Source organism: Eucalyptus grandis, chromosome 2 (assembly GCF_016545825.1).
Source record: "Eucalyptus grandis isolate ANBG69807.140 chromosome 2, ASM1654582v1, whole genome shotgun sequence".
NCBI lineage: Eukaryota > Viridiplantae > Streptophyta > Magnoliopsida > Myrtales > Myrtaceae > Eucalyptus > Eucalyptus grandis.
This window is the reverse complement of record NC_052613.1, coordinates 4,163,942-4,230,588: the sequence shown is the minus strand read 5'-3', so window position 1 is coordinate 4,230,588 and position 66,647 is coordinate 4,163,942. Positions and strand designations below refer to the sequence as shown.

The 66,647-nt window shown below is 39.8% G+C and overlaps 6 protein-coding genes across 10 annotated transcripts; 3 read left to right on the top strand and 3 right to left on the bottom strand.

Annotated features, from left to right (window-relative positions):
• Positions 1-6,282: 6,282 nt before the first annotated feature.
• On the bottom strand, positions 6,283-20,130 carry LOC104442374 (DNA (cytosine-5)-methyltransferase CMT2). The gene is made up of 23 exons (XM_010055788.3): positions 19,470-20,130; positions 17,079-17,107; positions 16,189-16,981; positions 14,743-14,777; positions 14,530-14,632; positions 13,506-13,610; positions 13,300-13,419; positions 12,409-12,499; positions 12,012-12,217; positions 11,880-11,945; positions 11,538-11,786; positions 10,399-10,457; positions 10,262-10,328; positions 9,818-10,147; positions 9,519-9,587; positions 9,321-9,407; positions 9,154-9,241; positions 8,784-8,902; positions 8,605-8,706; positions 7,587-7,630; positions 7,437-7,506; positions 7,261-7,364; positions 6,283-6,823 (listed from the first exon to the last, which is right to left on the bottom strand). The coding sequence occupies exons 1-23, from the start codon at positions 20,025-20,027 to the stop codon at positions 6,613-6,615; spliced, it is 3,705 nt and encodes a 1,234-aa protein (XP_010054090.2). The 5' UTR covers positions 20,028-20,130; the 3' UTR covers positions 6,283-6,612.
• Positions 20,131-21,781: 1,651 nt separating this feature from the next.
• Positions 21,782-26,301, bottom strand: LOC104442375 (50S ribosomal protein HLP, mitochondrial). Of its 4 annotated transcripts, none has more exons than XM_010055794.3 (5): positions 26,026-26,301; positions 25,499-25,634; positions 25,339-25,391; positions 22,860-22,948; positions 21,782-22,661 (listed from the first exon to the last, which is right to left on the bottom strand). In XM_010055794.3, exons 2-5 carry the CDS (start codon positions 25,621-25,623, stop codon positions 22,281-22,283), a joined length of 648 nt encoding a protein of 215 aa, XP_010054096.2. In that variant the 5' UTR covers positions 25,624-25,634; positions 26,026-26,301; the 3' UTR covers positions 21,782-22,280. The 4 variants fall into 4 exon arrangements, with proteins under 4 accessions (XP_010054096.2, XP_010054097.2, XP_010054094.2 ...); XM_010055795.3 differs by having other exon boundaries at positions 22,860-22,945; positions 26,026-26,300; XM_010055792.3 differs by having other exon boundaries at positions 21,782-22,664; positions 26,026-26,299.
• A 4,107-nt stretch (positions 26,302-30,408) lies between these two features.
• LOC104442376 (protein arginine N-methyltransferase 1.5) lies at positions 30,409-40,799 on the top strand. Of its 2 annotated transcripts, none has more exons than XM_010055796.3 (23): positions 30,409-30,702; positions 31,159-31,276; positions 32,395-32,504; positions 32,841-32,930; positions 33,015-33,080; positions 33,338-33,417; positions 33,531-33,606; positions 33,709-33,795; positions 35,389-35,473; positions 35,817-35,908; positions 36,129-36,164; positions 36,246-36,314; positions 37,058-37,126; positions 37,250-37,303; positions 37,384-37,458; positions 37,559-37,651; positions 37,730-37,833; positions 39,207-39,255; positions 39,332-39,418; positions 39,571-39,676; positions 39,971-40,058; positions 40,182-40,275; positions 40,363-40,799. In XM_010055796.3, the coding sequence occupies exons 1-23, from the start codon at positions 30,562-30,564 to the stop codon at positions 40,444-40,446; spliced, it is 1,953 nt and encodes a 650-aa protein (XP_010054098.2). In that variant the 5' UTR covers positions 30,409-30,561; the 3' UTR covers positions 40,447-40,799. The 2 variants fall into 2 exon arrangements, with proteins under 2 accessions (XP_010054098.2, XP_039163599.1); XM_039307665.1 differs by having other exon boundaries at positions 33,706-33,795.
• Positions 40,800-45,345: 4,546 nt separating this feature from the next.
• LOC104442377 (hypothetical protein) lies at positions 45,346-48,204 on the bottom strand. The gene is made up of 4 exons (XM_010055797.3): positions 47,860-48,204; positions 47,520-47,620; positions 47,328-47,412; positions 45,346-45,682 (listed from the first exon to the last, which is right to left on the bottom strand). Exons 1-4 carry the CDS (start codon positions 48,088-48,090, stop codon positions 45,593-45,595), a joined length of 507 nt encoding a protein of 168 aa, XP_010054099.2. The 5' UTR covers positions 48,091-48,204; the 3' UTR covers positions 45,346-45,592.
• Positions 48,205-54,048: 5,844 nt separating this feature from the next.
• Positions 54,049-55,859, top strand: LOC120290205. The gene is made up of 2 exons (XM_039305990.1): positions 54,049-54,286; positions 55,620-55,859. Exons 1-2 carry the CDS (start codon positions 54,119-54,121, stop codon positions 55,665-55,667), a joined length of 216 nt encoding a protein of 71 aa, XP_039161924.1. The 5' UTR covers positions 54,049-54,118; the 3' UTR covers positions 55,668-55,859.
• A 3,354-nt stretch (positions 55,860-59,213) lies between these two features.
• On the top strand, positions 59,214-64,198 carry LOC120290272 (CSC1-like protein At1g32090). The gene is made up of 6 exons (XM_039306138.1): positions 59,214-59,702; positions 60,834-60,986; positions 61,260-61,395; positions 63,676-63,777; positions 63,954-64,073; positions 64,181-64,198. Exons 1-6 carry the CDS (start codon positions 59,389-59,391, stop codon positions 64,196-64,198), a joined length of 843 nt encoding a protein of 280 aa, XP_039162072.1. The 5' UTR covers positions 59,214-59,388.
• The last annotated feature ends 2,449 nt before the right edge of the window (positions 64,199-66,647 follow it).

Below are 66,647 nucleotides of genomic sequence, written 5' to 3'. Positions count from 1 at the left end.
GAGGAATATGCTCGGTACACACAGTCTCAAATCTCACAGCTGTTTCTTCCATCGCTACTTTGGCTCGGACAGTAATGCTACCGCATGTCTTTCGGCTACTTCTCGTCCTTGGATCATTGATTCGGGGGCTTCGATCACATGTCGGGTCTTTCGGTATATTTTCCTCTTTTTCTCCATCTTCGTCCATAGTTACTCTAGCCAATGGGTCACTTACACATGTTAGGGGAATTGGCACAGTTAACCCAAGTCCTTCATTACCTTTGTCCTCAATGCTTTATCTTCCACAACTTCCATTTAACCTAATGTCTGTTAGTAAGTTAACCAAAAACTTTCAGTGTTCGGTAACTTTTTATCCCGATTCTTGTGTCTTCCAGATCCGCTACGAAGGAGATGATTGGTAGAGGACGTGAGGAAGGGGGTTGTATGTACTTGAAGATGCTTCTTCGCTTTGCTTGCACAAGTGTTGCGTCCCCACATCAAATCCATTGTCGTCTTGGTCATCCTTCTCTACGTAGTCTTCAAAAGTTAGATTCTAGTTTTCAATCTCTTTCTAGTCTAGAGTGCGAGTCCTGCCAACTTGGCAAATTACATCGTGTTAGTTATACACCTCGAGTCGTTAAACGATCAGCATCTCCTTTTTTATTAGTTCATTCAGATATTTAGGGTCCATGTCGTGTGGTTTCCAATTCAGGTTTCAGATATTTTGTTACTTTTGTCGATAACTATTCCAGAGTTACTTGGTTATATTTAATGAAAGATCGTTCAGAATTATTTTCTATTTTCCGTGCATTTATATCTGAAATTTATACTCAATTTGGCATACGTGTTAAAGTTCTGCGTTCTGATAATGCTAAGGAGTATTTTTCCACATCCTTTTCTGATTTTATGACTCAACATGGTATGATCCATGAATCTTCCTATCCTAATACTCCACAACAGAATGGTATTGCTGAACGGAAAAATAAGCATTTATTGGAAGTTACTAGATCCATGTTATTTGAGATGAAGGTACCGAAAACCTTTTGGTCTGATGCTGTTCTAACTGCGTGTGATCTCATTAATCGCATGCCTTCTTCTGTTCTGCAAGGTGGTATTCCTTTTTCCACCTTGCTTCCTAGTGAACCACTGTTTGTCTTACCACCCCGTATCTTTGGTTGTGTCTGTTTTGTTCGTGATCATTGACCTGGAGTATCAAAACTTGATCCCAAGGCACTCAAGTGTATGTTTATGAGTTATTCCCGCACTCAAAAGGGATATCGCCGTTATTCTCCATTACTGAGAAAATATTTTATAACAGCTGATGTTTCATTTTTTGAATCCACTCCTTATCATAATGTTCCAATTGATGTGTCTGAATTAGATGAAGACATGTACGTGACCACCATTCGGTCTACTATTCCCAATGTTTCACCAGTATCTACAGAGAAACCACCTCCTCTCCAGGTTTATACACGACGTCATCGTGATGCTACTACTGCTCCCCCTGCTCCTCATGTCACTACTACGTCAACTTTAGCTCCAGATCCGCCATTAGTTGTCTCTCCTCTTGTATCTGATCTTGATCTTCCTATTGCTCATCGCAAAGGTACACGTACTTGTACTCAACATTCTATTGCAAATTTTATTTCTCACTCTTCTGTATCTCCTACTTTTCGAGCCTTTTTAACTACTGTCGAACAATATCCTATCCCCAAGTCTGTCGCTGAGGCGTTACAAAGTTCTGGTTGGAGGACAGCAATGGAAGAAGAATTACAGGCTCTTGAGATTAATCAAACTTGGGACTTAGTACCACTTCCTCTAGGCAAAACTACTATTGGTTGTCGATGGGTGTATGCTGTAAAAGTTAACCCCGATGGTTCTCTTGCTCGTTTAAAAGCAAGACTTGTTGCAAAAGGGTATGCTCAGGTGTATGGAATTGACTATCTAGACACATTTTCTCCTGTTGCCAAACTTACTTCTGTTCGTATTTTGATCTCTCTGGCTGCAACGTATAATTGGCCTTTATTTCAGCTTGATGTTAAGAATGCTTTCTTGAATGGCACTCTTCATGAGGAAGTTTATATGGAGCAACCTCCACGGTTTGTTGCTCAGGGGGAGTCTGGACTAGTTTGTAAATTAAAAAAATCTTTATATGGTTTGAAACAATCTCTACGAGCATGGTTTGGAAGATTTTCTGAGGTTGTATTGTCTTTTGGGCTATCAAGATGTGGGAATGATCATTCTTTCTTTTATAAACAATCAAGGGGAGGCAAACTATTCTTGATTATGTATGTTGATGATATTATCATCACGGGAGATGACTTGGTTGGTATAGCTGAGCTAAAAGCCTATCTTCAGCAACAGTTTCAAACTAAGAACTTAGGAAAATTGAAATATTTCCTAGGAATCGAAGTGGCACAATCACAAAAAGGTGTTGTTCTGTCACAAAATATGTCTTGGATTTGCTCACCAAACAGTATGTTGGGATCAAAGCCTCTTGATTCACCCATGGAACAAGGGGTTAAATTAGTTGCTGATGGAGGAGAAATTCTTAATAATCCTTAGAGATATAGAAGACTGGTAGGTAAGCTGAATTATCTTACAGTTACTCGACCAGACATTGCTTTTCCTGTCGTATAGTAAGCCGCTTTTGTCTTCCCCTCGTACATCTCACTGGGATGCAGTTTATTCGAATATTGAGGTATTTGAAGAAAGCTCCGGAAAAGGAATTCTCTACCAAAACCATGGTCATAACAGAGTTGAAGGTTTTTCTGATGCTGATTGGGCTGGGTCTCCAGATGATAGAAGATCAACTACTGGATATTGTACCTTAGTCGGAGGAAATCTGGCATCATGGAAAAATAAGAAACAAAGTGTTGTTGCTCGCTCTAGTGCTGAGTCAGAATATAGAGCCATGGCACAAGTGACATGTGAATTAGTGTGGATTCGACAGTTATTGACTGAGTTAGGCTTTAAAGATTTAGTACCCATGACTCTCTGGTGCGATAATAAAGCTGCTGTGCATATGGCTTCCAACCCCGTGTTTCATGAAAGAACAAAACACATTGAGGTTGATTGTCATTTTATCCGAGAGAAGTTGCAGAATGGAGTAATTCTTCCCAGTCATGTTCGAACTAGTGAACAACTTGCAGACATCTTTACTAAGTCATTGGGTAATGGGAGGATATAATATATTTATAACAAGCTGGGCATGATTAATATTTATGCTCCAGCTTGAGGGGGAGTGTTAGGAGTAAGAAGGGTAAATTAGTCTTAGGGTAAATTAGTCTTTACCACTTTTAGGGTTTATTTTTTGTGTATATATATTAAACTTTATTGAATAATACAATGCAAGTTTTCCTTACAACTCCCAAGTGTGCTATTAAGGTAGACTTCATAAAGACTTATGATACCATGGATTGGCGGTTTCTTGAGAGTGTTCTCCTTACTTTTTGTTTCCCTAATTTTCTGGTGCGGCTTATCATGACTTGTGTTCGGACACGTCGGTTTTCTATTGCGTTGAACGGGAAGCTTCATGGTTTCTTTTCTAGTGGGCGTGGCCTGCATCAGGGTGATCTCATATCTCCCTATTTATTCACCTTGGTTATGGAGGTGCTTTCTAGGATATTCGAGAAATGCTCGCTACACCCGGATTTTAGATTCTTTTGGAGGTGCAAACCTACTTCCCTCACATTTATTCTTTGCAAATGATGTTTTTCTCTTTTGCGAAGAACACCTACCTTCCGTGAACGCTCCTCAAGGAAGGACTCCAAACCTTCTCTTCTTGGAGTGGATTGCAACCGAATTCAAGAAAAAGCGAGATGTTCCTATCCGGAGGCTCGCCATCCCTAGCGAATCATATCCTACTGGAGCTTGGTTTTCCATAAGGGAACTTGCCAGTCCGTTACCTGAGAGTACCGATTATCACGTTAAGGCTGGAAAAGTCGAATTGTGTTGCTCTTGTCAGATGCATCACAGCAAGGGTGCAATCGCAGACCCATCGTTTTCTGTCTTTTGCTAGGTGTCTACAACTGATCAGGTCAGTTCTTCATGCTATTCAAGCCTATTGAGCGAGTGTCTTTATTCTTCATGTGCCAGTTCTGGACCAGATTGAGCATATTCTCAAACAATTCCTTTGAAGAGGTCCCGAGTTGGGCAAAAGGGGTGCCAAAGTCTCTTGAGAGGATGTGTGCCTCCCTAAAGTGGAGAGCAGGCTTGGTATCCGGAGACTGCGCGAGTGCAACAAGGCGACCATGCTCAAACATATCTGGAATTTGTTTTCAGATAAGGAATCATTATAATGCAAGTGGGTTCACTCGACTTTTTTTAAAAATGAGGAATTTCTGGATCGTAAAGAAGCCGACTATTTGCACTTGGGCATGGAAGAAGCTTCTTCAACTCAGGACAGAAATCCAGCTCAACATTTTTTGGAGGATAAGGGATGGCCTATCAGTGTCACTTTGGTTTGACAACTGGCACCTAGGAGACTTTAAACTTATATTTCTCATATTCGCTCATCTACAGTTCCGGTCTCTCTCGACAAGCCATGGTGGCAAATCTCTTCTCTGACGATGGACAGGCTATCAGATCAGTGTTGAAGTCTTGGGATTCGCCTCTCCCCTCCTTGCCTGGGAGCCAGGATCGTTTCTGTTGGCCTGAGGACTCATCGGGCGTGTTCATAGTCGACTCGGCTTGGGAGGCTTTAAGGCGGAAGAAGGCTCGTGTCAATTGGCATCGCTTCATCTGGAACAATGTCATTCTGCCTTAGTATCAATTACATCTTTGGCTCATCACCAAACGTAAGCTTCCTACTCAATCTCTTCTTTTGTCATATGGTAGGATTAATGCTACTTCCTACCTCTTTTGCAATGACATACCTGAGACTCTATAGATATCTCTTTTTTTAGTGTCGCTTTACAGCTAGTTTGGCTTTCTTTTGGGCGGCCAGGTGCAACCTTCCCTGGCAAAACAAATCTTGGGAGGAGAAAATCCACTGGGCCATAACTTTGCTTCCGAGCAAGGAAACAAATCTTGGGAGGAGAAAATCCACTAGGCCATAACTTTGCTTCCGAGCAAGGAGTTTTATAAGTGTGTTGCCCGATTTTCTTTTGGTGCACTTTGCCATATCATTTGGAAGAACGGGAACAATATTCTCTTTAGGGAGGAGACGCTTTCTGTTCCGGCCATGAAGAAGCACCTCCTTCAAGTCGTCAAGGATAAGACTGTCACCTTCAGGAATGTGGAAGACCCCATTAGAAACAGAAGGCTGCAACGCTCTTGGGATTTAGACCCCATTATCTTCTCAAGATCTTCAACCGCCTGTCTAAGCTATTGGTCTTTGCTGGTTGCCTTTGACTGGCGGTTGTTTTTTGCCGCCTGGGGCTCTCTTTTTCGGTGTTTTGTTGTAGCCGTTTGGTCTTTTCTTGCGGCTTCCTTCTACTCATAATGAGCCTATTCATCTCGAGTGCAAGTTTTTCGAAGCCGTTTCACTTGTACAGTTTGGCCTTTCCTCAATATTCCTTACTTATACCCAAAAAAAAAAAAAAACTATCAATCAATATGCATGACAAAAAACACACGGCACGGATGAAGACCATAATCGTAATTTTGAGCAATTAGATTTCTCAACACAAACTCTGCACGGGGAAGAGGAGCACATCTTGTTTGAACTTACAGCATGCCTCTTCAATTCCAAATCAAATAAATGAAACCTTCGAACTTTTCCTCTTTCTGATAACCTTCCTTTTCACCTTTTCATCATCTTATAATTTCACAAAAAGGCAACATTAGCTCGACACTTGGTAAAAATACATTTCTATCATATATTTCATTAGATTCTGTCAACGAGCAAGCCACTTAAAAGACACCCATAAAAATATTGTAATTTCCAAATGCCAGCATAGAAAATCAACACATTTCCTCATGATGTAAACTTAACAATATCTCGCTAAAATACCTTACTTCAATTGGTCGGAAAATTATTTTGCATCCATATTCCCTCAGCATTTTCACAACTTGTATTAAATCTCCCAAAGTCAATGCCCCACTAATTTCCTTCAACTAGAGAACACGAGCGTTGATCTTAATATTTACAACCACGTGTAAACGTGTTACAGGACCAGCTTCCCACAGATGTAATTAAAGCTTTCAAATGTATTGAAAACGATCCCCCTAAAATTCCATGTGAAATCAAAGAAAGTTCACACTTTGAAACCTTCACTTTCCTCTGCATTCATAATGCATCATCGCACTTCGACGTGCAAACAAGTTCCAAATATAATATGCCAAAGAAAAAAAAATATCAGAACATCCTTTTAAATCTCATATAACACCACCATATCACTACCTTTTTCCACAATAATCAAGAACTTACAAATAGTCAGACAGAACCTAGACGTGAGCAAAATAAGTAGATTATAGTTTAACTGCAAATCTCTATTTATCAATTTTCTTAAGAGTGTGTGCATGGCGTGAGACAAAATAGAAGGTCATATCTTCCCATCCATCATCAAAAGAAAACCACCACCCCGGTTCATGATAAATCTTAAAGAGTTGCAGTCAGGCAGTTGCATCCTAAAATATTAAATAACGGAAGCCGGTGTCAAAGAATCATTACACAAATGACAAACTGGCTCAACAAGGACTTCCTGGCTGATGTTGTGAAGCTTTGAGATCAACAGGAGGATTTAATGCTTTCGTCAATTCAAGATAAGTAGAAGTAGAGAACCTCGGCGGAACGATCATATTTGGTTGATCCCCACTTAGTTTGTGACATGCCACCCCCAAGGCATAGCCCAAGGCCCGCGCCACAGTAATGGGAACTGCGTTTCCTATCTGGCGGTACCTTCACATAGTATAAAATAATTAAATAAATAGATGAGCTTAAAAAAATTACTTAGGCACGTGCCAGACTGTACATACACTGCGCATATCATGATTTAACACGAGTGCATTAAGCAGTGGCAAGATCAATTTATCCAGAACAAAGATACATGTGATTAAATCAATATAAATTGCGAAATCAGATGATGACGCTAAAGGGCGTAACAACGTTGCAGGGAGAGAGAGAGAGAGAGAGAGAGAGCAATGTTCTTTTCTCAAAACATGAGTACGCTGTTTCCTCAAATTCTGTGAATGGGCACGGAGTTTTCTATTTCACAGTTTGTTTATCTATCACATATGCAATCTTACACTGCTGAGTTTCTCAAATTTCTTCATCAGGTGGCCCATGTTTTACAAAGCATTTCCAATCTCAAGATGAACACGTTTCGAGTACCAAACCTCTCTTTTACTGTCCCGCTGAACCTATAGTAGTCTGGAAATCCTTGCAACCTTGCACATTCTCTTATTGTGAGGACTCGATCTTGCTCAGGATGCAATGCTGCCTGTACAAGTCTGAAGTCAGTATATTACTCGCAAATGTTGTATCATGACATATAGGATGTGTCAAACCAAACCTGGCTCTGATAATAGGGGAAGGTTAGCACCGTAGGCACCGTTTCATCCCACCATAGCCTCGCAAATGGTCTGCAGCTTGCCTCTGGTTAGAAAGGACATGATTTGATATGACAGTGCAAAACAGAGATATCGAGCATGAAAGGTTTCACCTTTTTGACTTTCCTTGTTCAAAGGTGAAGACGTAATCTGGAACCTGTAAGTACATAGAGAGAACGAATCATCATTGTCCATATCAGAGATTACTGGAGTTCCATATAATAAATGGCTTAGCATGTCGTACTGTTTAACCAAAACTTCTTATTCAACTTCAGAACCCTTCATACTATTCGGGTGAGTTTTGTCTTGGTTAACGTGCATTTCTCCATATGTCATCTCAATCTCTACACAATCATTTTCCTCATCACATAATTAACAGAGTATATCAGAAACTGGTTCAGTCACCACCATTTTGAGAAAAAGCACATAAATTATTCTAGGAGGACCCTATGATGGCCCGTGTCTGCATCTATTAGAATATTGTTTGAGATTATGGGATCAATTCTGTGATCGCCAGACACATGAAATGAAATTAAAGACAAAAATGCATTACTTAAGATACAATAGCAAAAGTAACAACAGAGGCAAAAGATTCCAAGTTGAAGATTTGATGAAGTGTATGAACAATCACAAAGACCATAAATTATTGCCTCTACTGTGTTGATACTGTAGGGTTAAAGAATAAAGTAGATATCCATCAAAGTTGTTTACTTTGTCAACAGCATATACCACTTGAGAGAATTTGTTCTATGTTATTTGAGCACGGCAAGCATGGCTTTTACATTGCAACGTTAGTGGATTGCGCATTAGTCTTTCATTGAATGACACATTCAACTCGGGAGCCACATGACAACGAGATTATTTTGGCAGGATAATGTCAAAAGGCCATCAACTATGAGATGCAAAAGGGAACAAAATCACAGATTCAGTTGCCTGCATAGCATTTTTCTCTCCACAACGAAGCCTCAAAAAGAAAAGACCAAAAGGCCTGTGTGACCTCATTGTGGTTATGTGACAAAATCGAGTGCAATTTGGATGAGAACTAAGCTGACAAGCAGTTGTAGGGAAGGGGGAAAAGAGCGAGTGCTAGAATAGATTCTATGCTAAGATTTCTGGGGATGAAATACTTACCAGGGGCTCCCCAGATGGCAGCAGTTGCTCCTTTGTTTTATCACGCCGTACTGCATTATCGGCTCCTACAATTACACCGGGAAGGTCTCTGAAGTTCGCTCCCTGCATATGAGAAACGTAAGGAGAAAATCAACAGTTTCACTTGTGACCTACTTAAAGTATAATTCACATCCATCTACCTTCCTTTTTGGAATTTGGCAGATTCGTAAATAATTAACTCCTGATATTGGGAGTGGCCGATGGTCATATAGTAACCTCCTCATTCTTGTGCATTCATCTGACAGAGATCCCGTCATCTCTGAAAATAGTAGAAAGAAATATAACAGTCAACATTTAGTATCATCATCCCTGGAATCTAAGTCCATGAGCTTGCAAGAGATTAGAAACTGAGTGCAAGTAGGAATGACACATGTTAACTAATAACTACCCTAAGTTTAGCAGACAAAAAAGCACCAATTTTTCTCACTTCAAATCTGCATAACCTAGTGACTTTTGCATCAGGATTAATAAAATCATTTTTAACTCTTCATCTAAAGGACATCAAAGTACCGTATTTCGTTGATCTAATATACTTCTGGAAATCTGTCTCTGGTAACTTCTTGTATGGCATTTCCTCACGGGTTTCAAGGCTTGGAACCTGGAAGAGCCACCTAATTTCAAAATGTGGGACATTGTGAAAGCAGATAACCACTATGACTACAATGCAGTAAGTTTACATCTGGAAGATCAGAGATAGCATCGCCAAGAACAGCCGCTTTTGCAAGGTCAGCAGTACGATCTTCATCAAAAGCCACCAAATTGCGCTGTAAAATGAAATTGAGTTCCTTTAAACAGTTTGAAATTGTTTAGAAAATTAAACTGATGAAATAGACGAACGGAAGTAAAATTGCTTTCTCTGAGCAAAATTTCAGTACCTCAAACTCTGGGGGAGGCCAGTATCTCACAATGACATCATGCGTAGGGAGAGGAAACTGAGGTAGGTTCTGTTGGCGAAAAAGGGAAGGCCAAACATTAGCGAGCACAGCAGAATTTCAACTTCAACATTAGTGAGCAAAGCAGAATTTCCACTCCCAAGATGAAGGTGTAACTCAATAATTTTAATGAGGGTTGCTTTCATTCTTGTATCGCTGGAGTTGACTTCTATAGTTAAACCTTTTATACAATTGTAAATAAGACAGCTTCCATATTGCAGCGATATACGAAATTTAATCACCTCTCTTGGATGAGCTCCCCAAAGGAAAACACGCAAGCGGAACTGAGGGACACCATAACAGCCAGCTGCCATTACTCCTAACCTTGCTTGGTATCTCATATGTACCAATCGACTTAATGCATACCTTGCAAGTGAAGCCTTGTCTAATCTCAAGATGTCGGTTACATTTTCCATCAATACAAACTTAGGTTTTAGGAACTGCACTATGTCCATGAAGACAACAATCTGACGATTCCTTGTATCATCCAATGGAGCCTCAACATTCCTATATCGATTGTAGCCACTGATTCCTTGGCATGGGGGGCCCCCACATATGATATCAGCATCACCCTGAATCCACCACGAAGATATAGACATGGATGATCAATACTGCAAATATTACTATCACACAGGGCTTTCAATCCTAGACAATAGGATTAGGACAAACATTTATCTGACACTTACAGGCAGTGGCAAGATTTTGGACTTGAAACCCTTTCTGACAAAATTTTGCATCGCCTCTCCACAGTTTCTGAGAAGTAGATCTGAGATATCAAAAGCACATATTGAATATGAAGTTGAGGTTGTCGAATATGGAGTACCTTAGTCCTTCAATTGGTTCCCATGTATCTTCCTTCGAACTGTAACCTTTCCAATGCACCTGAGGATAGATTAGTGAAATATTTTGCATAAGCTGCAGGCAAGGAATACTGAATATGAAAAAAAAAAAAAAAAAACAATTGGAGTACACATGAATGAACTATTGGAAGCAGAAGTTCATCATGTGGTCACCTTGGATAACCATATAAAGCTTTTTTTTCGCTCACTGATAACCATTTAAAGCTGGTCAAGCATTAATATCACATTTCTCATCTCTTTTAAAATCCCGGGCCTCCTTGGTTCCGTATAGCTTCCCAATTACCCGTTTTCTATATACATTGCTGTCATTAACATTGAGATTTGAGGAATAGCCACCCCTGTTTTCAGGGCAAGTACTAAAGGCCACTTCCCAAGTCCTTTGACTGAAATAACATGAAGAAGTTTTATCATAGTGTTCACCTTTAATTTTATTTTTTATTTTTTTTGGTCGAAAGTGTTCACCTTTTATGTAAGTGGGAACAAAATTACGAAGAGAGATGAAAAATAGAACTAGTAAAAAATATACCTAAACAAATGGTTAAAACACACCAAAAAGTTCTAAAGTTTAGAAGTGGAAACAGAAAAAATCTTTCCAAGTTGTCAGCAAACTTAACAGTTTCCTGACTGTATTCACAGAAATGCAACCTTAAAGTATAAGGGACCTGGTTAAATCAAATGATGTAGTACAAATGACTGAGGAAAGAGGTGAAATCAATGTCCTCTAGATGTTTGCACATGGAAAGATTCAAAAATGGAAGTTGCAAATAATTTGACACTGCAAACTTTAGGGACATGTAAAATCACCGAACTCCTAGATAATTTGTTGATGGCTTTCTTTGAGATCAATGTGATGTTTTTAGCCTTTGCTCTTGAATCTCTAGAGGCTAATACTCATTTTGATTAATAGCTTTACATATTGCAGTATTGCAACAACATGAGAAACAATAGCTGTAGATAAAATTTATAAACATGGCAACGAGGAAACTTGTCAACATGAATACAGATGGGACAGCTAATTTAATGTGTATACATAAGAGAAAAGAGATGATCCTGCATTGTAAAACAAAAGCAATGAGCAATGATGATGAAAGTAGATGGGAACCTTAAAATGTAGTCCAGGCTTGCCTATCTCATTGGGATCACCATAACAGATATCAACAAGGCTAGAAACTTCATGTTCATCTTTTGGTGTATCAGCAACATCTGCAGGACTTCCACGACTACGGGTGACTCTACAATTGTTTTTTCTCAATCCGTGCAGACCCTCGACACTTTTTACAGCAAATTGTTTACATAGCTTTTCCCATTCCTTTAATAGTTTAAGGAATTCCTCAGCACCTTCATTCCTAATCTGTATGAAGACCATGTGTTAGTATAAAAGCTGTAGAGCTATGTGGATAAGTGGAGCCCAAGCCATCAAATTCGTCATATGAAGTGTGTTTACCTTGGTCTCAGGATGATTTAACTTGAAGCTCTCGCATGCAGACTTGTCACAATCAAGGGCCCATCTCTACAGCAAGCAGCTGAGTCAGTATAAATTAAAGGCTTTACAAACTTGCTTATTTAATGAAAGTACCGTCACAAGATCAGTGCGAGAAAGTTTGGCACCAAGATGTAGTCCAGTTGACATCCCTCCACACCCAGAATAAAGATCTAAGAGTGTTAATTCTTCTTTCTGAGTTCCGCTTCTCAGCATATTCTCTGATGTTGTTCCAATGTCAGAGGAGGCTGAACCGTTGAGGGAATTACATGATGGAGAATCATTGCCATTAGTCAGACCATCTGATGGTGAGACACAAAGTTAGATACAGAAATGTAATCTGGATCTCACCCGAACTCATAAAGTGGCATTCAGAAAATTGAGTTCTACAAGTCTCTCACTCTAAAAATAGAAAGTTCAAAACCCATAGAAGCTCAGAACCAATCATGAAAAGACTTTAAATTACCCTTGACATCAGAATATACACACTCACCAGAAATCAAAGTGCGAAATGTTGAATACTCCAAGGAATACTCCATGTCATAATAGAAGTCAGACCGTATGTGAGTTGATTTTACACCAACCTGCCATAATTTAGACAGACCAATAATTTCAGAAGGGGAGCATCAAAGAAGAATTCATTATGTAGACAGAGAGATAAAGAGGTGCCAATCAAGCACAACAGAACTCTCACATGATAAAAATGGCATAGGATTATACCACTATGTTAATTTAGCATGAAAATCCATTGTCTCATTCATCACAAGCTAGAAATAAAGCAAAATGTGGAAAACTCCGGTTTCCTTTGGGCCAGAACGGAAGGATTGCTGCAGCATAAAATGAGATGAAACAGGGAGATTGAGCCTCGGGCAGCGTAAGACAACCGATTCGCTCTTTACACACTTCAAGGATTTGTTGTTTATTTTCTAAACTTCAGCCTTCCTTCCACCAGGCAATGTCACATTCATATGATGCCACTGACCATACACGACAAGGCAACACGACAAGCCTTCCTTCCACCAGGCAGCTGCCTCGTACTCTACTAAGGCAACAACAGGGAAAAGATAATGGAAGGACTTCCAGTGCAGCATATGACAATATGTTGAGCATTGAGATATTAGGAACAAAAGGCCTCAAATTGTTGAATTAATGGTTTTTTCATACATCTTTCCCTGATGCAAAAAAATCATGTGAAATTTTTGTTGTGGTTATATTTTTCCTTTCTTTTCTCTCCTCTGCTTTGTTTTCTGCCACTTCTCCTCCATTGTCTTTCGAGAAATTTCTCTTGTTTATGATCCTTTAGTTCAGTATGTGTGCTTGTTATCTGGGCAGAGAAAAGAATCATCAACTGTTACGTAAATTTTAAAGCACTATTGAAGTATACCTTAGGATTTAACCTTGCAACCTTCACTTTTGAAAGAATACAATCCACAGGATTGTCATTCTCCACAGCAGAATAAAATAGCCGCTTCTTGTCATGAAAAGAGGATTGATTTTGCATGACCTGAGAAACAGTCAGCAAGAAGTACCAAAAATATTAAAATAGATGAAACTCTATATACCAATTTGTCCAAATGAAAAGACACTAACCGTATCTTCAGCTCTATAGAACCACCGAACCCTGATATAATCTTCTTCATCAGTCGTTCTGAAGAACTCTAAGATCCTCCCCACGTGTTTCTTCCCTTTGTCACCCTGTAACAATTTTCATGAATGACTTATTGAAACTTCCAAGCTGGAAATATCAGGTTTAAGTGCATCTCCCAGCTGAGAAAGGTTCGAGATCTTTGTTCCACATTGCAGAAAGGAAAACATTTGTTAAGACAAAAGATATTCTTCCTGTGAAGCAAATGTTATAGCCAATCCTTCAAAGTTAACACATCCATAAATTACTAGCAGAAAAGGACATTGGCCAATCTGCATTGGACACCCATGATAAAATGAACTTTTGAAACTCAAACATTGGAAGACCACAACAACTCTGGAAGTCATTTTAGTGGCATACAACACCCCTAATCTCGATACTTTTGAGATTTATGCATCACCAAGGGATATAGAGCATCAGGAGGAAGGAAAAGGAGTGTTATAAATTTTCTTAATGGCGAAAGCATCTTTCTTAATTGAAATTCTTCAATTACAGGAACTTTGGGGCTGACGTATTTAAAATTGAAAGAGAATGCATCATTAACATTTATGACATGCATAGTATCAGTATGACAGAGCTTTGGATTCCAAGACAATCAATTGCATGAGAGAATAAGAGAAACTTTGTCCACAAGTAAATATGCCTAAGTCAAATGGCAGTGCAAAATCGTATCATCCTTATTAAACAACGAAATGATGCTTAGGGAAAATCAGCTGCAGTATTAAGCAAAAGTAGAAATCAAAAGGATCGTTTCAATATTTTTTATACTAGGACAACAACATACAAAACAAGGATGAGTTTTCAGTTTTTCAAAGTCAAAGCTGGTAGCCGGATGACTTGCTTAATCTTGCAAAAGATTAACTTTCAGATGTTATTTTTTTTTTTTTTAATTTGACAAAAGACAGCTTACGTGAATTATATGAAAGACTGACATTGATTTGCAGATTTAACTGACGTAAAAAGCTTTACCCTTAAATATGCACAGTCTCCAATTTCAAAAATGCAGCCGTTAACTTCAGCTTGTCTATAATGGCATTTCACATTTGTAATGATCTCATCTTCATCATCAGACCTATGCCAAACCATAAACAACATAAACAAGAAGGATACAATAATGAGCACAAACAAATCATGAAGAGATACCTAAAACAACAATATAAGAGACTGCATGGTATAACTTACTCCAGCGATTTCTTTCCACCCTCCAATGTTTGACTCTAAAAAACTCAATGGACATCAAGATCAGTAAGAACGTCTTCAGTGTTATGGAAGACAGATTGCAAATAACCATACAGAAAAGTATCAATAATCTAGCAATTAAATGGCACGAGAAAATCATTTAACTTAGCGTGTCACCATGGAATGATCAAGAAAAAGGTGCATTCTGTTAGAAAAGCTAATGGTAGTTTTCAGTAAGGAGCAAGCCACATCTGATCTATGTCAGCAGAAAACAGGCATGCAAATATTGTGGATTCCTAATGATGTAAAGCATGGCAGTTCCATAATCCGATGGCCAGGCAAGTCCAAACAAGGAAGCCAAAAAACTGGAAACATTGCACAAGTTTCAAAATCTCTTTTCCTAAAAAGTAGAATTGCAAATGAACTTCCTCAATGTTATTGTTGTCCTTTGTTGACCAACTTAAGATCAGAGAAAATTGAGAGCACAGAAAGTGACCGATCTCATTAAACGTTTCTACATTCTTCAATTCAAATCCTTTTACAAAGACGTTTCCATGCTTCCATTATGCTTTACTCGAACTGCATAATAGGTGCCTCCTTCAATTCACCATCTTATGCTATGACCATATGCAATAGTATTTAATTAAGCAGTAACAGATGCTTTATCCCCAGGGGTAGTAGCATTCATTCCATTTTATGGACCTATTTGTTAGTCATCATGCCTTACAGCTTAATTTGCTAAAACATTATCTTCCAGATGAGCTAAATTATAATCCACCCAACCCCTAGAAAGAAACCAATAGGGTGTCTGGAAAAGCATATTGATTGAACCATGAGATTGCTGCCAAGAGATAGGAAGCATCTGGAAAATTGAACGAGGGTGTCCAGTACAATTGAGCTGAGTGATAGACATTCATAGCAACTGTTACATTCATCAGTATTCAGTCCAAGAATGTGATGACAATTTAGTCAACGAACTTGATGGGAAAGACATGGATACAAGCTTAGAATATGTTGACAAAAAAGCACTATTCTAGCAATTGATTCTTTGATTTCTTGGTTTTCCTTTAGTATGTCATTCACTACACTGCATTAAACTAACTTAAAGATGATCCAACATGTCACTTGAAGATAGGTATCATTTAGGTAAAGATCCTTGAGAAACTAAGGGACACTACCCAAACTTGTATCTGGAGTGTTATGCAGTTATAAAGATAACACAAAATTTGTCATGAATAACAGTTATGTTGAAAAAGCAACAAGAATTTTTCTTAGGAAGATAAAATAAGTAATCAGTTAAAGAGTCAAATGATAAAAATTTCTAACATTTACAACGATAACAGTGTCCACACAAAGCGCTTTCTTGCTTCACCTAAGGCTAGAAAAGAGCATCAACCTTGTGGAGGAGGGTATAAAGCAAAAATTTAATGAAACAGATTAAGCAATCACCTTCATATCATAACGCCACTTCCACCATTTTTTAGCTTCATTCTCAGGAATTGCATCTCCAACAAAGAAAGTAGCTTTTGGTTTGTTTGATTTAATCACTAAAGAAGTAGAAAATTTAGCTTCTGAAAGAGTTTGCTCGCTTGCTGCCTCAAGTAATGTAGTTGGAGAACAAAAAGATCCATCATGTTCAGATTTCTTAGGCAGGGCATAATCTGCTGGAGATTGCTTCAAGTAACTCTCATCCAGTCCTCTCATATCTGGGTTTGTTAAAGAGGACATATAATCCTTGAAAGGCTCTTTCTCTGATTTACCACTAGAGACATCCTTGACTTCAACATTGTTGCCAATGGGAAGTGATGGGAGTTTTCCAGGGCCCCATGATTGCTTACCATTCATAACGGACTTGTTAAAGTTTCTCAAGGAATTCTTACTGTTGTCATCTGGAGTTGCTAAGACAAATCTTGGAGACCTTCTTAACAGCAGGTTGTCCATATTTCTGGGATCCTGGGGCATTATATGCATGCGTGATTTTTCCTCACCCTTATGCCAGGGGAGGGATAATCGCTGGACTTTACTAATTATAACCTTCGATTTTAAATTACAACACTTTGATAACAGGGATTTAAGACCATCCTTTGGAGAGGACAGCAAGTTTTTGAAATGAATACTTCGCCCTCCTAATTCTGGATAATGCATTAGCGGCATTGGTGCATTCGAAGACAATCTTGGAGATCGTCGAAAAATTCTAACGTCTGAAGAGTCCACATTGATAAACAGTTTTCCCATGTCATCACTGCAAGAAGGAGTAGAACATAATATAGATTAATAGAGAACTATCTATCAACAGAGCAGAAAAAATCAGTCGGAAGATGTCTCTGGATATTGCTTACAACGAGCTCTGACCAGCAGATCCTTGACACTGTAAAGTTCCACAACATACACCCAAACACATAGGAAATAAATTAGAAAATCAGTGACGAGGGTGGACTATAAGCAAAAAGAAAAAGTATAAAAAGAAAAAGTATCTACAGAAGATGGATATAACGACATATCAAAAAATCTCTCTCTCTCTCTCTCTCTCTCTCTCTCTCAAGAACACTTGCGGGAGAAGCATTAGACATTTTCATGCAACTTCAGGCTCTTGCAGAACTGCTGAAAAATTATTAGAATCAGTAAAAAGTCAGATAATGGTTGCAAGTGGTTTTCTTCTGTTTAACATGCCATTGGTTGTTTTGAGTATATTCATTAGTGGTTAAGGAGCAGAGAATTGTGTGTGGGTTTTGATTATACAAAGCAGTAAGCACTAACTACAGACAATCTCATTTTTTGGGCACCTGCTCAGACTTTGCCTCACGTTTTTTTTTATTCAGTTTAGTGAGGCAGGCTTAGGGTTCACCTGCCCAAGGAAGGCTGCGTCATTCCAACATGAAAGTATAGTAGATATCTTCTGAGATACCATGTCAAGAAAAAATAGAGCTCTTGATTTTCTAATAGCTTATAAGGGCATATTTCTCAACTCATCCAAGACACTGTTTAGAACATTAATTCAGATTCCCTGCCTAACCACCACAATGGTATAAGAAGACAACCAGACAAAAAAGGTTACATAGACAATCCAGGCAAAAAAGAACAGAATGCAGGTTGCAGTTTTGCTATAAAATGCCACTAGTAAGAGTTCTCACTTTGTAACCTTGTATCCAGAAAAAATCAGCACCCCTGTAAATAATCAGATAGAGTGTCCTTTGGTAAGGTTATCACTGAAAGATACTAACAATTTTGGCCAGTGGCTGAAAGCTATCCACTCTGGCCTTCAGCCCCCAAAGTTCAAAGGATTGAAATTTTTTTCCTTAAATTATCATTTTAATATTTGTTGATTCCTCAGCCTCAATTCAGGCAGAGCTTGATTCCCTTAAATTAATGTTTTAAAATCACATCAATAAAACATAAAACCAATAATACAGCAAGAAATACTCTTTTTTCTATTTAACAACAAAAAACACAGAGAAAGATACAAAGTTATGCAGAAGTCTGCATCTCCTACGTCACACAAGAAAAAACATAACATCAAGTATAGTTTTGATATTTGGATCTAAATATGTGTTAAGAAGGGTACTCACCAAGGTAAATTATGTTAAATACATGCATCATTCAACAATTAATGATTTACCATCAAATTAAAGTTGGATAGCACCGATAATACAGCAAGAAACACTCTTTTGTCCATTGAACAATTAAAAAAATCGAAAAAGATATGAAGTTGCAGGCGACAAAAAGATACGACCTCTAAATTTGCCAGTTATGAAACCAATAAGTAGAAAATCAAGGAAATGATGTTATAGATTCAAGATTTTCTTTCAATAACATTTCAAATCAATGAAAGAACTTAGTACCAATTATGCAGCAAGAAATGCTCTTTCTTATATTGAACAACAAAAAAATTGAAAAAGATACAAAGCTGCAGGCAATAAAAAGATACAAACTCTAAATTTGCTAGTTATGAAATCAAGGAAATATATATTCAAGATTTTGTTTCAATAACATTTCAAATCAAGGAAAGAAGCATGCAGATTTATATTGTACCAAAAAAAAAAAAAAAAAAAAATTTAAAGTCACCCCTGTTTACTTTATCAAAGGTTGACCTCTGCCTTGACAAATTGCATACTTCATCAGATGCATGAGTCCCACTTCTTTTTGCTCATGGAAACCCTGTTTCCACAAACATTGTCTAGGCACCAGGTGCAGAACAGGAGAGATTACTAAATTCAAGGGTCGTTCCATCAAATTTTATTGAAGTATAGAGGAAGACCATAAGCTTTCTCTTTTTTCTTTTCTTTTTCTTTTTTTTTATACCCATTCATTACCTCTAGTTATTTAATTCCTCGACCATATTTTAGCTAAAATTTGTTCATATTACATGTTTATGCTATATATCACCGGGTTAGTTAACAGAACCTGATGGCCTGACAAGCTATATAAACGCTGCCCCCCAAGGAAATGGACCGAGTTTGCCTAGAGCAAAGTTAAAGGAACGGCTGACACAGTGACACCAAAATGAGTATTGTTAAGATGAATTGATTCCGATACCACCAGGCCAAAAGGAATCTTTAGCTACTAAAATATAAGTCGAAGATTTTGCCATGACAAACTTTGACTAGATCATGCCCACTCTTGAGTGCTCTCATCCAACGTCGTGATCAACTAAGTTTCGGGATAAAAGCAGCAACCATTCCGTTCACAAGGTTGTCTCATCTTCAAACGAACACAGCTACCATGTAACATACCTTAGCCGAAATCAGAGCGGCATTTCTCTTCCGACTCCCATCATTCGTGCGCGCCGAACTCGAGCTTCTCAAAGGCATTTCGGCGGAATCCGGCGCACGGCGCTTCCTCGCACCACTCCCCGCCACCCGGGGACCAGATTCGCTCGACGGATCGCCCAATGCAGGCGAAACGGTAGCCACATTGTCGCTCTCCGCACCGGTCACGGCAGAACCAAGCCTCGGAGACCTCCTCAAGCATCTAGCCAAGCACGAACCGGTCGCCAACCTCGTACCGCTCTTTTCCGCACCTTGCATGCCCGAACCCAGCCTCGGGGACCTCCTCAGGCTCAATGCCGCCACGACATGCTTCGCCAAGCGAGAACTGAGCTCACGGCGAGATCGCGGCCCCGATCGCGGGGGTCCCGGAAGCGGAGAGAACCGCGGCGACCGCCGGAGAGGCGGGCGGAGGACCAGCGGAGGCGCGGGATGGCCGAGGGGAGGAGAATGCAGGCGCGCCCGGGGGGAGGGAGAGCCGGCGGTGGAGCCGCGCTTGGAGGTCCGCGGCGGCGGCGGCCGCATGGCTGATCGCGGCGGAGGAGGAGGAGACGACGATCAAAATCGGAGAGAGAGAGCTCGAGCTCTAGCTCAGTCCCGAGGCGAATGTCGTGCCCACTTCGCCAGAGTTTTTTTAATTTGCATTGACAGGAGCTGAAGCGTAATGTAAATGAACAGTCCTTGTACGGTCATCGTAAACTGAGCTCGGTCGATCCAAGCCGTTGGATTACGCTGGCGTCTCTTTGGGCCCACGTAGTTTCGCGGTTCAGATCAGGCTGAGCTCATGTGTGCTTGGAGCAGGCGATCTCAGGGGAAATAGAGTTGTTGGCTGGGTCCACCAAAGAGCGGAGGGCGTCAAAGCTTCATGGCATGATCTCACCATGAGATTCTCACCAGCTTTTCTTGCTAGCATCTTTAGACGCTGCCGTTATTCAGCTAATCGCGAATTTCGTGTTAGCTTTTTGCTTTTCATCATTTATCACTTTTACCTCTTTTGGTTCACCAGCATTTATTCCTTGAGAACACAACTATTCGATTTGATTCTAAACAAATCAACTAGATAATAGGGATGTGCAAAAGAACCGACTCACCCGAACTGCCCAGAACTGATGATTTTTAAGGGAATCGGACCGGTTCCCAGTTCCAATTTATAAGAACCGGATACGAGTCCGGTTCCCGGTTCTATGGGTGGATTCGCCCACCTGTCCACCCGAACCGGACCAATTATATTATAATAGTATATTAATTTTTAATATTAAAAAAATCGAAATTAGAAAATCTAAAATTTAGGGCTCCAATCACTATCTTGTCTCAATTCACTACTCTCTAACTCCATCTCGTCTCTCTTTAGTTCAAAATCTTCTCGAGCTCCCTCTTTCTCTCCAATTTACTCTACTCATCTCCCTTCGAGTCCTACTCCAAACTCGACGAAAGTGAGTTGATTCTCTTTTCCCCCCTCGAACGTGAACTCTCTCTCCACGTCGTCGCCATCCTCATCGCCACCTCCGCATTCACTATCAGTATCGTCCTCTTCGTTGTTGGGCTTATCTCGCTTCTATCTCCCCTCTTCCTCCTCCCCCTCCTCAAGCCTCCCCCCATCGTCCTCATTTTCAGAGATAAGGGCAAACTCCAAGTCTAAGAATGGCTCATCGTTCCCATTGTCCTCCTCATTGTCAGTCTCAGGGGAGGAGTGGGAGACGGCAAAGGCGGTGGTGAAGATGGTGGTGGTGGTTGGGACAAAAGCGGCGCAAGAGTCAGAACCGCCGCCGTTGCGGCGCTAGTACTTGAAGAGAATAAAGCCAACATGATCGGAAGAGCCACAATAAGTAAATGCAAGGAGGGCAAAAAAGGGAAGGCGCGAGGGTTGGACCGATTCTATGGATTCACCCTGGAACCAAACCGGACTGGTAGTCCAGTTCCCGGGTGGATCCATGCAACTAACAGACGATTCCCGATTCCAATTTTTCGGAACCGGTTCTTAGCTGATTGGGAACCGCCCACCTGGACCATACACACCCTTGCTAGATAAGATATAAAATGCCAACTTTATTCAGCTCAATTTTTTTGTAATTTAACGAGATGAGACTGTTTTGCTTTTGCCAAAGACGGAAAAGGATTATACTTGAATAAGGTATTTGGTTTCTAAATGATTAGTCTCCTTCGCTATCATAATCCAGTATTTGAAAGTTAACTTCTCTTCTTTTTAAGCCACGAAAACTATATGAACACCGATGTATAATTCTCATCGTAGCTACCCATTTCAACTTCAATACGAGAAATGACTGAGAAAACCATACGAAATGTGAAAATCGCTACACATAGTTACGTGTTACATCTGAAAAATTTCAACTTCAGAACTATGATGATTCCACGTCTCATATTTCTCTGGTTAAAAACTTTGCGATGACATGCGGAGAATCTCTCATCAATGACAATTATCATCACCACACTAGTTTCGTCAACTGCTTAGCACTGCACATCTTCACGTGGGTGGTTTTCCTCCATGGTCCGAAACCGGATAATTCTTTTGAAAGTACTCATTGTTCGGCTGAGAAAAGTTGGCATAAAGGGGAAACAAAAGCAAGATTCCACAGTGAGAGAGAGAGAGAGAGAGAGGGAGAGAGGGAGTTTCTCTCACTTCATCAATGAAGATCACTTCAGATGCAAGAACAGGTAGATGGAGCTCAAGAGGGGACAAAACCACTCCCATGCGAAACGCATATCCAGACATCATTGCACCGTTCAGAAACCTCACCCCACATATGAATTATGATTTCTTCATGCGATATGTTCCGCCAAAGTCAGAATCTTTACGCTCTTCTTCCTCAGCTCATGCGGAACCGGCCCGAACACTCTCGTCCCCACGGGGTCCTTGTCCTTGCTTTTGTTCACGATGAGGACGCAGGCATTGTCATCGAACTTGATCTCGCTGCCATCACAGCGGCCCCGCGGCATGGCAGCACGCACGACTATGGCGCTGAATTTGTCCCCTTTCTTCGCTTTCCCATTGGGAAGGGCCTCCTTTATAGACACCTTGATTGTATCTCCCAGCCTCGCCCCTTTCTTTCCCGCCTTCAAAGCTTGGATGCACATTGCCTTCTTCGCCCCTGAATTGTCCACCACTTTGAGAATAGTCCCCATCTGAATGAAAGTCCTTCGCTGCTGCGGAATTAAGAAGATATTTATTTAATAGGTGTTCAAAAAAAAATTACAATATGATTAGGTAAAAGTTTCTAAATTTTAGTACTTCCAAGTCTGCTAACTTTTCGAAGCCACCGTCAAGAAACTTTCTTTTTATCTTTCCTGTTCTTGAAAACTGCCAACGAATGAGTTGTAAAGAATTTCTAAGGCACTAACCTGAGACAAGAAATTGCCGTACGCCAAATTGTGCAAAATGTTCCACGAAGAAGAGCTACCCGTAAAAACACCCTGTCTCATATAACCTGCTAGTTTTGTAATACAGTAACAATGGAAACTGAATAAATAATTTGGAAGTATTGAGATAATACCCTCACTGTCATGAAGGGCAGTCCAGATAAGACATGCAATGCACTCCGAAAAAATACATGTATAGGAGGAGAACAATAACAAGCAATTAATCCAACATCAGGTATCAAGAGAAGGGCAACACTGTAGCTCCAAAAAGTGGATCGTGCTTCCTAATGTCTTTGAAACGAGTGGACAGCGAGTTCAACAACGAAGGCTCAAGTTCCATGTGTTTACCCGCAATGACAATGGCTCATGGTTCTCAGAGACAAAGGTCAAGGTGCAAAAAACAAACCTAGATGTGTAGGGGCAGTTGCTAATTTCTATGATAAAATTTCATACACAAGTAATTTTATCAAGTAAAACGTTCCATGCAATTATAGTACAGTGTTGAGCTACTGTTTGACAGGTTGAGAAGCGTCATTTCCGAAAGGGCTATAACGATTTTTGCTTTACACAGATAATTTTGAGTAACTTTCAAGCATTGATTCAGTGCGGATGCTGCAAGGATTCAGAAGGAAAGTGCAGAAGATTAGATAAGTGCAGATTGCCAATACAAGCAGGTAGCACATATAAGTAGTTCACGTACAGATAAATTACAGAAGAAATCCTAAACATTTGCACATAATGCTAGCCTTTTAGTTAGTGCAATGCAACCCTTGATTGTCTTAAAAATTTGTCCCAGCTCTTTGAGTTATCAGTCCAATAAAATCACACATCTACACGACCATCAGTACCCTGACGATAGGAAGCAACTAAATTGCTATTTTTTGAAAAACAACACTGCACAAGGGAAACAGGGACTTGATAGAATTCTGCACAAAAGATTTAAGACTTAGTGCAACTCCTTCATGGAGGGATTTGATAGGGTTGTAATCTATGTGGTTACAGATCATCTGAAGAAAGTACAGTTAATATAAGACAACCTCGACATTCACAAATAACACCTATGGATAAGTTGAAAACCAATAATAGGAAAATATGGCTAAGGCATAGGAAAATATTGCTATGGCATGGAAGATAGAACCTTCAACTTGCTATTTTCACAAGAGAGATTCAACCATTGTTTTAAACCAGAAATCATGCTTAAAATGATTCCACAGCCCAAGAGAATGGAGCAACTGAAACATCTTAAAACCACATCTTCATCACTCCAGATGTCAAGTATTATAAGATCACAGAAATGTGTCAACAACAGAATCCAACTGAAAAGGCCAGGAGCTGCTAATATCAGCAATTTTTCAATGAGAAGCAGCAAAAATTGTTAGCCATTGTTGGGGCAAATGGTTAAATCTTCATATTTACAAATTGCATAGAGCGGCAAATTTGAGAGTTTCATTTCTTAAAACAGAAGCCAAAAATCCATCTCTCATGCAGCAAAATTGCCTCAATCAAGCATCCCAAAACATTTTCACCATAGACACAAAAGAAGTATCAGAAAACGTTCAAATTTGATGAAGGTTCTATAGCAATATAGATCATATGTCCATGCTTCCCAAAAAAAACATCATTGTTCATGCCAAGACTTCGAAAAGCCCAAAAACTGAATTGATAGACAGGCCAAAAAACATATTAATATGAATCACAGAGAAGAAACCAATATGTACCTTATAGTGTTCATACAATGAAAAATCGATTTCTCTAGTATTCTTTTTTTTTTCCTGACCATTCCCTTTTATTCTCTCATTAGGAAGAAAAGATCATCTTGTCGAAAGAAACCACGGTAGAGTACATACAAATTAATAACTGAACAAACTCTATGCTCTATCCATCAGTAGAAACAACATTCTAGTTCCAAGATTATGCAACAATGAAGGCATATGCATAAATTGTTGATACTAGGACCTCCATCTCACTCACCAAAGCAACACACTCTCTCAGCAGTCACACCTGCATTCGTTCTACTTCTACGACACCTTGTAGACTTCCAGATTTGAGTATATGCCGATCCATTCATTGGGTCCCTTTTACCCCAAGAGTAATACTCCCCTAATCAAGACAAGTGACTGTGTGCCTGACCTAGCTCTAGTCAAAACCCTTTGTGAAACAGCCATGAGATTGATATTTACACCCTAAAGACCGAATTAACCATATTTACCCAATAAGTGGTCTTGAAACCTCAGCGAGCTAGCTAGGAATTAATTATGAAGTTCCATATTGTGTCACATAAATAACTCCTAACGACTGCCTTGGTGAGAATCAAAAGCTAACCAAGTCATCAAAATTACGAGAAGAACATCAGAGCCTTTGAGCCTTGTATGTAATTGAAAAACTAAGAAGTTCTCATAACAAGTGGTCTAAAGTAAAGAAAGCAATGGAGTTATTGTCATTAGAGAGAAACAGTTGATACCCTGGATCGGTGTTGGCAAGCGGTTGCTGCCCAATTGTCCCACCGTGCTGCCACTAAAACAACCACAACCCCAGGACCAAATTCAGTTTCAGGAGGTAAAAAACATAAAATTAAGCCTTCCGTAGCATTTAGAGGCAAAACGCGAAATGCGAGGAATAACCTGTTGATCGTGAAAAATGAGCGGTGAGGCTGGACAAAGTGGGCATCATCGCGGGGCCACGCGTTTCGCGAGGACCCAATCAACGACCTCAAAGATCGGAGTAGTGAACCAGAACGACCAGCCATTTCTCCGCGACCTGTGATCACTTTCTTCAATCAGGGTTTTGAAGGGGTTTTGCATTCGGAAAGACAGGAGAGGACAGCAAAAACAACAACAAAGAATCGTAAAAACAAGAGATTCAGCATTCCTTTCATATAATGAGTCCACAGATTGCTGCAGCCGATAATAATAATTACAATGCTTTAGTATCAATTAGAATCAGTCGATCGCCAAAAGAATTAAAATGAAAACAGAGCAGGGACATAGTTAAACTCCAAAAAAGAAGCAGAAAGTTCGAAACGATTGCAGTGGCGCAAGCAGCAAAACCAGACCCATCAAGCAAAAGAACTCGACCCGAGTGAAGTTCTTTTCTTTCTTTCGCTTCGCATCGAAACAGAGAGACTCGAGCTCAGGGGACAGAAGAGTACCTCAGATGAATACTTCGAAGGAACCCTAAGAATCAACGACTTCGGACTCGAAATGCAGCTGAGGCTCCCAGAAGCAGTCACCAGCAGACGCAGAGAGAAAGAGAGAGAGAGACTGGGTATGCGTGCGGGCGTCTCCGGTGTTTACCGTCGCAGACGGCGGCAAAACCAGTGGAAAGAAGACGACCCGACCGGTGGCGCGTTAGGGTAATTGTCTCCCCAAGGAAAATAAACGAAACGCCCGTTTTTTCTCTTTTTCCTTCACTGCGAAAATGAAACTCTAATATCCACGTCTACATTTATTAGGAACTAACTATAGAGCACTCGTTGATAAAAATTTAAAGGACTTCTTTTAAATATGCTTTGTTATCTGTACTGATTATGAATGATACGAGAGCAATCGGTATGTTGAGAATAGTAAACTAGGTTGTCTAGTACTACTGGCCATAGATTAACAAAATCTTCAAAAGAAATATGCCTGAGGAGGAGTAATTAGGATTTAAATGAAATGTACATTAGGACAGAATTTCAATGGTTGTGAAATGAAAGAGCTTCGCATTTAATTTTCGAAAGTGAACTATTTAAAAAAATTTGGACTCTATTGACTATTTTATTACATGATCAACATAAATGTAATATTACGTGCCAAATCTAAGGATTACCTTCAATGACTAATGAGTTGGATACAAAAAGCTCTATTTTACTTTTTATTAAGGGAAAATGATGTGATGGTTTATGAACTTTAATTCAATATATTATGTGATTCTTGAACTTTTAATTTATTCGATATAATCCATTTACTTCAGTCCAATCTATAATGTGGTTCGTAAACTTTTAATTTATTTAATATGATTCATGGAATTCTAAACTAAATTATACAAAGGGCTATCATACGTGCTTTTATACTCGACAAAGAAGACCCATGCACTTAATCAATTTGATTTGCATTCAAATTGAGGTCTCACGCATTTTACAAGCTTGGGAATTCGCCAAAAAGTAGTCCGGAGAAGATTATAACGACTTTATCATTTTTGTGAAGATAGATCGAATAGGCCAATAGATTATATAGGGCCTATTTGTTAACTTGTCAAGCAGTGTTTATTTCTATTCTTTTGTTCCCAAAAGTAGTTTTGAAACAGAATTGTGTTTGATAAAAATTTTATTTCCTATAATAGATTTAGAGTAGAATAAAAAAAAAAGTTGATTCTTGTTCTAAAGAACAATTTTAGAATCAAGCACCTATTTTTTCTTTTTCTTTTCTTTTTCTTTTTTTTTTTTGGGCAAAGGTAAGTATTGTATAGACTTTGCCAAACGGATTTATTTTCTCTTGTTCTTCTTCTTCATATACTGCCATCGCCATCAGTCCCCAACAACCAATTCGGCGAGCTCGTTGAAGACAAGCATAGCCACCAGTGAGGCTCGCCTAGCCCTGCCGAGGCTTAGCCGAGCCTCGCCCAACTACTGGCCTCGCCGAGGGCTAGTAATACTCTGGTGAGGTCGCCGACCCTCGTCTGGCCAATCGCCAGTCATCCTAAGGCTAGCAATCGGCAACTTGAAGAAAAAGAAGAAGAGAAAGAAAGGAAAAAAAAAAAAAGAAGAAAAAAAAGTAATAAAATTATTTGAAAATTAAAAAAAAATCGGAGTATAAATTTTGAGCGCAATACCAAATGCAATTTTATTTTGGGAATTGAAATTTTTAACGATTACTAAGGCTGCGCATGACAACACTTCTTAACTAGAGAAGAGTTTTTTTTTTTTTCAGAAATAGTTTTTTTCTATTTCTATTCGAGAGAACAATTTATGAGTAAAAGAACCCATTTGATAACTACACAAAATTTATACTTTTAGAATAGAAAAAGAATAGAAATGCGTTTGGTAATGCAACAATTCTTTTTTGTATTTATTCATTTTTATTCTTGTTCACAGATTGCCGACCGCCAACCGCTGCCCACTGCCGTCATTGCACGTCCGTCGACCGCCAATTGCCACCGCACAGCCCATCGACCACCGACGACCACCGGGCTGTGGTGGTCGGCGCGACGGCGGGCGATTGGAGGTGGTTGTAGCAAGAGAAATAAAAAAAAAAAAAAAAAAAATAAAATTGACTTATTTCTAGAAGTTGTTCTTGAAAATAAGAAGTAACTTTTTTGCTTCTCATTTCTACTCCAAATCTATTTATGGGCTAACTTTCTATTCTAGGGAATAGAAAAACAACTTGACGTTACCAAACGGATTTCTGTTCTTTTTTTGTTCCGAGGAACAAAAGAACATAAATTTAGAGAAATAAAAATGTTACCATGCGCCGCCTAAACCGCTTAAAATACTTAGAAATTGTTCTCAAGAATAGAATAAAAATAATTATTTCTAATCGAAATTATTCCCGTGAATGCATTACCAAATGCACCATAAAAGTACAGGAGTCTATTTCTTACTATCCCATTCTTTGTTCACATAGTTTTCTTTAATCACGTACGAAGTAGGTCAGGTGGCTAAGGGCGCGTTTGGTAACGATTCTGTTCCTGAGCCGATTTTGACTAGAAATGATTATTTTTTATTCTCTTCCTGAACCGATTATGAGTAAAAAGTGCATTTGGTAACCTGTTCAAAATTTTTATTCTAGAATAGAATTGTGTTTGATATCGTATTAATTGATTATGTTCCAAATTAATTTCTTTTAATTTTTAAATAATTTTTTTACTTTTATTTTTTCCTTTTTTTCTTTTTTTCCCTTTTTTCCTATTCTTCTTCTTCTTCATGGCCGGTCACTGACCGGCGACCGGCTAGACGAGGGCCGGCGACGCTCTAGTTGGCCTTCGGACCAAGCATCGCCGGGTACCGGGCGAGGCTCACCCGCCCCGCCGAGGCCGAGCCTCGCCGGTGGCGAGCCGAGCCTCGCCCGGCCTCGGCGAGCCGGCCTCGCCACCGCGAGGCCGGGCGAGGTCGAGCCTCACCCGGCCATCGGTGAGCTCGCCCGGCCACGCGAAGGCTCGCCCGGCCCGCCGGTGGCCGGGCTTGCCTCCAACGAGCTCATCGGACCTCACTTTGGCTCGGCGAGCCTCCGGCACCTCGCCGGACCTCGCTCTGCTTGGCGAGCCTCCGGCGACCGGCGGCGGGCGGATGGCAACGGGATGACAAAAGGGAAGAGCGAGGGTGATTCTTTTTCGATTCTCGGACGAGAGAATCAAATTTTTTTATTCTCAAATCTTATCCAAAATTGTTCCCGGAAAAAAAAAATTTTACCAAACGCAATTCTCGTCCCAAACTGATTATGGGAACAAAAAATCAGAATCTAGCACTGTTTGGCACGTTGCCAAACAAGCCCTAAGCAAAGCGGTCCAATGACTCCTTTTGACCATGAGAAAGCTTATGTTGGACACTTTGGAGAATGGAGGTCTATTTGAAAAGGTGAGAGATGGTCATGAAGATGGGCGGAAATTAAGAACTTTCATTGTCATTCCACCGTAGCAAACTCTCCAAGTTTCACTTATGCAAAGCTTTGTTTTCTAGTCATAATTCTTTTTTTCTTTTTTCTTTTTTGGGTTGAGTTCTTCTGTTTGGGGTAGAATGAGAGTTACAGTATTGTAAGAGTTGATTATGTTGGTAAAATCATCTATTGAGCTTTGTATGGAAACAAAATTCTCTATAAAGTGTAAAATATAGAGAATTTCTATTGGATTCTAGTCTTTGTTTTATGGTTGTTAAAGCTAGAAGAATGGAGCAGACGAAGTGGATGGCCAAACTATTATAAATCCTCTTTCAAATCTTCCATCCTGTTTAACTCCCTTGTTATTAATTTGGTAGAAAAATTGTTACTTCATAATTGTTTTCCTCTAAAGCACCACACTATATATACACATCTTTTGTGGGACAATTCTAATTTTCTTAAAACAACCAATTCACCATCTCTCAAACATTTCAAAAATTAATACCGTGATTGAAGGAATTGCCAATTTTTTCTTTTTCAATTTTTTATTAGAATGATAATCTTTTGCACTTCTTATACTATTTACTTCTGTTTTTTTTAGTTCAATCTCTAATATATCCATCGTCTTTTGGTGATTGCATTATCATTAGCAATAGGATGATTTACATGTAACCTTTTTCAGAGACTTTAATATCTCAATTTTTTTGTCCAAAGGGTCAGTGTCATCTTTCACCTACATGAATTTATAAATTTCCACCTCCCATTCGATGTACAACTAGATTTATTTGGCAAGCATAATCGTTACCACTTATCTAGGCGTTGAAAATGGTGCCCAATTAAAAGTGAATATCTTTTGGATAGTTCGAGAACCTAATATTATTTTTATTTTCTTAATTTTTGGGTCAGCGCCAAACCCTCTTTGTTATCGCTTTTCTGGGTTTAACCGTTTGAATCTAAAACCCTACCAATTTCCTCCTCCATCAACACAAAAGCCGAGCAGAAACTTTTGCCTCCCTCCCCCTCTCTCTCTCTCTCTCTCTCCAGGGCATTTTCTCCAACTTCGCTCGTCGCGGGGAGCTCGAAGCGTCTGCTCCTACGATCGCCGGAGCTCAGGCATGCCGCTCGGAGAGAGAAGCCCCGGCGACAAGGGCGAGTCCCGGTACTGTGGAGTGGAGACCGAGTTCGACGAGGATGTCCCCCGCCTCCTCTCTGCCAACATCTCCCGCGGCGGCTTCGACTTTGTCGTCTCTCCTCTGGTTCGTCGACCCCTACGTCATCTTTCAATCGCCGAAATGATCCGCTCGGCTTTTATGTGGCGCGGTCGCTTCGACGACCGTGTCCCTGCGAATCGATTCTGCTTCCAATAGCTTCTTTAGTGGCTACTACTGAATTGTTCGTCAGTGGCTGGCCTCGTTTTGGCTTGATAAATTTGTTGGGACTTTGTGTCTGGTTCTTTAAGAGCTAGGTACTGGCTTCAGACTCATATGCATTTTGAGGTGCATTTGCAGTCGGTGCGCATGACGTGGTTTAATCGGTGACAATTGGTGGTGCTGCATGATCACTTGTCTGGAGACAACTCATTAGGAATAGCTGTTTAGGCTACTACGGACTACATTATAAAATGTGAACGCGAGGATTTACAAGAGAGATTTGCTTATGCTAGGATGGATATTTTGTAACCGTTTTGCGTGGTGTTTTTACTCATGCTGCAGATGAATCCAACTTATAGGCCGAGCTTACTAGAAAAAGATGGAAATGGATCGAGTGTCCTGCCGGTTGCTGGGTCAGACTTAATTTTGAACCCTTCCCAGTGGAGCAGTCATGTTGTGGGTATGGGGCCTTTCTCTTTGTCATTTTTTTAAGTTCTGATTTTCTTTTAAGTTTGTTTGACATTCACACCAGAATCATTTTACATCGGCATACACAAGGTTATGTTCATCTCTTCACGGGAAGAACAAGAATGGCACCACCAAAATGACAAAAAAAAAGAACAGTTCTCGTTAGTCAGGACTTGGCCAAATGGCTTTTACGATCAAATCCCATAATGTATAGCATATAATTACTCATCAAAGGTCGTTATCATATCCTCCCGCGTAATTTAATTCAGCCATTCTTATCTCCAATAGGTTTGCATACTTTTAGGTTTTGTCTGTGCTCAAATCCTTCCCATCAATCTGTCAGATAATCTTCGTCTCAACTTGTGTAAATGAGTCTTCTAAGTGGTTTGAAGCTCCTACTGCATATATATGTATAAATTCGTGTGCATATACCTAGGTATGTATGTTCTGAAATACAAGTAAACATGATTTGGAATTACTGGTACCAAAGCTTTGATACCAAACCAGCTTTGAATGTGCTTCGACTTTTCTTCTGTTTATATACTTTACCTGCATCAATATGTGGAAGTTCTTCAAAATGTGGATTACTTTTGTTTCTTCCAGTAGAAGCTACTTAGTTGGTACTAAGATATTGACACATGTCAATTCCTTAAATAGAAAAAGACATTAGCGTAATGTTTTTAAATATATTAGTCAGACTGCTGGAATCATCTCCTCTAACAATAGAAGAGATCACAAAAAATTAAGAAAAGAAACTTTCTCAAAATGAAGTGCCACTTGAGAGATATGCTAGTCCCTTTGTGTGTGTTGATCTTTTTCTTTTTCTTTTTATATTATATAATTATAAATGGATAAGATGGTCTCTTTAACCGTAAAACACCACCTTCTCATTATTTTGTCAATCAGCATCACTTGTAGGAATTTGAGCATTGACAAAACCATATTTCCTAGTTTAAAAGATATTTCCATTTCAATGTGCTTTGCTTTGACCATCATCTGCTAATTTTCAGTTTTATGCCTTAAAGAACAAATATCATACATCAAGAGAATCTTCTTGGTCTTGTGAACTTGCACCCATGATCTTCTTTTATCGATGATGTTCTTGCTTAGGAAAAATTAGCTCGTGGATTGACCTGGATTCTGAAGACGAGATCCTGCGACTGGATTCTGAAACCACTTTGAAGCAGGAAATAGCATGGGCTTCTCACCTCTCCCTGCAGGTATAGATTGCTGATAGCTTTACTTAGATGCCATAACAAGTAAAATTCGAGAAATCCATTGCTAATGATTGAAGAGGATTTTAGTAGAACTGTTGGCATGTGGTGACTATGAGCCCTAGCACATCACGAAATCTATGTAGCAAAGGCCTGTGATCACTCGAATTGGCAGCAAAAAGCAAAACCAGTCTTGCTATACATCTCACTGTAACCAGCTGTTTGCTCCACTAGAAAATGTAATAATTTGATGCTCTGTTGGCAAAGATAGTCATGGTCAGAGACATGCTTGAGAAAATGCTTTTCTTGTAAGATCCGCTTGGCTTTTATCATCTTGTGCAGGCCTGCCTGCTTCCCACACCTAGGCGAGCATCCTGTGCAAATTATGCTCGGTGCATTAATCAAATTTTGCAGGGTCTGACCAATATGCAGGTGCCTGATCATACATTGCCTTTTTGATCACTCTCTGTCTCTACTATATCTTCTTGTTTCTCATGTTCAGCTTCTTATGAACAGTTGTGGCTTAGAATTCCTTTGTTCAAGGCCGAGGATGACTCCATGGGTACAAGTACTGATGATATGGTCAGTAATTTATGTTACCTCTTGTCCTCTAAGAGTCTCTAGTCCATTCTTCATGATACTTTCTTCCTTGTCCTTGTACTACATAGATTTAGTTCAAGTCTGATGCTGCGATGGAGAACATTCTCCTCAAAAGGAAGAATAAATAATTGAGATATAGTAGAAGAGTAAAAGGAAGAGAACAATCATCCTGTTTACATGTCAAATTTTTGGTTGAAATCTACATCTGCTTAATTGGAGTATTTGACACTTGCCTTTAGACTGATGCTTGGGACCTGTGGAATTCCTTTCGCCTTCTTTGTGAGCATCACAGCCAACTTTCAATTGCTCTTGATGTTTCGTAAGTTAACTAATTCATTCATAAGTTAGCTATGGTGTATTTATTAGTATTTTCTTGTAGTGTGCTTTGGAGCTATATGTTCCCCATATGTAGTGAAAATTTTCTATTTCCAGGAGTACATTGCCTTCAGCAAATTCGCTTGTTCGTTGGTTTGGAGAGCCTGTTAGAGCAGCAATCCTAAACACAGAAGTACTATATCTGGGCCTTGATTTATTATAAAAAGATAGTTAGCACTTTACTTGCTGCTTCTCAGCTGAATCAAAAGTAAATAATGGTTTATTGATGCGGCAGTGCTTTTTAACAAATGCACGAGGTTATCCTTGCCTGTCAAAACGACATCAGAAGCTTATCACTGGGTTTTTCAACCATTCAGTACAGGTACTTCCAAGTTCTGCGATTTCCTGCTCCTATACTCTATGAAAGCTCTTTTCCTCCAGATATTTTAATTTTTCGTATACTCTTTACAAATTATTGTCCATTCATCACTAAATGTGCGGTCCTTCAGTCCTTCAGTTTGGACTTACGTGATGAAATTGGCTTTGCTTTAATGAAATCTTGTCATTAATACATAGTACATGCTCAATTGATGTGGTATATTCGTAACATACAAATAAATCATAAGAGCGAGCATTCTTATTGAGACTAGAACTCATAGGGAAGACAATTAATTTATCGGTGCAATCAGATATGCAGTAATTGTAGACAAAAAGTACTCGGTTTTATTGGAGCAATTCGATGTATTTTAATGTTTAATCGGCTCAACTAGGATATAACAAAGCATTTGGTTGGGCGCTTCTTTGATGTCAAAATTCGTATCTTGGGACTAGCTAAAGTGAGTTAAAAGAAGTAATATTTAGTGACAGCCTAGGGAGATTTTGTCAAGAAATGGAACAACAAGACAAAGTGGTTCTTGATGGAGGAGGCATGTTTATTTTGGTGTTACATGTGTTGGTGGGAGGAATATTTTGTAGCTTTATCTCTTCAACTAAAATATAACTAAGCGTTTGGCTGGGCTCTTCTTTGGTGTCAGATGTGTATCTTGGGACTAGCTAAAGTGAGTTGAAAGAAATAGTATTTAGCAACAGCCTAGGGAGATTTTGTCAAGAAATGGAACAACGAGACAATGTGGTTCTTGATGGAGGAGGCATGTTTATGTTGGTGTTGCATGTGTTGGTGGGGGGAAGATTTTGTAGCTTTATCTCATCAACTAGGATATACAAAGTGTTTGGTTGGACTCTTCTTTGGTGTCAAGGTCTGTATCTTGGGACTAGCTAAAGTGAGTTGAAAGAAATAGTATTTAGTGATGGCCTAGGGAGATTTTGTCAAGAAATGGAACAAGACAAAGTGATTCTTGATGGAGGTGGCATGTTTATGTTGGTGTTACATGTCTTGGTGGGGGGGATTTTTGTAACTTAATCTCTTGTTATAGATATTCATGCGTTGGAGAAGATAACTATGAAATAAGCTTAAAGCCTCTATTTTCCTTTACATTTTTCTGGTTTTACGCATTCTTGGTGATGTCCTGTGACCATTTTGACCAATTATGCTAAGGTTATTGGAGGTGTTGGTGACAATAAGGATTTGGTGATTTCATAGATGTTTGAAAATGATTGTAGATTGTATAAGGAGGTAGTCAACTGTAAGAAAGGAAATGGCATAGAACCAATACTAAGCTGGCTGATGATTGGTGGCAGAAACTTTCAGTCGAATCACTGCTTTCCGGCTTTGGCTAAGTGCATAAACTTCTCATAGCATCTGTTAATCATGCTAATGTTTCCTTTTTACTGTTGTGAAGATGTTCAAGAGATATTTTTGCCCTTAAATCTTACTTATTAGTCTCCGTGAATCAAATACATGCTTTTTGGTGACCATAGTAATTAATCAGAACTAATGTGGGCAGTTGCCTTTTCCATTGCTTTTTATGCATGCCTTATGAAACTTATGTGCTTCTTGCCAAATATGTTTTGTTAGATAGTCATTTCTGGAAAACCATTACATAAAGTTTTGAGGGGAAGCGCAGATCCAGCTACTCTGGATAATGGGGACAATGTTGGCTGTAAGTGTCCTGTTAGAATATTGCTCTGTGCTTTGTATTGGAGTTCTTTTGATGCATTATTTTGTCACGTGGAGCAATATGACTTGGTAGAAGATTTATTTCATAAGCTTGAACATGAATGAACAAAAATATTTCTTTGGCTTTGAAGTTTCTTGAGGTAACTAAGGTTGGCGATTCGTTATTCTAACACTCTCTTTATTTGTTCTTACTAGCATGTCTCATGTCTGAACTTTTTGATGAACAATAAAGGATTTCATTAAGAAACTCTCACAGATCTTTGTGTCTGCACTACATTGTTGATCCTGGCTGTCGTCACTGTTTGACAAAAATGTTCTTAAGCTAGGTGTACAAAACAATTCTTTGAGGCCATACCTGGAGTATGTTGGTTATCTCTATCAGAAGCTGGATCCACTTCCTGAGCAAGAGAGGTTTGAGGTAACCATCAATTCACTGAACAACAAACAAACCCCAACCGCCCCCCCCCCAAAAAAAAAAAAAAAAAAACGTGGCCACGAAAATAAAATAAAAAATAAAAAATGAAGAGAAGGAAGGAGGAACCTCATCTGCCTTCCCTCCAAATGAAAGGGAAGGTTACTTTGAACGTTTTAACATCAGCTGATTCTTTTGCTTTGGCTAACTCATTCTTTTGGTCCAGTTGGGTTACCGGGACTTCCTGCAGTCTCCATTACAAGTAAGTTTTCCATGTTTGTGGACATTGCCTTTTGCCGAAGTAAGTTTAGAATTCCGTTTAATGTATATATTTCTGTTACAGCCTCTTATGGATAATCTGGAGGCTCAAACCTATGAGACATTTGAGAAAGATACAGTAAAGTACACCCAGGTATAGCTCTATCGTACTGGTGACATGGCTCAAAGAAATGATATGTTTGTAGTTTTAAGATGTGGTTCTTTGAGAATTTTTGCCTTATACTTCTGTAATGGTTCTTTGAGAACTTCTGTCCTATGTTTCTGGTCTGTCATTTACTCATAATTTCTCACTCCAATAGTTAAGAAGAGAATGCCTGTATTGCATGTTGAAGTTATATTATCAATGACTTTTGTGAGTTGACCATTTTTACCAAAAGCTATAAGGAAACAAGCAGACAATGTATTTTATCATGTTTCTTAAAAATGCCGTCTCATGTGTGAGCGAGACCTCACACAAGAAAAACAGCAGTAACCACATTGATGAGATAACCTTGGACTAGAACACAATAACCAAAGAAATATAGAGGGAGTTTTAGGATTTGAACTCTTGACCTATGCTATATTACCGATTACCCTAATGACAGTTTCTCATGAAAACATAAGTTACTAGGAAACGGGACAATGATGTATATTAGCATATTACTTAACAGTGTCCATTTCCGTGTCCTTAGTTTGTGCAACTATTATCAGCGTATTTAATATCGGATATAGAGTGTTATGAACATGGATAGTACAAGTGTGGGATTCACATCCACACTCCAGATCTTTTCCCTATGAAATTACACTAGCTTTTTGGATGCATACATTTTCCTCTCTCTGTTTATGATTTGTTTTCCCTTTGTCCTTGATTGTCTGCATTCAAATTTTCTTTTGCAGTATCAAAGGGCGATTAGTCAAGCTTTGATTGACAGAGTTCCTGATGAGAAAGCATCGGTTATAACCACTGTATACTCTCTCACTCTCTCTCTCTCCAGCTTTTGCTGGTATTGCTCCATTTTTTATTTTTTTTGTTCTGCATGTTGTTATGTCTATGATGAGGTCAATTGTTATTCTTTTATATTTGCAAAGGTACTGATGGTCGTAGGAGCAGGACGTGGACCACTAGTAAGGGCATCATTGCAGGTTGTACTGTTGACAATTCTGTTTACTCATATTCCATAGCTGGGCATCTGATATGTAATTTCTTTCCTCTTCATATTTAGGCTGCTGAAGAAACTGGCCGTAAGATAAAAGTCTATGCTGTGGAAAAAAATCCAAATGCAATTGTTACACTACACGTGAGTCAGCTAATTTTTGGTCTCTACCATGAACCGTTATTACAGCAATTCTGCTTATGCTTTTCTTGAACTCTGATATGATAATGTATACTTTTGACAGAGTTTGGTTAAATTAGAAGGGTGGGAAAATTCTGTGACCATAGTTTCCAGTGATATGCGTTCCTGGGATGCTCCTCAGAAGGCTGACATATTGGTAGGTATATCTAGTCAAATGTTATTGATTATTTTAATCTCCCTGTGAGCTAGTGTTTACTGTATTTGCTTATCTTAGGTTAGTGAATTGCTCGGTTCTTTTGGCGACAATGAGCTCTCTCCCGAATGTCTAGATGGAGCCCAGAGATTTTTGAAGGAAGATGGATTGTCAATTCCATCATCGTACGTGTTCTTTTCAGTAATTCAAAATAATGGACAAATGCTGTCAATTAGCTGATGCTTATGCGTATACTTGATTTAGCATGATGTGTATGCTAGGAGGACACCAACGGGCAACAAATGAGCTTGTTGCGATCATATGATGGATAGACTATATTTTAAAACCTCATGCGCACTGTAGATCAATTGAAAATTCTCCTGCTCTTGGTCTCCTTAAATTAATCAACCCCCCCCCCCGGGCCATCCCGGGGCCAGCCCTCTCCTCCACAGCATCCCTTCACTCGCTGAAACTATTAATCAAAGTCGCATGTCATGTTTACTTAGAAAAGTAATGAAGTATTGTAGTATTGTAGTTAATTCTATTGGTCAGAATTCACATTCTGAAACTATTACAAATGAGTTTCTTTGTCATATTTGTAACTTTGGTTGATTGAACACCCATTTTCATAGCTTTTTGTGCTGCATTGGCCCCATCAGGGCCCTTTCTTTATATGATGATAAGAATTAATCTCATCTTCTCTTGTATGTATAATTTGCTTGGACATCCTCCTGACAATGCTTGTAACTGTGCATAATTATGTTGATTCCCTAATTTAAATTTCATGGACTATGAGCGGCTTGATTACAATTGTTTAGCATATCTCGAGTTGTGTGATTCTCCAATCAGACATTATTTAAAAAATGAAACTTTATGTTTGCATCTTTACTTTATCGACTCAAATCTTGTTAGTGAGATTCCTGTGATCCATGTTTTTTTTGTTTTTTGGGTAAGTCCTGTGATCCATGTTGCTTTTAGCTAAAATGGATATCCAATACCAGATTGGCTCATTTTGTCTTAGTTGTTCACATTAATTCTTTGCTAACTTTTGACTCCACAACTCCAATCATTGATTTTCTTTTTGAAACACATGACATTGCAGCTTGTTTTATCAACCAAGAACATCACCTGTTAGAAACAGAGGAAAAAGGAACTTGTAACTTTCCTTATAAGCTCGATTATTATTTGGACGAAAGAGCTAAAGGTTTAAAAGTCAATATCCCTCTGCTGAGGACTTGATATAGCTCTACTTTAATTTAAACTACTTTTGAGTACATGATGGATTGAGCTAGCAAAGTATCTCTGGTTGATAAATGTTTATATTGGGAGTTTGTATCACACACCTGACACAGAATAAATATCAAAATCTTGTACTTTGTGGGCATTGAATTGATTAAGCGATGCCTCATATTAATTAGTCAGGATTACCATTAATTGTACTTTTGGGACTATGGCCAATTAATGACTTTCAAATTTTCTAGCTGACATTAAAGTCCATATTTCCTGTTATCTAGGGACACTCACGTGTAGCATGTATCTATCTGTATGCCCATTTTAGGTACACAAGCTTCATACAACCCGTGACAACATCAAAGCTATATAATGATGTATGCCCCTCTCCTGTATCAGAGTTACCACTCACTATATGTATGCCTTGTCTCAAAGGTTAATGTGGCATTGCAGGTGAAATCACATAAAGATCTCATTCACTTTGAAACAGCTTATGTTGTCAAATTGCACAGTGTAGCGAGGCTTGCTCCTACGCAACCTGTGAGCTCTCTATCCCAATGGCATTTGTGACTGTATGATTAGGAATCATTTGCTGTTCTTATTTGTGATGGAAGCCATCAACGCATGATTTGTTACCTTCAACTTGAGCTTTCACTTTCTCATTTTAATAACTGTCTTTTACGTGTGATTAGGTCTTCACATTTACCCACCCAGAGTGCTCACCTCAGAGAAATAATCAACGTTACAAAAAGCTGCAATTTGAGATACCTAGCGATATGGGATCAGCACTTGTCCATGGTATGTTGTATCAATTTTATTTCTGTAATCTGCACAATTTGTTTCTGAAAGAAAACATATTATTTATAGGTCTTGGCATCCCTCTTTAGTAAGTACAGCTTTTCATGTGAGTAGGCCGAGTCTTCTACTAAGTCAAGCTTCTTGACATCATTTGAGAGTACCTTTTTATAGAAAAGAGGATGTGGTTTGTGCTGGAAGAACTCATAATCAGTATGCCTTGGAGATTAAGGCATGGCCTAGAGAGAAGTATTTGGCAGAACTCGTTTTAATTTCTTTTCTTTGCATGATCTGTAGGATTTGCTGGCTACTTCGATGCGACACTTTACAAAGACGTTCATCTGGGAATTGAACCATCAGTTGCCACCCCAAATATGTTTAGCTGGTAAGTCCACTTGGTGTAAGCCGTGCCTCACCAAAATAATGCATCTTATAATCATCTTTAAAAGTTCCATGACTGCTTTTATGTGTTGTTTCCCTTCTTGCCACGCTCTAATGTTGGATACAGGTTCCCAATATTTTTCCCTCTGAGGACTCCGCTGCGTATACATCCTGGTTCTCCTCTGGAAGTACATTTTTGGCGTTGTGTTGGTTCTGCAAAGGTAAACTATCTCATGAATCAAAATCATCCTATCCATTGGCACCTCTTAAGGATAACGGATTTACTCATTATTTAAACTTTCGTGAAGGTTTGGTACGAGTGGTGTGTGACATCTCCATCTCCATCAGCTGTCCACAACAGCAACGGCCGTTCATATTGGGTGGGACTATAAGACTTACCAGCTTTGTAGCATATGATAAATGACGAAAAGATGGCCTGCAACCATGTTTCATGGTGAATGGGTCTTCTAGTCCATCATAGTTAATCTTGTTCTCAGACTTTGTTTATTTTTCCCTTTACTGGCTCTACGATGTTGTATCCAATAGTGGACGCCAAGTCTGATTCCGCCAAGTAGATCAGTTTTGATAATTTTTTTTTTGGTCTGAATCAGTTTTGATAATTTAAGTACTAAGTTTTACTGGGGTTTCGTTGTATTAAGTTCCTATCAGTCTCCGTGGAAGAAATATCCTACTTGTGATCGAACTTGATCAAATCCAAGAGATTCTTTAGTGAAAGGACCCTTTCTATCCAGTGATAGTGGAGTGTTTAAGGTTTTTCACTTGATCTACGCTACCTGCATGTATCGTGAGTTGGCACGGCGTGTAGGGAATACCTTTGTCCTCGCTGAGTCCACGGTAAACTGGATAGCCAGAAGAGGGCCAGATAGAAAACTAGAAATTCAAGTTTCCGACGAGGCGGTTCTCCTTATGTCTTGGCTCTGGTTACTCTCTGTTAGTATTTAGTTCTCTATGCCGTCGGCTCCGGTGGCTCAGTCTTGCCTTATGTCTTGGCTCAGGGTTATTCTCCGTTAGTATCTAGTTCTCTATGCTGTCAGCTCGGTCTTGTGCCTTTGGAGACGTATGCGACAGTGACAAGTGAGGAGTTTTGGTATGGCTTTATCTTTTGCTACTTTGTGGTGGTTGCGGTTGCCGTTGAGACTCACTCTCATGAAGATTAATCTCTCTCTTCCAACATGAAAGGGGGGTGAGGGGTTCAAATCCCCACCTTCTCAGGAGATGGGTGGAGACGAGTAAGTTTCAAGAGTGGGTTTTGACTCAAAAAAAAAAGACCTTTTTTTTTTTTTCTGTTCATTCATATTTATGGAATTCTGATGCTAGGTGTGCTTTTATGCTAATCCTATTTTGTGAAACACAAATGTCTATTTTGTCCTATGTTTTTATTCCTTTCCTTATTTACTGCCAATATATTTCCTCTTCATGGAAGTTAAACTCGTTTGTGTAATGTGTTACATCACGTTGTCTTACTTTGGGACAAATTTGTAAATCTTTAAGTATTCTCACACCATCGAGGTGAATCCTTAGCAACTTGGATTGTGAATTACTTTTCAAGCATATGTTGCCAATACTATCTTGTGGCTAATGAGATCAAGTCATGCAAATGAAAAACCCTTTATTCATGACAGTCTATATATTTGGTAATCATTCCATTCCCGAAATAATTTTTGCTCAAAAATGATTTTTCTTAATTCTGTTCCTAGGAATAATTTCTGAGCATTTAAAGATGCCTAGTAAACTGTTCAAAATTTCTATTTCTGAAATAAAAATACATTTAGTAAAACCCTTAAAATTTCTAATCAAAATAATTTTCTTTTAATAATTTTATTAAGATTTTCTCTTTTTTTCTTTTTCCCTTTCATCTTTTCCTTTCTCCGGTCATTGGCCATAGGCTAGATGAGGGCCGATGTCCTGAGCCTCATCGTGAGTTGGGTGAGGTTGACCTCCCCTAGATATGGTGAGGCTGAGCCTTGCCCAACCGCCGGTGAGGTCAGCCTTGTTGAGCCACCTCTCGTCAGGCCACCGCTAGGTCGACCTCAGCGAAGTTCAGCCTCACCGATGGTTGGGCAAGCTTGGCCTCTCCAAATTTGGGCAAGGTCAAGCTTCACGCAACCATAACAAGGCTTGGGCCTACGAGCCTTGCCATGGCTTGGTGTCATTGGGGTCGGCGACGCTCTAGCAACCGGCCAAAGGAGGAAGAAGAAGAAAAAAAGGGAAAGAAAAGAAGAGGAAAGACGAGAAAAGAAGAAAAATTAAGCTTGATTTTAGGAATTATTCTCGAGAACAAGAAACAAATTTTTTCCTATTTTTTTATTATGTTCCAAATTTATTTCTTGTAATAAAAAAGTGGATTTTTGTTCTCATGAGCAAAAAATTTACCAAGCGAATTTTTTTTTTTTTTTTTGGTTTTGGGAATAAAAGAATAGAATCACTCACTATTTATGGCATGTATGGTAACATTTCTATTTCTCCCAATTTCTGTTCTCTTGTTTCCCAAAATAAAACAAGAATAGAAATCCATTTGGTAAAATTTTTGTTCCCGGGAAAAAAACAAGAAACAAAAAAAGTAGGTTCTTGTTCCCGAGAACAATTTCTAGAAATAAGCAAGTTTTTTTTTTTTTTTTTTTCTTGCTTGCGGCCTTGGGTGGCTACCTACCAACCGCCGACCACCTCCAACCGGCCGCGGCAACCATCGGCCGTCGTTGACCATTGCCCCACCGGTGGCGACCATTGTCGCCGCTCCGTCGATCGTCGTCACGCAGCCCACCCCACCAACCACCCCCAACCGCCGATGACCGCCATCGACCGTTGTTCCCGCCATCGACCGCTAGCTGCCGCCGCAAGACCGCCACCACCATCGTCGTTGCCACTCAATCATCGTCGTAGCCGTCAACCGCCGCGGCCCATTGCCTGTTGCTGCTGCTCGTCGCCCGTTGTTGCCAGCTACCGCCACAAGACCGCTAGTCGGTGGCTAGGGTCTTACGGTGGCGGCCGGCGGTGAGCAACAACGGGCGATGGACATCGGTGAGTGGCGGTCAGCATTCCGTGAGTAAGAATAAAAATAAAAAATAAAAAAATAAAAAATCGTACAAAACATATTTCTATTCTTTTTATATTTCAAAAATAGAATTTTTATATAGTTACAAAACACTTTATTTTACTCAGAAATTGTTCCCCAGAGTAGAAATAGAAATGAACTATTTATGAAAAAAAAACTGTTCCCCAGACAATAAGCGTTTCCATGCGCACCCTTAGAGTATTACTAAATGCGCCCTAAATTACTCTTTGGATTAGTTAATTTTTTAAAAAGCCTCAGATCTTTAGTCATGTGAATGCTCTGCTGTGAGCATATTGATCTCCCTCCTCTCTCTTGGATCCAGTAGATGACTGTAGTGTTTCCTTTGAGATCTCTGTAGACATCAAAGGAAATTGAGAGGTTTTAATTTGGTACTCCTAGTTGATTATCTCTCTAGAAAAATTGCACTTTTCATCACGTTGAAATTGCTGGGCTACCATCTGCATTCGGTTTTATAATTATGTTACTGTAACAACTAGTGTACCCTGTCTGAGGCACGATGATTTTCCTTCCGTCAATTGATTTCTGATCATGCTTGCCCTATGCTAAGTTGATACGATCTTATTTTTGCCAAATCTAATTCTTGGTAAAAGGAAGAAAATCAATCCCTTAATCTGTACATTTGTCTTCCAATTCCAACGAAAAATGACCTGGTATTGGCAGGGGGCAGTCCAAACAGACATGTCCCATTGCTTTTCAAGTTTTCAACAAGTGCATTGTTTATTCTGATTTTCATCCTGTTCTCCTCTCAATGCCCGTAAAATCCTCCTTATTCCGGCTCGCCTTGAATATCGTATCCATGGACAATTTGATACCTCAAAAGGCCGGGACTATGAGGAAGCAAAGATAAAACACGGGATTGACTGAGGTTTGATTCGCTTGTTAGATAGCTTCAACTTGTTCTTTTATTTGCCTTGATGACCAAAAGGAAAATGAAAACTAACGCCCTATATGGCCTTGTGAATACCCAGTACAGGATGGCAATAAGTCATTCATGATCCTCAAAGTCAAGTGATAACTTTCGAAGCAGAGCGTCATTTCCTTCTCTGTCTTTGTACAGTTTCTCCCTGCAGAGCGTCATCAACCTTTTAGTTTTTTTGTTCTAGAAAATCACTTGAGCAGAACTGAACCACTTTGCTCATATCCTATGACAATTAAAGATTGGGGAAGTAAATGGATCTCAGCATGGTTTGACATTTTGGAAGAATATGTTCAAATTGAAGCATCACATCTCTGAATCTTGATTTGTTGTAAGTTGTGTTGTTTTGTCCTTTTATGGCTACATCGGAATCGTTTTAACTCCTTCATTTTAGATTCATCTAGTTATGCTCGCACTCATACTTAAGTTGTGCTCTGTCCCTTGCACACATGATTATTTACTCACCAGGATGTTTCATGGTCTATGCAGATTTTGTTCTCTATGGATGAATCTTCTTCTTAAAGGGGACAAATGGGTAGAAGAAGTGACAGGGACATGGACATATCTAGTGATGGCGAAGAACTTGGTGACTCTCCTAACTTACATGATCTTGGAGAGCCATTTCTGAGAAACTTTCGTAGGATGGCACGCACTGCATTCTTCCATGAGCACGGTGGTCTAATTAGTCACCAGATTAATTCCTTTAACGATTTCATCAAAAATGGAACTCAGAACGTTTTTGATTCCTCTGGAGATATTGTAGTCGAGCCTGGTTATGATCCATCAAAAAAGGTGATGGACCGCAGTTTTCTGGTGAAAAAGCTAGCCGAGGGAACGAATATTTGAATTTATTTAGTTTCTCGCCTGTAACATTTCCTAAATTTCAGTTTCGCAGCACCAAATTCGGGGCCAAAATCCAAGGAAACAACCCAAAGTTCACCTTATTCCGAGGCAATCATGCTTAAAATTAAAGTGCGTCTCACAATTCCTGATAATGACATAAAATCATCCGGCCTAGGTTGCCTCGGATTTTCCCCAAGAATATCATGTCCCCCAAAGACCCCTAAGCCTAAAATTTCATCATCCTCATAAGATGTAGCAAGGCAAGCCGCATTAATGCTTTGTTTGGGAAAGAGGGTATGTGAAGGAAGATTAGGGGTCAATGTGGAGTACCTGAGATTCTTGAGAAGTACAACGAGGAGGGAAAGTTGAAAGTTTCTCTCCGCTTTCCTCGTCCTGTCCCTCCCAAACAGAGGATTAGTATCGAAAAGCAAACCAGAATTAAACAAAGGTAGAGTCATCATCAATAATTTGCTTATCAATTATCCAATGGTTGCTTATCCAGCAAAAGAAGGGAAAACAAAAATCAAATGTTGCTATTTGGTTGAGCTGTCCAACAAAAAAGCTCAGCTGACTAAACTCAGAAAAAAGGAACAGGAATTTTCCCCAAGAAAAAATAAAGGTTGGTGTTAACGATTTCCACCCGTTGCCAGAGCCTTAACAGCGGTCGTCCAATGGACTGCAGTGATTAACTGCAGAAGCTGAGCTTCTTCATCACCTTGGCATACGCCAACGGCACAGTAGCTGGTTTTCGCAGCCTCCTCTTTGACTTCTTTGACTGCATGAGGCCATAAAGTCTCATTAGCCTATTAACCTTTATCCCAAGCATTGAGCATTTCAACAAGAATGGAACGTGTACAGGTGGAGAGGCATAAGATACAACCAAACTACTCTATCGATATAAGAAAGCTCAAGAAGTGTTATATCTGTCTAATCGCATTCAATCGCATACAGGTATCACTCACCAGACTTGCTTATCATCAATTTCCATGAATAAATGCAACCAAAGGGCTGTTGCGAAGCCAACAATGGCATTTTCTTTTTCACAAGGTCATGATCGAATGCCCCTAGGAGAAGCACTCTACTACCGTTTTGTACAAAAAGAACTGCATCTCTATGTCATCAAGGTCTTTAGAACATACTGCGTTCACCTAACAGAAAGATTTCGACCTAAATGTATACAGAGAGTTTAAAGTTCCCAGAATACCCCTACCTACTCAGGGCAGGGAGAGAAAACGGAACAGTGACCAAGTTGATCCTATCATTGATTGTGGCAAGTGGAAACTTCATTTAACATATGAAAATCCAGCAAAGCCTGACATTTTCCTGATAATAAACTTGTAGCAGTGACACTGAAGTATATCACATCACGAGCCACTCAGTGAAGCCCAATGACAGAAAAATAAATTATTACAACCCGTGACTCATCCAGCAATCCGGCAACAGCAGGTAAAAAAGCAATAACCATTGCTTGACCAGAAAACGTAATCCTCATTGACTGAGCCTTTGTAATAGGGTGACCTATACTTTTTCATGCGGGATCAACACCTTGCGTAAAGTTTTCAAAGAATGTAAGGAAGGCTAAGAAACTAGCTCCCTGGAAGAAAAGTAGTTCAGCAATCAAATGCCCCTTGCAATAGACCACTGCATCCCTTATGTTCCAAGCAAACTTCACCTCTAAAAGAATGCATTCGCAAGAATGCCAAGATGGCAAAAGCTGCCAACATAAGATACTCAGAGAATCAACATAGTAAAGTCCAATTACTGTTTTTTTTTTTTTTTTTTTTTTTTTTGAACAGAAGTCCAATTACTGTTAAGAGGAAGTAATTTCCATGACATAATGTTCCAAATGCAGCACATAGTGGGACAAGGACCATCTCCATATCTTCAGATTCTTATCTCCCACTATAACTAGAAAATATCTTGTGTTATGCTGAAATGTTCATCATGCTTCAGCATTGGCTCACTTCATTCCAGTTCCTCCAACCTGAGGACAGATACCACAACTCCTCTAAGTCCTACCCACAAAGCTAACCTACAGACACCCAAAAACTACTTTGCTCCACACAAGCACTGTATTCTATCCCAAACCCTATTTGGCCGGGGATAATGATTGCAATCCATTGGGATAATAGCGCCCCTTAGTTTTTGAGATTTTAATGAGATAGCAACCGTCAACATTTTCCAAAAGATGAATGAGAGATGTTCTAATGGCAAAACCAAGTGCATCTGTAGTGCGCCACTCGCATAAAAATGAACATCTAAGGGAGAACGTCTCCTACCACATCTTTCGACGCACACGCACACAGATCCTACCACAAAAAAGCTAAACCAGCTGCGTCATCAACTGACTGAAACTTCCGGCACTACAGTTTGTTATAATAAATCTTCAGCTAAAAGCTGACAGGAAAGAAAGGACCAACCTTGAGATGCGCATTATGGCGTTTGCCTTCCTTCCACCGTCTGATATTTCCATCGTTCATTGGTCTGAACCTCGACTTGTACGATCTGAGAGACGACACACGGACAGTCCAGTTACACCATCTCATAATGCAAACTGCTCCAATCACTAAATAATCAGGTAATCATCAACAGAGAGGGGGGCAAAACCATACGAATAGAATTTCATCTTGATCTTCTTCACTTTGGAAACCATAGGCGTCATCCGCTTCCTCTTCTTCCTGCGGTCTCGAGACGACACGTGCCGCACTTGAGCCTACTAACCACACGCCAACATCAACACAAACAAGAAGAGTCCCTTTCATTTCAAAGAATCCCACTCAAACATCCACAATCCCTACCCCACGACTAACCCCGACCTACATCCGATCGACGAGAAGCTCGCTTCTTTCCTCTCCCCGCAACCATTTGCTCCCCAGCCAAAACGGAAACGAGGAAAAACGACGGAAAATGCACGAGAGGAGGAGTCCGAAAAGAGACCGCATCGAAACTTACGGAGAAGTTATGGGGAGGAAGCGAGCGAAAGCCGAGAGGCGAGTAGCGCGCGGGCAGAGAAGCGTTCGGAAGAGGCGCATTACAGAAGCTCGGCGCTCGGTACAGCGCGGAGGTTGCGGCGGGCGGCCGGACGAGCGCGGCGGCGTGGAGGAGACGGCGAGAGCTCGGGGCCGGAGAGCAGCGGAGCGATTGAAGCGCCAGCGGCCGGAGCTTCGTGCACCATCGCTGCATCGTTCGGCGACCGGTGGTGAGAGCGTGCGCGAATCGAGAGAAGATCTCCGCTGCTGTGATGCTGCTTTTAGTGCTTGCTCTAAAACCTCGACAGGGGGAGACGAGTGCGGTTTTGGCTTTGGGGGCTTGAGAAGAAGAACGGGGAGTGTTTGTTTGGCGGGTTTAGGTAATCCACGTACAAGCGATGCTCATTTCGTCATTTCATTTCATTTCATTTTATTTTATTTTTGGCTATGCTAAAAATAAAATTCTCCTACTGCAATCTCCATATTTTTTCTTTGTATTTTTAGTTTTGTGCAACTGTCCCCTACTTAGGACTTCCTATTAAAAAAAACAATTAATAAACATTAAAAGAAAGGGAAAGGAATAGTTTAGTGTGGAGGGAAAAGTAAAAGAAAAATATCATAAATGATCCTTAAACTTTGGCCATAAGTGCAATATGATTCATTAATTTTTCATTTGTTCAATATAATCCATGAATTTTAAGTCAATTTGCAATATAATCCTTGAACTTTTACTTTTTAAATATAGTTTATGTCTTTAGATTATATGAAAATGTTCAATATTATCCTTAAAAAATAACATTGGATTTTTTTATATAGTTTAAGGATTAGTTTGAACATTTATCTAAATTTTAAGGATCACGTTAAACAAATTAAAAATTTAAGGAAAACATTATATGTTGAGTTAAAATTTTAAGAACATATTAAGTAAATTAAAAATTGAAGGATCACATTGTGTATTATGTTAAAGATTATGGATCATTTATGTTATTATCACAAAATAAAATAATTAGCATGGCATTATATGCGAGAACAAACTTGTGTGATATGCGTAGTAGTACGAATTTACCTACGAGGTAGAAGAAACAATCGCGTGGCCGAAAGAAGCTTAAAAGGAAATAAAAGAAAGAATCTGCTTTTATTTATTACATCAGCTGAAAAATCCAATGAAAACACAAAGGCAAACCTCTGCATTTCCCACTCTGTTCATTTCCTCTCTTTCTCATCCTCTCTCTCTCTCTATGGAGCCGCGGACTGCTCCTTCACGATCACTTCATCGTCGAACGCGTGCTCGGGCAGTCCCCTCCCTGCACCGTCCCCCTTCACGTGCCCTGCTCTCAAAGCTCCCCCGTAGTCGCTCACGTTCCCGTAGACCAGCACGATCGCTCCGAGGGCCGCGCCCAGGAACGCCACCCCGAAGGAGGTGCCTATCTTCCCGGGAACGGCGGACGCCGCGGCGAAGCCGGCGCAAGCGCCGATGCCGCCGACCCACGAGTGCCACGCCGCGAAAGCCCCTTCCTTCCCGCGCGGCGCGGAGTCCAGGATCAGGACTCGGCCGAACGCGTGCAGGGTCCCCGCCGACGTGCCCTGTATCGCCGCGAACAGGAGTACGTGCTCCTTCGCCCATGTCTTCTCCCTGAAGTAGAACCCCATTCCTGATGTGAGCATCGAGAGAGCGAAGCCCAGGATTTTCATCTTCACTGCGCTTGTTCGGAGCACGTGTTGGAGCGGGTGCATCAGGGGGAGAGAGACTATGGGGAACAAGAAGTAGGTGAGCAGGAGGTAGAGGAAAGCAACGGGCTTTAGGCATAGTTGGCCCATCACAAAGAGGACACCCCCGGTGAAAATGCACATCGCTGTGAAAGATCCCAAGAAAACGCTGACGAGCCCCCCGACTGCTTGTGGAAATGCCAAAGTGGAGAAAAAGTGGGATATTGGTGTGCTGGTTGAGGGCAGTCCGGATCTTTGTGCGATGCCGACGTGGAGTATTCCGACAAGCCACATGATGCCGCTGAAGATGGAGACGACCCACAGACCGACGAATTTCTCGTTGACCATGTGGGAGGTGAAGGAGGAGAAGGCGGCGCAGCCTAAGGAGCCAACGGCAGTGGCGATGAGCGAGAGCCAGGTGGATGCTGCCCTCCGAAGGTGGAACTGGTCTCTGTTGAGGGTAGGGCCAGTGAAGCCGCGGATCATGAGGCCAAGGTGGCGCGTGTGTGCGGCGGTGGCAATGGTGTGGGCGGCAACGATGGCCGCGATATAAGGAGGGAAGATCCATGTTAAGCGGAAGGATCCGGCAGGTAGGCAGAACACGACGCCAATGACTGTCGCAGCTCCTGCGATGATCTGTTGGCTGCGGCTGTGGTCGAGGTAGAAAGAAGCGAATCCAAGGAATGGAGCTGCCAGGATTAGGCCTATGACCCAAGAAGCTGATACCCACTCTAGGGATGAGAATATCCATTGGCCGACGTTAATTGACTGGTAAGTTATGCTTTGATACCTGTTCTCGAGATCATACAATTATAAGTTATGTATGTACAATGTGTTGATATAAGGTCAGGTATTCATTAATTCCTCGCCTGTGGAAGCATATGATAATGGAGCAGGAGACAAGTATTTCCAACTTCATGTAACCTGGTATTCTATTTGGGTCATCGTTATTTCTCCGGTGCTCCTAGTTCCTTATCCATCATTGTTCCATTTTGATCTTGAGTTTCTTCATAGGCCTAAGCTCAGCATAAAAGTGTAAAAGAGTACGTTTGATGCATGCAGCGAACTTGCTTTCCTAATAGGTTGAGCTTTGTAACATAGAGTTAACCATGATATGGAGTCTATACCATTCGATCTTGTACGACACAACTGGAACATATGACACCGACCCATAAGTGCACGCACACTATGTTTCCATCAATAAGCTGTCCAAAATATATATGTTCCACTTGTTAAGAAATCATATGGCATTAGGTTTTTAGTTTTTAGCTGTTATGGATGATTTGGAAATGCCATGAACTTGAAAAACTATTGTGAGTGAAAGTTGGTTAGAATTATCTTTTTCTACCAAGTAAATTGGTCTGTGTTCCCATGAGCTCTCTCTTCAGAAAGAAGTTGCAAGAGAGTGCGCAAAGACTTACAGTGTCATCTCGTTTTTGTCACAAGCCAATCCCCTGAAACTCCTGTACCATCCTTGAGTGGGCGGAGGTACTCTTTTAAAAATTTGGCTGATGAGGAGAGGGAAAACTATCGGCACAAGGACCGTCTGGATGAAGTATGAGCAAAGCCCATACAAGTACCAAGAGTAGACCTCCACTTTGGATGGCTTCTCTTCGATGCTCAGATGCTCCGCATAAACTTCTCTCGCCCTCTCGATCTTCATTCCGGTGTTGTGAACATCCGGCATCACTGCTACATCATTATCCATCGTGACTTCACCAGGACCATTCGCTGAGGCTTCTGTTTCCTCTCCCATTGAGTATCAGCTAATGTCCTGTGGAACTGATTTTGATGGGGGCAATGGTCAAGCAGAGAGAAAAAAGAAACGCGGGAAGTGAGGAGTGCGAGAGCACTATAGAATTTTGAAGTGGACTATAAGAAAGAAGATGGTTGGAGAAAGAGAGAGAGACCCCAGCCGGTGCGAAGCTATCGAGGGGTCAAAAGAACAAAAAAAAATGAGGCCTCGGTATATATGTTCAAACAGCGGGCATATCGGCATCATATTCTCTTGTAAAACTGTCACAATGCCATGAGGATGGGGACCTTTTGGGAGCATTATGCTCTTCTTTCCTTGTCTATCCATGGTACGCTACATCTGTCATATGTTATGAGCATTGGTGTTCGCTTCTTTTTCCCTTTTTACTCGAATGGTATAAACAGATGTTCGCTTACCGAATGTTATTCAAAATCCAAATGTTAGCCTAGTGGTTGTAAGCCATCCTTGGTAAAAGCGTCCATATTCATCGATGCGACCTTTTGATCCGTGAATTACTAGCTTATCACATTGAAAAGCTCATCGGGCTGATATCAATCCTCCTTTTCGTGCACTCTATGAAAGGGAGTGAACTCCAAAAATTGTCCCAAAGCAAATGTCATCTATCAAAGTGCTGCCTTGTATGGCCTAAGTTCGTATCGATGAACTCCTAACAATTGCCAAATGCATGCAAACTTAGTCGTTAACTTGTGAGTACAATGACAACTTAGCAATTCGAGTTTTGTTGCACAAACGATCCAAAATCTTTCATAGGTCTTGAAATTTGTTTCAAATATCGGATCAAAGGAAATGATTTATTCCCCAACTAGTGCCTTTTTCCGAAGAAGTTCCATATTCTATGACTTATCAAACCCCTAAAATGCAAGTATTCTCTTTGTAATCCATCCGTTTTTTTTTTCTATATCGCTACCATTCCAAGCCTAGCTCCTTCTTTTGATCTTGGTTTGATCTTTTTGGTATATGTGATTTAGCAGCTCTATACATATCTTACTTTTGAAATAGAACGAGTTTCGGATAAACAATTGTTGAAAATTAGGGAAGAAGGCGTGAAATTATTGTGACGACACGACGGTCCCATGAGATTGTAAAAGATGGGCTCACAAAGGAAGATGATGAAGTAACAGTAGTAGCGGCATCGTTGACGTCGCCATTGTCTCCTTGTCCATTTATAAATTTTGAATGCAAAAAGAAAAAGAAGTTAAGTTTCAAATACCAGTCTAGTGGTTATCTTGCCTCAGTTAATTTTTGCTGAGACTTCAGTCCATACTTTGATGATAATGATTTATTGCTTTGGGCTAGAAATAGCAGTGGGAGTTTCTCTGTAAAGGAAGCCTCTGATTTAATCTCAACAGAACAATATTTACCTACGAATAAGCTCTGGATTTAGTATGGAAATGGGATGGACCGCAGAGGATCAAAAGTTTTCTATGACTGGTTTCATACTAACATCTACTTACTAATCACGAAAGATTCCATCGTAAAATCATAGCGGATCCCTATTGCGCTTCTTGTCCACGATCTTTTTCTGAGACCACCTTACACGTACTTCGGGACTGTAAGTATGCAAAGGGTGTTTGGCAGAAAATTTTGCCTACAGATTTAAGGGGTCATTTCTTTACTTTTCATTTGCATAAGTGGTTGTTAGCAATCTGTTGCAATAGCAATTATAGAAAATATGATTGGCCACGAACATTTGGTGTAACTTGTTGGCTTCAATAGAATTGGAGGAATCAAAATTTGTTTTAGACATACTTCTCCTTTCCAGGTATACCTATGAATTTGATCTTAGGATATGTCAACGATATCCTATCTGCTTGATTAATAGAAAATAGATTGTTTGCCAAAAGGGAGAACAGAGATAAGTTTGTGGGCTGGACCATGGTCAAACTGAATTCCGACGGGGCCTTCAAAGGCAACCTAGCTCTAGGTTCAATAGGTGGACTTATTCGTGATGACTCAGGCAATTGGCTTTTTGGATTCATACAAATAGTAAGAATGTGTTTTTCACTCAAAACTAAACTGTGGGGCTTTTTCTTAAACCTCAAATTGGCAATTTCTTTGGGTATTAACAGGATTTATTATGGAAGTGGCTTCACAAGTAGCTATTTCTCATAATCAACTTCATCGCTTTATTTTGGTGACACACTCATTTCTCAAATTGTTAGCGTGCTCAAGTATTTTCAAAGATCAAGATTCTCCATAATTTTAGAGAAGGTAATGGAAGTGCAGATTAATTAGCAAATTGGGTTATTAAACTCAACAGTGCGGATGATAATTATGTATTAGATAAGCCACCAATAGGTTTGTTTCTTCTGTTGTTAGGGGATCAGGTTGAATCATGTTTTATTAAGAGAGTAATGATGTAATTTTCAGGCCTTGTTTATTAAAAAAAAAAAAAAAGAAGATAGAGAGAGATAAAGAGCAAATACCTTTCATAAACTTAAGTCCCAAAATAGTCTTTTTGCCGTTTTCGCCGAACTATAAATTATTTTGTTTCTTTAAAGTAATGAAGAATTTTAAGCCGACTAGATATTAACAATTATATATTATTTCTTTCTAGTTGATTTGTTAAGAATCAAATCAAAGAGGCGCATTCTTACGTAATAATAAGGGCGAAACAAAACTCATAAAAGCAATATAAAATTAAACGAAAAACAGGGATACCCCAAAATACTCGAAATAAAATTGTAGCCTGGGTAAGAGGGAGGACGCAGCTACCAGAGAAGAGTCTGAGAGAGAGAGAGAGAAAGAGGGAGCGAAGATGGGGGGAGGAATGGAAGCGCACAAGAACAAGTTCATAGAAGATTGGGGCTCGGCGCGGGAGACCCTGGAGCACAACTTCCGGTGGACTCGCCGGAACTTCGCCCTCGTCGGCATCTTCGGCGTCGCCATCCCCCTCCTCGTCTACAAGGGCATCGTCCGCGAATTCGTACGTACTCCTCCTCTCTTCCTCGCTGTATCGATCGATCGATTCTGATTGATCTGGCCTTTCGGATTCCGCATTTGCCCTAGTTTTGATTGCCACTGAATCGATCACCGCCGCTTCCTATGGGAGTCGGCTCAGTGTTCTAATTGTTGTTGGCTTTGGGTTGCGCCGAGGGATGAGAAGTGAGCTGAACGCTTGATAATGGATTCTATGGGTTTTCAACTCTGTGTGCTCTTTAATTAAGGGAAGCGATTCTTTATTCATCCTGCGGTGGAGGGCATTGAAATTTTATTCTAGTGTAGGAAATGGACATTCCGGGAAGAGAGCAATTTGCGGGATTCATGAACGGTAATCTAGTTTTGGTTAGAGGGAAGACAAGGGAGGCTAAAAAGGCCATCTTTTGATATGTGTAAAGGCACGGGTTGTTAACTTTGAAAAGGATTGATTGATTGAATGAGCTTGGAAAGCTCAATGGTTAGAAGAATTTAGTGGCCCATCCAAATCGAGACAATTTTGTTTATTTTTGTGCTGCTTTTGCTGATGACAATAGTTTTATCGATTGGCTCTAGTTTAAATAATCTGAACTTCTGGTCGGGGGAAACACAGCGTTGAGCACAGTTTGTAAAGGGCAGGGCTGGAGGAATGTCTCCTTGGAGAAACGAGATGAATGGGTCTGTTGATTATGTTGAGTTCACTCAGTGAAGCGTGTTAAAAGGATGGTGAAAGGGGTTAAAGGCAGATTAGATATCCAAGAGTACATGATGCACACCACAGCCCATTTGCCATTTCTGTTGAAACAGAATCAATTGGCAAAGTGCAAGAGCCTTTACATCCTTAACTTGCATTGTGGCTTTGCTCTGGAAATTATATAGTCAAAGCCAAGATTAACAGGCTCACTGGAATTTGCTTTATCACGTTAACCTTGTGGAAGTTCACATCCTCAGGTTCTCAACTACAATGATGGGCCAAACCTAATTGCTTTTCTATCTTGAGAAAGAAATAGTGGTCTTTTGATCTTTTCGCATTGGGTCTGGGCTTATTGGAGTCTAGTTCATATAGGGCAGGTTGTTTGACCTTTGGCAAATTTCTTATCTGGTGGGAGCATTAAGAATTCTAATCACTCTATTCTGAGATGTCTGTATCTTCAACATGTGACTCGTGCTCACTGGCAGAGTGGATATGATTGACATCTTGATTTTCAATCTTCAAGCATAAAAACATGTGTGTTGGCTTTCCTTTGATTAATAATGGATTCTTCTGGATGGTATTTTCAAACTGGTGCTGAAAGCATATGAGGTGTGTTACTGACATATCTACTTTGGATGGTGTTTAACAGCATATGCAGGATGAGGATAATGGAAGGCCATACAGGAAGTTCCTCTAACTGGTTTCAAAGTGAAACGACATAATAATTCACTGTGGATGTACTTGAACCACATAATTCGGATCAAGTTTTTCTTGTGAAATCTCTTTGCTGTGTCTTTTCAGTATTTTGATGTGCGGCAGCTCAATGCTTATGGTTGAACTCTGATTCTTCCCATTTTTGTGCTTTTTCAACTCTCTCTTTCTCCTGCTCGCTCTGCCTCTATGTGCATCGTGTTCCTTCAATGTTCGATTCATATTGCTACTAGAAGTAGATTGACCTAGCAGTTTGATTTGCATTTGGCATGGAAGCAATTTCTTCTTGGTCTCCGGCTATTGGGAGATCATAATACAAAGTAAAAAACAGAAGGGGAAAGATGCAGGAGACAATTGCGGTTTTGTATTGTTTAGCTATTATTGTGTGACATTAGATGGTCTACCGAAACTTAGGACTGCTAATGTTTGAGAACACTTTGTTTCATAGGATGATGGGGTTTTCAGTTGATGGTCCTCATATAATTCCTATGAATGGCCAGATATCCTGCAACATAAACTAAGTCAAAAACACAATTGATTTTTTATTCAGTGGAACGAATGCGAGCAATAAGTTCTGAATAGTAACACGACGACACTGCAACAAGTGCAAAGCAAGATATCAATCTCAGGTCATACTTCCTAAGATGCAGCAAGTGGCCTTCGTCAATTCACTCATGGGAACCCAATTACAAATTTGCTGAATCCATACGGGCATTTCCTTCTTTTTTTAACATTTTTTTGGGATCTTGAACGCAGGCTATTTGTACAGAGAGGTGCATTTAATGTCCTCGTCCATTTGGTGTATGTCAATGGAGAAAGTTAGAGATACCTCCTGTTGTTGTGAACCGTATAAATTAGTTGAGAGTTCAATGCTGGAAGATAGCTATGTTGAGGACAAGAAGGAACACCCAAAAAAAAAGAATGTTCTTCCTCGTCTTTTGTTTCCGCCTAGAATTTGATTTGGCCCGAAAGAGATACGTCTGAGAGAGACTCATTTCGTTTTGAAGGAAGAAGCCCGCGGTTTCCGACCTAAACATCCCGTTTTTTTTCGACATATTTTCTCAGTAGATTAATCAATCAGTATTTCTGACTTTCGTCGTGTCCATAGTATTATAAATACTAAGAATAGCTATGACCAACTGATCATTAAATATTTCGGTCTGGGCCAGGCCATTTGGAACCCGAAATTTTTGCCAGGGCCAAACGTACATGTGAAAAACCCGCCCGAAGTATGGATCGACCATTTTCGGACCTATGAATTTCGGACTAGTTCAGGTTGGAATGGTCCGAGTTTTTAGGCTTTTCATATATTTTTGTGGTCATATCTTTGTGACTAACTCATCTTAAGTAAGTTTAACCGGTCTTATTCTTGACAGAATCGAATTATTTTTCTTTGCAACTAAAAAAGGAGTGCTCAAAATTTAAGAATTCGATTTTAAGCTTAGACAATCTTTAATGTTAAAAGTATAAACTAAAATTCATTAATGGTAATTGAAATTGATAAGTAAATGAGAAAATGAGGAGCTCGGCATGAACGAACGCAGGTCTCATAGAAAACATATGACTCTTTACCAGTAGACCGATAATTTTGGTGATAATAATAATTGAAAATTGCTCATTAAATAATTGTAGTAACTTATCAAATAAGGATACCGAACCATTACTTGTAGATTTTGGCAGTAAAACTCAAAAGATCTTAATTACCATCGATTGCCTTTTCTAATTGAATAAATACTTACCACATCCGGTAAATTTTTTAGACTTAAAAACTTTTAATCAATAATAGTAAGATTATTAAGCAAGTTTAACCCCATTCAGTATTTTTCCCTTTTTCCTGTGCTTTTATAAAGTTACCGTACACGCTCTTTGCATATTCGTTTGCGATCAAATTTGTTTTTATAAAACATCAAGAACTTCATTCTATATAGATAGGTAATTTCGACAGGGCATTTAAGCCCAAAGGATGAGTAAAATTGAAATACAGGATTCTTATTCGGAGCTCGTTTGACGAAATTGAAAAATAAGTGGTAAAAATTTAACTACTGAACATTAAGCGTTGAAATTTTAAAGTACTGAAAATGAAAATAAAAATCTATTTAATAATGATTGATAATTAAATAATAAAATTGATTAGTTTCCAGCCAAAAAAAAATCGTTAATTTATCACCAAACGTGGAGTAGTTAGCATTATTGAAAAGTCGTGACAAGATAATTGGTCTTATCACTTAACTAATTAATTAAACCCCTCTTCTTTTTCTTTTTCTTTTTCACGTTGAGTGATTTTTATTTAAAATGTGGATAATGTGATTATTACTGGAGTAAGCAATTTGCGTTGTCTCATGTTAATCGTACTATGCCAAAACAAGTGTGAATATGTCTAACTTGCATGCAACATGTTTAATAAATGTGTCTTATCTATTTCGATACCAAAAACAATATGTTTAATAAAACGAATGTCATAACATTACACGACTCGAGCAAAAACAATGATGTAGTTATTACTAGAGCGAGCAATTTGCATTGTTTCATGTTAATCGTGTTGTGCCAAAACAAGTGTGAATGTGTCTAACTTGCATGCAACATGTTTAATAAATGTGTCTCTCTGTTTTCATACAAAAAACAACATGTTTAATAAAATGAATGTCATGACATTACACTTGTCGTGCCAAAACAAGCGTGAATATGTCTAACTTGCATGCAACATGTTTAATAAATGTGTCTATTTGTTTCGATACCAAAAATAATATGTTCAATAAAACGAATGTCATAACATTACATGACTCACGCAACTTACATAATTATCTAACGCGCTACTATCTACTCTCGACAACCCGTGCACATTATAAACACGTTACTCATTATACACTCTTAACATATCTCTAAATAAATGAATAATTTCACTTCGCATTAGTATGAGATGTAATATATGAGTTAATTTTTTGTACTGTTTTTAATCCCTAATTCTGTTTGTATTTTACCATTTGTTTATTTTTTGACACGGGTGGTAATGTAATTAAAAATCTTTAAGTACGAGTATTAACCGCATTATAGCGTGTTTAATTGTGACGAGTTAAAACAAATGACACGTTTACACGGAAACTTAAATGCGTAGATCGTGTCTCAATGAATTAAGCAGGTTCGATTCATGCACCATACGATCTAATAATATCAATGAACGGATTGCTCATTCATAATACGAGATTCATTGGTGCTAAATCTAAATTTATTGATATTGCTAATCGTGTCGTATCGGGGAAAGATATCGATCACGGAAACGGCGCTTCTTTGGTTCCATAAGTCAAACCCTTTTCACCGGCGCCTGACAAGTCGCACCGTCCACGGTAATTTGTTACAGTGGAGTAGGTATAAAAAAAGAGAGGAAATACTTTATCAAAATGAAAAAATAAAAATAAATAAAGAAAGAAAGAAAGGAAGGAAGCAAAGGAAATGAAATAAATAAAATAATAGTATAAAAAAAGTTGACAAATATACGTAAAAGCGGCAAAATATTCTTTCCTTTCCTGTGTCTCTCTTCACCACCTTGTCCTTGCTGTGCTGCGCAGTGTCTGCTCTGCTTCCTTCCTCTGCACCCAATCCCCTGTTCTCTTCCTCCTTCGCGCGCAGCATAAACTCTCTCTCCCTCTCTCTCTCTCTGTGTCATACCCACAAACACATCCTACGCACAGTCTCTGCTTTCTGCGCTTTCCATGGCGACCCTCCAAGACATAGGCGTCTCGGCACTCATAAACATCCTGACCGCCTTCGCCTTCCTGCTGGCCTTCGCCCTGCTCCGCCTCCAGCCCGTCAACGACCGCGTCTACTTCGCCAAATGGTACCTCGACCGCGCCAGGACCAGCCCCCGGAGCTCCGCCCACTTCGTCGGCAAGTTCGTCAATCTCAACCCCCGGACCTACCTCACTTTCCTGAACTGGATGCCTCAGGCCTTGAAGATGAGCGAGGACGAGATCGTTCGCCACGCGGGGCTCGACTCTGCCGTTTTTCTCAGAACTTACACTCTTGGGTATGCTCTGGAATTTTCACTCTCTTGTTCTCCTCCCAACTCTTTCTTTTAGCGCGAGAGAAACGAGAAAACCAGGAGAGGGTTGCTTTTTTTGTTTTGTTTTTTTTTTTTTTTTGGATATTTGGCGCTGCTTCGCTGAAAGAAACTGAAATGTCGTGGAATCTGCATGTTATGCTACGCCTGTTTTCTTTCTGGGAACTTGTTTGGTTTCTGCGAAAAGTAGAGCGAGTCTTGTCATTAGCGTGCTTAAAGCAAGCATTTTTCGCTCGACTGGCTTGAAAAGTTTTGATCTTTTCCGACATTTTCGTGTTTCCTCTTGCTTTGTTGAGTGCAGTCATGAGTGAGCCTGAGCTACTTGCTCATCTTCATTTTTAAAGTCGTCCTTGCTTCCGCTTCTTGTCACATTCGACGATGTCTGTGATCACGTAATCTTTGACCTGGTTCTGTTTCACCCAATCTGAAGCATTCATATGAGATTTGATGTTTTGAGATGCCCCCGTTATGTTCCTGTCATAATGGTATTTGGGACTTGTGGCTTGCATGTGGCCCTAATTCTTCAGCCTAGAATCTGAGCTCGTGACGGTGCACCTCCTGATCTTTTGACGGAGTTTTCTCCGCTTTCAAGAATAATTTCTTTCTCCATCTTTTAATGACCTGAGAAATTGACCTGAGAAATTTTCCCTCTCTCTGCAAAATGATTTTGCATTCATTTTGGCTTTTCTAAAAGTGGTCATGGTGTCTGAGACGTGCATACACACATCGGCGTGTTATGTCCACACATAACGGAGAAAACGGCACTGTTCAATGTGCATCGGCATTTCTGTGAGGAAGCATGGTTTTTTAATTGAGAAGTTGTCTATACCATTCGTGCTCGAAAGTCCAAATGTAAGGGTGGTGTTAAATCCAAAAAGGAAATAAATTAAGTGATGAATATGTTCGTGAACATTTCGATGCTTTTATTTGCTCTGCTGTAGCAGTGTTCTTTTAATTCTCTGCATTTTCTCTAACGGTATCGTAAGTCTTTGGCAAGTGATATATCTTCTTTCGCCATAACATGCATGCATTGAACAGCAACTTTCAGATACGTTCGCCGTGAATATATTTGTGACTAATATTTTTCATCTCTGACAGCTTAAAGATTTTTGTGCCGATCACAATCATTGCGCTTCTCGTTCTCATTCCAGTCAATGTATCAAATGGAACATTATCCTTTTTGAAGAGAGATTTGGTTATGAGTGACATTGACAAACTCTCTATATCAAATGTCCGTCCTCAATCAATGAGGTAAATTCATGTCTCTTGTACATACAGAGAGATATCTGTTCAAGACCCAAAACTGGGCATACATGCAGAATATTGTCCCATGTTACGCCTTTCATAGGAGCTAGACAGTTGTAACTGTTCTAATCACCTAATTTATTTCTCTCTTTTTCACTTAAAAAGAAGTTCCTTTTGTTAATTTTTCCTATAGTGTTTTAACGGTAAGCAATTGGGCTAACATTGTGAGAACTTTGCTTATGTATGACATTCTAAGCATCTCAATTATACCTGTTTCAGGTTCTTTGTTCATATAGGATTGGAGTACCTGTTCACCATATGGACTTGTCTCATGCTTTACAAAGAATATGACAATGTAGCATCAATGAGGCTTCGTTTCCTGGCCTCACAGGGAAGACGTGTTGAGCAGTTCACTGTGAGTTGACTCTCAGTGCACCCACCCTTTCATTGTATTTAGTTTTAATTCTTAAGACCATGTAATTGATCTGCCTTTGTCATTATGCTCTACAATTTGATATTTCTTTTGCGATATGGGCCAAAGACTTCAACTACAATTACATAACACAAAGTTAATCCACATTCCATCATTGATAACTAAAAGTCTTCTTTGAAGTCTTTAGTTTCAGTCATCTTCTCCCAAAAGTTCCAAATACTTTTCCATCTCATTCATGCATGAGCAGACTTGGTAGTCTGTAATGTTGATTTATTGAGCAACTTAAGTTGCCAAACAAAGAAATGCGAGTGGTTTTGACATAGGTGTACCTAGGCACGTTATATAACTGTTTGCTCCTTATTTTGCATGCAACTACAAATTACTTGACTTTATGAGGTCTCCACTATTCTCTAAGTGATGACGATCTCTTCAAGCAAGAAGACCTTAACATTTATGTATGCTAAACAAGTCAGTTTATCATGTACATTGCACAAACTGATTTAGCCCTACGTGACAATAATTGGCACTCATGGAGCACCATGTTTGAAACAGTTAAAGTTCCTATCTTAAGCAGTATAATTTGTTAAAGCTTGGTTTAAGCAGATTTATTATTTTGGGAGATGTAATTTGTTTATGCTATGTACCTAGCATAAGCAACCATGATGTGGAAGATGACTGAATTCTAATTTCCTGTTGGCATTTTTCCTGTCACGAGTTGTCAACAAGCTATACATCCTAAAATCCACCATTGGATTGGTCATGCATAATATGAACTAGAAGAATCAATCCTTGATGTTGCACTTGGGAATCTGGATCTAGCAAGGTGGGACCTTGTCTCTACCATTAACTGCTCTATTAAACGAGCTAGCTTCCACAGGAAGGAACATGCCTTTTGCAGTATAACCTAGATTGCCTTTTCATCTGTCGGGAGTTAAGAACTTAAGAGTTTTCTTTGAAAAAATGACACAAATAGTCCCTAAACTTTGGTCCAATAATTTAAGAGTTTTCTTTGGGGAAAATGACACAAAGAATCCTTGAACTTTAGCCCAATGTTTAATATGGTCCCTGAACTTTAACCCAATGTGCTATGTAATCCCTGAACTTTTAGTTTGTTTAATATGGTTCTTGGACTTTTGGTATATATTCAGTTTAGTCCGTGAACTATATGAAAATGTTCAATATTGTCCTTTCAATAATTGAAAGTACATGGACTACATTGAATATTGGACTAGGTTAAACATGTGTCAAAAGTTTAGGGCCACATTAAACAAATTGAAAGTTCAAGGACCGCATTGCACATTGGGCTAAAATTCAAGGACCATATTGAACAAATTAAAAATTCAGGAGCCACATTGGACATAGGATCAAAGTTCAGGGACTATTTCTGTCATTATCCCTTTTCTTTGTGAAGGTTTTTACCTATAATTTGCTTCGGGCTGCAAGCAAAAGATGCAATTTCATGTATCTTCTCAATATTGACCTCATCCTTTTCATGCTTTGCTACATTAATGAGAAGTATGGCAAATACGGACTTTCCACCTGTAATAACTCGAAGCCCCGCAAATCACTTTGTTGGCAGTCATCTGCTACTTACAATGCTAATAGTCATTTTAATATTTATGCCACTTGCAATTACCTTTAACTGTTTGTGAAGAAACTAGCATATTGCACTTATGCTTATTGTTCCAGTAATTATGACTATTGTGTTGCTGAAGAATATTTAAGCTAGCACCCTGCTTACATAACTTCATTATGTCTGTCTATGTTAGAATTTGATGTACGGATTGCTATTTGTTCGTGTGTCAGCTATATGTTGATATGATTTTGCACCTTGTAACCATAATGCGGATGGTGGGGAATCTAACAGTAATTTTTTATTGTCTCTCTTCATGTAAGTTGCTTCACAGTTTGGATGCTCAAACCATATCTTGATATTCTTATGATCTCTCGATTTCTTTCCATCTCATCCAATCTATGGGCTTCTTACTGAAGATAGATCAGGTGTAAATGAGAATGCCATGGAGTTGTCAAGGTTGGGAGGGGTTTGACCAATCTGACACTCAGAAAATAGTACCTAAAACGTTAATGGTATTTTGTTAATTTTGTTTTTCGTAAGAGGATGTGCATGATTTGGAGGTCTGAGCTGGTCTAGTTCTTGATATAATGGAACTTTACTCGTGCAAATTTCTTGATCAGAGATTAGTAATCTTTGCCACAATCCTGCAATGTGAAAGACTTCTGTCAAACCATACTCTTTTGCAGGTAGTGGTTCAAAATGTGCCTCATGTTCCTCGCCAGTCAATACCAGATACAGTCGACCATTTCTTTCGAACTAACCACCCAGAGCACTATCTTTGTCACCAAGTAATAATTTTTCTTAATTTTTTTTTTAGTACTGCTATGTTGTTCATTGACATTTTTATCAAGCATTTATCTTGTATAAGTCACGGGCATGCCTTAATGGGTAGAGTTGTCTCTTTTTATCTAAGGTCTTTTCTTCTCTCTGTAGTGACGACCTTTTCTGTTTTGCTAAACTCCAGGAAGTGTACAATGCCAACGAATTTGCTAAACTTGTGAAAAAGAGGGACAGTCTTCAGAATTGGCTAGACTATAATCAGCTCAAATTTGAAAGGCATCCAGAGAAGAGACCAACTAAAAGGGTACTTCATAGTTCTTCAAAAATTATTTTCCTAGTGTAATTATCTGGTTTTCTTATCACCCACATGTATTAGCTGTTTCAGTTATACGAATGTCAACTTCTCAATAGGTAGTGCTTGTAAACTAGATAGTAAAATCGAAATTATATTACTTTTTTATTTTAATTTTCTTTTTCTTCTTCTTTTTCTTTTTTTTTCCTTTTTTTTCTTCTTCCTTCCTTCGTGGTCGGCACAGCGATGGTTGGCGGACCGGCCAGGCGAGCTTCGAGCCTCGCTAAATTTGGCAAGGCGGAGGCCTCGCTAATCTAGTGAGACTCCGAACTTGCTAACGCCGGCAAGGCTCAAGCCTCTAGATCCAGCAAGGGGCGAGCTCGAGCTCGCCTTCTAGCAAGCCTCCCGAGCTCGCCGAATCTGGCCGGAGGCCTCACCGATGTCCAACGAGGCTCGAGCTCACTAGATCTAGGGAGGCGAGGCCTCGCTAATCTAGCGAGCCTGGAGCTCGTCTCTGTCGACGAGCTCGAGGCTAGCCTATGGCCGCCGGGCTGTCATTGTGGCCAGAACTAGCCAAAGAAGAAGAACAAAAATAAAAAAATAAAAATAAAATTATTTTCTTAAAATAAAAATAATTAAATTTTTAATTTTAAAATTTAATTAAAATTAATTTTTTAAAATAATTATTTTAAAATTATAAAAATTGTCCATTAATTGTATAAAAACCATTTTAGCAATAACATTTTTAAAATATATATATTTAAGAAATAAGTTTTTTTTAGGTTTTGTTAAATGAATAAGATATAGATCGAGTATAAGCCGGGTCGGGTATGGGTCCAAAAGGGTCGGATTAAATTGATTAATTTGGGTCGATCATTTATGACCCGACCACCCGTTTAACTAGTCTAGACTAGACCCAGCCGTGCCGATGCCCACCGAACTTGACTTAAACAAGTCCAACAAACTTCCGAAGAAAGCAGAGGCTCAACGAAGTGGGCCGGACTCGTGCCGCAACGTTCCGATGTTGGTCTCCTCGAGATCAAGCCGAGAAGGAGAGAGTGGGATGTCAAGGACCCCGTGGGAGTTCGTGAGATATCAGCAAGCTTGAAGCAGAATGACGATGCCAGAGGCAATGCTTGAGTGAAGCTCAACCACGAGGGGGCTCGGGTGCAGCTCGATCGCAAGGGACAAGGACGGTGAGCGATGCGATCGGCAAGGACATCGGGATGGCTTGCGCGTCGCAGTGTCACAAAGGACGGCCGGAATGACGCAGTGCATCTGGTGGGGTGTTTGTTGCTTTCCCCAAGGGGCTTTGAGCCCCCAAAGGCCCTGGGAAAAATTTAAGAGTGTTTGGTTCGACTTTCAAAGGCTACTTGGCAAATGCTTGCCTTTGAATGTGGAAAGCCCAAAGGTGGACACCGCTTGGGCATTCCAAAGATTCTCAAGCATGCTCATGGGAGGATTAATAAATTTTGCATTCTTGTCTATTTTACCAAAATTTTGTTAAAAGTCCAATTTTACCCTACCCCAAAACAAAACCCTACCTTTCTCGACTCGACACTCTTTCCTCTCCGTTGTTCCCACAGTCCATCACGCGAAGCTCTTTTCTTTCGTCGATTCTCGCAACATCACATCCGCCCGCCGATTCTCGCAAAGACGTATCTGCCCGCCGATTCTTTTTCTCTCCTCTCTCTCTCTCTCTCTCTCTCTCTCTCTCTCTCTCTCTCTTCTTCTCTCCTCTTTACTTCCTTTTCGTCACCGGATGGTAAACGAATCTATGCTTTTATATCAGTCTTCTCGATTTGTTCCCCCTCTCTCTCTCTCTCTCTCTCTCTCCGCACACCCGATCCCTCTCTCTTTTCTCCCTGTTCTTGTTCGTCCGTTCGGGTGTTTGTTCAATTTCGATTCGTGCGTATAATTCTGTTTTTCTTAGGTCTCGCGCGAACCGTGATTGGGGCCGATAGGCGTTGTCGGTGCGTTTGGAATTCGATTGATCTAGGAGTGTTGCGGTTTTTCGGTTCTTGAATTTCACACAGATTCTATGAAGTGGGTGTGTGCTTGGTGAAGTTTGCTAGCTGAATTTCGGGCTCTTTCGTTCTGTTATGTGCCAACTCGTTTCTCTCAGAAACACCTGACCGAAGAAGGCGAGGACGCAGTTGCTATGTGGTGCCGAGTCCGGGTGGGTCGAAGCTCGACGTGGTGCGATCACTTGGCCTCCCGTGCTTCCGATCTCGTTCACATTTCGACCCCCAACACACCCCGCAATAGGTTGGTCTACGATCTTGCTTGCTTTGATTGATGCATTGTTATGAATTTTTGTGCCCTATTGAATGGTGGGTTCGGTTTCACCACCTTTCATCATGGTAGCTGTAAATTGTTATAGCTGGAAGACAGCGATAGTAGAATTGAATGAGTGATAGTTCGATGTCCTGTGTTGTAGAGTAGGAGGGGTTTTGATCCCTTCCCCGTTGCATAGATGAATGCATAAGTTGTTAGAGGCACAAGAGCTTAAAAGATGATGCAGTTTCTTGGATCCTCTATTTGGTGTACTCATGGAGGGAAAAGTATGATTAGCTTGAAAACTGA

Bases quoted from the DNA above. Each gene is read 5' to 3' on its own strand.
- LOC120290205 (XM_039305990.1), top strand. From the start codon at position 54,119: ATGGGGGGAGGAATGGAAGCGCACAAGAACAAGTTCATAGAAGATTGG. The intron at 54,287-55,619 runs GTACGTACTCCT...GGTGTTTAACAG, and splicing joins AGGGCATCGTCCGCGAATTC to CATATGCAGGATGAGGATAA.
- LOC120290272 (XM_039306138.1), top strand. From the start codon at position 59,389: ATGGCGACCCTCCAAGACATAGGCGTCTCGGCACTCATAAACATCCTG. The intron at 59,703-60,833 runs GTATGCTCTGGA...CATCTCTGACAG, and splicing joins CTCAGAACTTACACTCTTGG to CTTAAAGATTTTTGTGCCGA. The intron at 63,778-63,953 runs GTAATAATTTTT...GCTAAACTCCAG, and splicing joins AGCACTATCTTTGTCACCAA to GAAGTGTACAATGCCAACGA.
- LOC104442374 (XM_010055788.3), bottom strand. From the start codon at position 20,027: ATGCGGCCGCCGCCGCCGCGGACCTCCAAGCGCGGCTCCACCGCCGGC. The intron at 10,458-11,537 runs GTTCCCATCTAC...ATCTATCCTCAG, and splicing joins AGCCTGGACTACATTTTAAG to GTGCATTGGAAAGGTTACAG. The intron at 8,903-9,153 runs GTACTTTGATGT...TACTATTTTCAG, and splicing joins TATTAGATCAACGAAATACG to AGATGACGGGATCTCTGTCA.
- LOC104442377 (XM_010055797.3), bottom strand. From the start codon at position 48,090: ATGCAGCGATGGTGCACGAAGCTCCGGCCGCTGGCGCTTCAATCGCTC. The intron at 47,413-47,519 runs GTATGGTTTTGC...GTCGTCTCTCAG, and splicing joins ATCAAGATGAAATTCTATTC to ATCGTACAAGTCGAGGTTCA. The intron at 45,683-47,327 runs GTTGGTCCTTTC...GGCCTCATGCAG, and splicing joins GCCATAATGCGCATCTCAAG to TCAAAGAAGTCAAAGAGGAG.
- LOC104442376 (XM_039307665.1), top strand. From the start codon at position 30,562: ATGCCGCTCGGAGAGAGAAGCCCCGGCGACAAGGGCGAGTCCCGGTAC. The intron at 33,796-35,388 runs GTACTTCCAAGT...ATGTTTTGTTAG, and splicing joins TTTTCAACCATTCAGTACAG to ATAGTCATTTCTGGAAAACC. The intron at 35,474-35,816 runs GTAAGTGTCCTG...TTCTTAAGCTAG, and splicing joins TAATGGGGACAATGTTGGCT to GTGTACAAAACAATTCTTTG.
- LOC104442375 (XM_010055792.3), bottom strand. From the start codon at position 25,623: ATGGCTGGTCGTTCTGGTTCACTACTCCGATCTTTGAGGTCGTTGATT. The intron at 25,392-25,498 runs GTTATTCCTCGC...TGGTTGTTTTAG, and splicing joins TCATTTTTCACGATCAACAG to TGGCAGCACGGTGGGACAAT. The intron at 22,665-22,859 runs GTTAGTGCCTTA...TTAATTCCGCAG, and splicing joins ACGGCAATTTCTTGTCTCAG to CAGCGAAGGACTTTCATTCA.